Source organism: Gymnodraco acuticeps, unplaced genomic scaffold (genome assembly GCF_902827175.1).
Source record: "Gymnodraco acuticeps unplaced genomic scaffold, fGymAcu1.1, whole genome shotgun sequence".
Taxonomy (NCBI): Eukaryota; Metazoa; Chordata; class Actinopteri; order Perciformes; family Bathydraconidae; genus Gymnodraco; species Gymnodraco acuticeps.
This window is the reverse complement of record NW_022989894.1, coordinates 2,339,143-2,411,231: the sequence shown is the minus strand read 5'-3', so window position 1 is coordinate 2,411,231 and position 72,089 is coordinate 2,339,143. Positions and strand designations below refer to the sequence as shown.

General features: G+C 39.8%; 1 protein-coding gene across 14 annotated transcripts; it reads left to right on the top strand.

Moving 5' to 3' along the window:
• The first annotated feature begins 25,244 nt into the window (after positions 1-25,244).
• znf618 (zinc finger protein 618) lies at positions 25,245-58,369 on the top strand. 14 transcript variants are annotated; one of them, XM_034204266.1, is made up of 17 exons: positions 25,245-25,362; positions 25,546-25,627; positions 32,577-32,868; positions 33,770-33,847; positions 34,151-34,195; positions 34,446-34,496; positions 39,226-39,315; positions 39,773-39,853; positions 40,330-40,419; positions 40,774-40,863; positions 43,163-43,252; positions 44,706-44,783; positions 45,619-45,663; positions 46,336-46,413; positions 50,965-51,123; positions 52,004-53,106; positions 54,304-58,369. In XM_034204266.1, exons 2-17 carry the CDS (start codon positions 25,607-25,609, stop codon positions 54,832-54,834), a joined length of 2,922 nt encoding a protein of 973 aa, XP_034060157.1. In that variant the 5' UTR covers positions 25,245-25,362; positions 25,546-25,606; the 3' UTR covers positions 54,835-58,369. The 14 variants fall into 14 exon arrangements, with proteins under 14 accessions (XP_034060157.1, XP_034060140.1, XP_034060132.1 ...); XM_034204249.1 differs by having other exon boundaries at positions 32,577-32,922; positions 43,163-43,240; XM_034204241.1 differs by having other exon boundaries at positions 32,577-32,922; positions 52,007-53,106.
• Positions 58,370-72,089: the final 13,720 nt, after the last annotated feature.

The following is a 72,089-nucleotide window of genomic DNA, read 5'->3' as shown; positions in this document are numbered from 1 at the left end:
CACATTTTCTTTACATTTGCACACAAGCCATTAATAATGTCAGAAACACTTTTGCAACTCTGGCTTTTAAAATGGTTCCTGGCAGAGTTTCTGGAAGTAAAACAGAGGCTAATGCTTGTGCCAGAAAACAGATTAAGGGTTGTGTAGTAAACCTGATGTGACACTGATGTCTTGCAGCTCTGTAATCACAGGATGTGGAAACAAGACTTCATGCATGGACAAGAGAGGAACAACTGTAAAAGTATTGACACTCTTCATCCATCTCTCTTTTCTCTGTGTCTTTTGTCTGATCGCCGGATACACAGCACATCTGGAACTCTTGAAGTGATGGATAAACAGAGTCTCTCATGACTAGAGAGCAGAAATAGAAAGGAGATACAAACTGATGTGAGGAAATGTCAGTCACCTCTGAACCCATTTACTACAGAACTATTTGACCCAGCTTTGTTTGCCATTGTACAACATAGCTGGTGCCAGGACACCTTTTAACCTTGCCACATCAGGTCAAACTACTCATCTTTCTTCTGCTGCCATGTGGCCCTGGATTATCTTAAAGCCATAACGGAGAGGCTGATCAGGGGAAACTTGAAGCACAAGGATTTTGGTGGTCGAACTAGTAAGACATGGAATTACTGGACTTGATTTGAAGTCATTTTCAGCTCGAGTGTATTTAGCTGCTGCTTTACTTCATCCTCAAACATGGAGTGGAAAGTGTTGGAAACTTAAACAGTTTTTTAGTTATATGTGGCTTGCAAAAGTCAATAAAAGAGAAAGCTGCCCTTAAAAGGAGCACAGATTGTAGATTGCAGATTGAAATGAAAGCAACTCAGATCAGGTGATCATCAGCCGACCTTCTTGAAAAGACAACATTTGCTCTGGTGAGTTCAGTTTGCACACCTGCATGTATTTGCATTACAAGCTGAAAACATCACAACATTTCCGCCTGTACCAAAGTCACTTCCTTTTAATCTCATTGATTCTATTACTCACATGTATGACGCACAGTGGATGTGTACCTATATTTACAACATCTTGGTTCCTGTATTTTGAGTGCTCACAGAAGTACTCACCAAGTTAATTGACTTTAATGACACAGTGGGACACTTGAGAGCAAATCCATCATTAATGTTATTGAAGCCATCTGACGTGTTTTCTCCACCACCTCTTAAGAAATATCTATAATAACTCTCTGTAAGTAAGTCATATATGCAACCCCTTTCACATTACATAGTCATTTGGTCTAGTAGTATACACCTTTGGATTAGAGCAGCTTTAAACCATAGTCTTCTGCACAGATAACTGAGGCTTATACTTGGCTCTGTTTGCTTTTCTCACACCAGGGTATTTGTTTTTGCTCATTAGGAGAAGGCTTTTTGTTTAGAAAAGGCTTTGATCAGAGCCATTACACCAAAATGGGATAAAAAAGGAAAGCATGTCCACCTCCACTAAAAGCATGACGTTTTGTATGTGCTATTTTTAACTACTAGTCAGAGAATCAAAGGCTTTCTCCACTGTCTCCAAGCATTACCAAATGGTGTCCCCTACCAAGCTAAATAACACATACTTTCATTTTCCACAGTGATACTAAACTGGGCTTTCCTTCTTCTACATTGCTTAAACACAACATCAAAGAATCAAAAGCTTCTGAGAAAAAGAGAGATCCAAATGCAATTTCAGCCAAGAGATGGAGGACATTACTGCTTTAGGAATCTGCGTAAGAACACACACAAGCTGTCACAGAACACGGGAAACCAGGGATAGTCGGTAACCAGCTTTATTGAAGACAATATGCTGGTAGGAGACAAAACGGCAGATAGTCGGCAAAGGGCTGGTCGGGGACAGGCGAGGGTTCCAGGAGAAAGCAGGACGGGAGTCGCAGGTACAGAACGGGTCAGGGAGCAGGCGAGGCAGGCTGGTCAGGGACAGGCAGGGTCGAAACCGGGAGAGCAATCTGGAGGGTAATGCGGGAAAGACTGGCATGCTGCAAAGTACGATCTGGCACTGAGGTGAAAGTGAAGTGGGCCTAAATACTAATGGAGCTGATGGGTGTAACAGAGTGAGAGAGAGACAGGGTGTGACTACGAGGTGACTAAGGAATGTTAATGCAGAAAATAGGTCAGTGAGAAAGCAGACTGTGACACAAGCTGAAACACCAACAATCTGCACTTCCTAAAGAATATGCTGTACACCCTCCATGTCCCACACACAGCTACTAATCAATACAAGATGTACACATGGATTGGATGTACTGTGAGCTGAATGATTTATCCATTTTCTGTTTTTCTGTGACAGAAAAACCTTCCTTATAAAATAATAAATATCTTGAATCCCAACATTTGGATGAAGTTTATCTTCCGTCACTAAGAATGTGGTGACTGATGGCATTGGAGGGGGTTTTCATCGGTTTCCATCTTGGCAGCGAGTCATACATCTGCAAACTGGATCTCCCTCAGGGGTTTGAGTGTATCAGCCAAGACTGTGCAAGCTAATGCGGGAGGCAGAAAGCTGACACATAAAGGTCGTAGATGTCTTTGTTGGCAAATAAACATATCTGTTTAACTGTTTGACTGTTGCAGGTCTCCCTTGAACAAGAGATCAATGATCTCAATGGGATACATCTGGATAAATAAAGGTTTGAAATTAAATGAAATGAAACTGTTGAAAGAAGAATATTGACAGTTTTCATCATACCGATCCTGCAAAACATATTTATTGGGCACTTTGAGGCAATGAAAACAAGCACAAAACACAATGTTCTTCAAAAGAATGTCAGCCTTCTTTCAATTCTAGTAGGTACAAACTGACATCAGGGAACATTTGTTTTTTGCAACCAGATGGATTTCAGTCCAATGTTAATTATCTTTTTGTCTCTATTCTATTTTACCACTGCGCAATTCAAACATTGGGTCTACATTTTGTTTTGTTCTGCAAAAGTATCCACACATAATTTGTGGTTTTCCAAGAAGAATATTTCCTAGGAGGATCCATTGAAAAGCCATACTTAGCTCATACCATGTGTGTAATTATGGCATTAGATTGAACATTCATACATTCTTAACGTCAGTGTGCTGATGCTGCACCCACAAATTACATCGGACTCAGGATGAAAATCTTTCAAGAAAAACTGTTTAATTGTGAGGCCACAGTTTATATACCCACAGTTTCTTTTGCGCCTCAAATCAGAAATAAAGTAAATGGGGGTATGTGTAAAAATACAACAATAAAGTGCATATACTATATATAAATTAATACAGTGACAAAGGAGTGAGCAAATACCTATAAATACACTTTATTCCACAATAACTCCCAAACAAAGTCCCCACAACAAACCTTGGTATACTTTATAACCCCTTTAAGTTGTGTCTTATTCTTAACATGTTAGCAAGTGTTTTCCATGAGGTAACGACTGTTTGTAGGAGTGAATCTGACAAAGGAGGGGTCTAACATCTGGATGGTAACACCCAGTGTTAGCAGTTATGGATGTGTCGGGGCAGGTTACTGTCTGATTTATGATGGAGTTGTTTGCCCTTCTCTCTTCCTGTTTGGCTCATGGCGTCGGGGGGGTCTGTGGGCAGGTTGTTGAGGATCGGCGCTGTCACACAGGATCAGAGGATGACACGGCAACAGATGAGTCATATGCAATCACAAGAGATGGTTTTGGGCCATCTCTTGTGATTGCATATGACTAATTCTTTAATGGTGCATTTATAGGCCACCAGATAAAAATGGACAGTATTACGATGTAAAAATAGACCACGAATGAAGGGGGTTGGGTGTAAAGGAGGACGGACGACGTAAAGTATAAAGCAGAACATCAGAATCAGGGTCAATATAGAGGTGGTCAGGAAAGGGCACAATATAGCATACTGCAACAACACAATTACAAGGACAATTGCTTTTGCTTAGCAGTTTTTGTTGTATATAAATAAAGAGATACTCTACTTCGTTCTCCTATGACTTTACTTTTTCAGGTTCAGCTTCAGGATCATATTATTTATTAGGTAGCTAGGTAGATTTGGTTAGCAGTTCAAAGACATGGTATCCATTTAGACACACGTTGTAAACAACACAAGCATATCTCACATTGCTTTTATTTTATTTTTATTTTTTTGCAATTGATTGTTTTTGGCTGGTTATCATTTTAAAATAAAATGAAAACTCTTGTACAAAGGAGGCAGTAATCATTTAAAAATCTCTTATGTAAAAAGCAAATGTTTCCTGGCTGCTATTCATTCTGTTTGTCACGAAGGGCTGCATCCAAACAAAAGTCAACACAGCAAAACCTGACAGTGACAAAACATATCTAGTCATTTTAAAACATCAACACAATTGATCTTTGAAGTTGTCACTGTAGCATAATTGTAAATTGGACTCTACCAGAAAAACTCTGTAATCCACTGAATCCCATCTTTTGATCCACCTTGATTCCAGTGTGTACCATCTCTGAGTGTATAACAACATTATGTGCAGTGATCCTGGCAGCCATTATCACACATATGTGGAAGGTCCGTTGTCTATTCTGTTATACACCAATCAGGGCATTTATTCACAAAAAAGTAAAACAAATCCAGCTGATTATGCGCTACAGCTTTAGAGATTTGTATATTTCAGCCGCTTTGTGTATCCTTAGTTGATTACATCTCCTTCAGGCTGATATCTGTACCCTTTACTGGTTACATCACCAGAGTTTTTATTGTTTTTAAAGACACATCGTCCTTGTTAAAAAAGGACTTTATAGCAATGTATGTGCTTGGTGGTTGGACAATGACAGAATAACTGGCTTTGAATCTACAATAGTTGCCACAGAGGCCTCGTAAAAACCATAGTGATGACAAATGAGCTTTTTCCACTGTGTGACGGCTTTCACTTCCTTTGAATCTATTCCTGTCCTAGACGCCGTCCCACATACTAAACAGCAGGTTTGAAAAACTGCAGGTATTCAGGGATTCACAGCAGTTCCAGGTCTCCTTCAATCTTTTCTTTGAGTTTCTTAAAAACAGCAGGCAATAAAAACAAAAAAACAACCCAGCAGCGCACTATTGATTTCTTAAAATACAAGTCAACAAGTATAGATCACATAAAGGCCTTACTTTTCAAAACTCTTTTTGTCATTTCTACTTCAGCTTCAGAACAACACTCAGTTTTACAGAAAGTTTCTCTTTTCTAAGTTGTAGGGACACGTTTTCAAACTCTGTGTGACTACGTTTCCCATGTTTGCTCCCCCTGAATCTGTTGTAAATGAACACTGAAGCTATTTTGCAAATGGCACAGTGCTTTCTTGTTTGCTGAAATGCCTCATTATGGGCCTGTGTATATATACATATAAATCAAGCTGTCACTGACCCCCTGACATTGTAGAAAAGGCAGATTTTCAACACATTTTCTGTCTGAAACCTTCTTGCAATACATTTTTTAATTTATCTTGCTTATTGCATATATGTACATGTGTCTTTGAAGGGATTATTCTTTCATAATACTTATTTTATCTTTCTCTACTATTGGTTGAAAGAAGTTTATTTGAGCAAATTTGCTTTCCTGATGTATTCAGAGAAAGTTCCATGAATGGTTGTCCCACAAAAGCAGCCCTGTACACACACCCCCGCTCTCATTTTCATCGCAAATGTCAAGGAAAGACCTTATAACAGATTTGCTTAATCATGCTAAACCTAACAGGAACACAGGTTCTCCCCTCGCCCACAGACGTGTTACCTAACACCACAGCGGTTAATGTTAGCATGTTCTGCCGGGTTTCAATGAGGGAGATCATTTTGCTTTGCAAACCTGATATCTCAACAAAAGGTTCATCAGGCTTAAAGGTGGGGTAGGTAAGTTTGAGAAACCGGCTCGAGATACACTTTTTGTTATATTCCATGGAATGCTCTTAACATCCCGATAGCAATGAATATCTTAAGTGCTTTGACAAAAATCCATAAAAAAAAGTCATCTGTGGAAGCCGTGGTACTGTAAAAAGCACGACCAATCATCTGAGCCGGCCCGGCTAAAATAACTGGATGGCCTACCTGCCTGTCAGCCTTCCATCTGTGCACAAACTTATCTCGTGCCCTCATTGGTCATGTACACGTTCGTGTGTGTTGGAGGAGGGGCTCTGTAAGGAAGTGGCAGATTTTTTCCGGCTGTGTATTTTCAAATTCTAGCGCACTCGAGCTGGTTTCTCCAAAATTACCTACCCCACCTTTAAGGTGACATGTCCACCACATGAAAAAGTGAAATATATATATTTGTTCCTTTACCACAAACACAATGAATGATTAATGAATGAAACTAAAACCTTTTTATTCGATCCATAACCAGAATAAGACATATGAAGTCTTCACAGACACATCGCTGTGGACAGTCTTCTTCAGATGATTTGTTTCTGAAGCTATGAACTGTTCCAAGGTGTTTTCTGAGTAAATTCCATAGTAGATTTGTACTATTCCATGTGCTGTTGCATAAGTACCCTCTATCTCTCTGGACCTTTTTCTGACAGACTGATGGAGCGTTGTTACTCTTTATTTTTCCTTTCAGGTGGATCAATGTCTCCTTGGCTCTCAAACTTGAGTTGTACTCAAGCAATGTGTTCACAGGGTCTAACCTTTGTTCAGCTTTGATAGTGTGATATTCTTCACCTATGCAATGACACGTTTGGTTGCAAGTAACACCGACTCCCCTTTTGACAATACCAAGTCATCATTTCAGGCCTCTGGTGGCTTGAATAGTATTATTCTTTGAAGTTCTGACGTACATTTACTCTCATGGTTTGGTAGCCTGTTTTATAAGAGCAATCCGGTTTAAACTGAGCCCCCCCACTTTCAAACTGCGGCACGTACAACTAATCCAGCTAGATTTGCTTCCCTACTATCAAAAACTGATGTTCAAGACAGACGAAAATCAACATTCAAGCCATTTTTATAGAGGGATAAAACCAACAGCCACTTGGTGTTGCACTACCTTCAGGGCCTCCGTCATCATTTGCTTCCTCGTCACTAACATTGCCTACTGCTCTATCACCAACTGCTTTATTTATTTTCTTGGTTTTGCTTTCAATTAAAGCATTTATCTCTTTTATATCTTATATTCAACATCTTATGATGCTGCACAGAATGTGCAATCACACACTTTATTGCACTAGAAGGAGGTACATAAAACGAATTAAAGATCCTAAGCTTATACATATATTTATAAAGTAAAGGAGTATGTGGGGATGATGATTGGTCTCCTGTACATGTACACCCATGCGAATAAGGGCCCAATAGAAATAATGATTACACCTATTATTATTATTTCAATAGTGACGCACAGATACAGAGGTAGATGATTTTGTATCATTATCCTTTTATACAATCAGTCTCTCTGGTCAGTGACTCACGGCTGCAATTCCTTTAGCCCCTGACTTTCCATTAGTCTCTTAGCAACGAGGGCTTGATCCCTCAGGATGCATTCAGGAAACCCCTTATCACATTTTGATGTAGAATTAGAAAACAGGAACCCGGACTGGCAACAGAATCTTTCCTTCTACTCCCTATTGGATTGAGAGCTGGCCGTAACATAAATCATCAGATTGTAACATGGTTCTTTAATAAAGCTGCTAAATGGTCACAGCAATAATTTGAGTGTTAACGAGAGGCAACATGGGGACTTTATTTGTTATTGGATGAGGGAATCTATTTGCATTTTACTGCTCTCCGTTATTTCAATTTACTGAGAGTGTGAATTGATTATTTTCTGCAGACTCATTACTTTATAGGGCAAATCAAATGCTTTGCATGTATTTAATGTGGCATATTTTAACCTGTTAAACCCCAAGACTGTTTTTCAGGTCTCAGGCTCGAAAATGACATTCCCAGAACAAATGACCATATCTTCCCTTCTAAAAGGGTTAAATTAATAATCTTTTTTCTCAAAGCAAGGTAACACCTGTGAGTTGGATTTAGAAGTGTCAGAATCAATATAGATGTTTTTATTTTAAAGTAAATTCAGATTGAACACAGTAAAAAAATGTAAATTATTGTGTCCGTCCAAAAAAAAGAAATTACTTAAAGTGAAAACCACCCTTGAATGATGGGATGGTAGACTAAAAGCTTTAGGAACATACTATTTTGTATGTTGTAGAACAACTACAACATATAATAAGTACCCTGTATCAAGATTGATGCAAAACAAGTGAAATTTGACCTTTTTAGAGAGATTTAGCAACAAAAAAAAACACTTCTGGGGGCATTTGGGTGGATTTGACTTATCTCTGGCCCCCCTTGTTCGATTTTGCTGATTGACATCTCTTTCTAACCGTCAGAGCCAATGGAATCGAGGGGAACTCCCACATACTCCTTATTTGGTAATGTGTGTGTGTGAGACTGCCGCATAACCAAGACCGAAAGCTGCGATAACTCTGGTGGCTACCATTAGCAGCTAACTTTTAACCTCCGATTTTTACATAAAAATGGAATTATGGATTATAAATAAAAAAAATGATGATCCAAAAACATTATCAACCTATGGATTAACCGATTCATTCGCGTTTTTTCTCGTTTTAATGCCATTGAACAAGTCTTTTGATCAGATTGACAGCTACGGTGAGAGGATCTCCCGTAAAAGCTACGTAAAGGTACGTGTTGTGATGTCTGAGTTTGCTTCCCCTGTTGCGAGTTCGGATCACTTAGTGATGATATATATACCTAAATAATCTGTGGAACCTCAGCTTTAATCGGATATATTGTATGTGCAGCTACGATAAGTAATAAGGGTATCTTTTATCTTGAGTTCTGTGCCAAAGTGCGTTAGCATTTTTCACTCAGGGGTCATTTAGATGCTTCTTATGAGACTTGTGTTTTGTTTTGGTAAAAATGGTTTGTATCGTCAATTAGCTGACATTATTCCCGTTAATATGGTATAACACATTAATAGGTTCTTAAATATTAAGATCCCCTGAGACACAGTGTCGTGAAAAAAAAAGGACCCGCCGAGGGGGTCCTTGGGGCTTAACAGGTTGGACTTCTGGGATACGAAGACTTTCTCAGTGGCATAAGACATTTGCGAGAAACCATATGTTTAATGTTTAGAGACATACTTCAAATTAGATATATTTATCTAATATCATTTCGCTTTTGGTAAAGGCTTCCCTAAAGGTTTACTTAACAAAAACACTCATCCGGAAAAGCTCTTCAGTGAGTGCAGGCTCAGCGACTATACAGATCCTGAGAAGGGATGGTTTTGATGTTTTAAATTTCATTTCAAATAGACAACCTGTTACTGTAAGTGTGGCATTTGAGTTAAAGCTTTAAGTTATTGTTTTTCTTCCTCTTCCTGCTAATAGTATAACAAAAGTATACCGGGAAATCCTACTCTTCTCTGTCATATCCTGTCCTGCTCTTTAGGTTATGTTTTTTTCATGTCATTCATTATCTGTTTCCGGTTTGATTTGGAATTTCCCACCTCTCCTCTTGTTTGAGATACTTCCTGCTGTTGCATGTTTCCTGCCTGAGTTCCACCTGTACCACATTGCCTTCCTTCCTTTTATTCAGTGTGTTCTACTTTCTCAGTTTCCGTTTGTCTTTGTAACCGTTATCAAGCTTCCCAGCCTTTTTAAGTATAGAGTCTAGCTTACCTTTTGTATTAAATGCTGCTTTTTTCCTGGCTCTCACCTTTGTGTTCTCCTTGCTGGATATGTTTTAATGATCTTCCGACTGACTCCCGTGACCCAAACATTTGCAAGTAAAGTTTTAAACTTTTCTGATCAAGGCTCTAAACTTTCCAATTGAGTCCTCTTCAAGCTATTCTTCCAGCTGTTACACCCTCAGAATGGGAAGAATGATAAAACATGTGAGGGAAGTGTCTGAGACTAAAAATAACGAATCAAATTAGAGCTGGAGTTACACAAGGAAGGTCACGTCATTGCACTCCTTGCACAAGCCTAGCGTTTCTGTTAAATCTATCCTTCAGATTTTTTCAGATATAATAAATGTATCTCTTTTAACCCAAAAAGTGTATCATTGCTACAATATTGAATGTGTTATAATTAGTCTGTGTTAGGCCGAATTGTCTTGTAAATTAAAGAAATGTCACATTATCAATTATTGTTACAATTACTCCAAAAAAGGACAGAGGCAGAGTCACAGTTTCAAGCTTTTGGTATTTCTTTAACACCATCATCTGGCACATGTATGTCAATGTTAGGAAACAGGAAACTCTTAATAAATACAAGGTGGAAATGTTGAGCAGTCAGCCGGTGCAGGCCCGCCTTAACCTGCCATCAGGCCCTGGGGCTGATAGGTTTTGTAGGCCCCCTATTTAAACAACAAATCAAAGTCATTTATAGCCTCGGCAGGCTCTGTGATCGCACTTCTCCACTCTGCTCTACGCGCGCCTGGTCCTCTCCGCAGATGAGTGACGTATCGGACCTCCCTCGTGTATTTGTCTGGTTGCCGTTGGCTCCCCTCCACGTAGCAAGTCCTCGTTGTCCTCTCCATCTCCTCCAACATCCCTCCTGTCTGTTTTTCCTCTCCCGCTACTCCATCGCTATCAGAACCAGACGGCCTACTTGGCTCCGAGGCCCCACGGCCGGCACCGCTACTGCTCGGTACAGAACTCATCTGTCCTCCTTCCTCCTCATCCTGGCCTACAGGTTTAAAACAACTTGTAAGCTTCGGCATTTTTTGTAATAGCTGCTTGTCTCGAAACTCCTTTTCCCTCAACAATTTCCTTTTCCGAGCGCCACTCTCTTTTTCTTCTCAAACTTTTTCTCCTAAACAACCTTCATCTGTCACTCAATCACTCGCAATTTGAATAACTCACATGTGAAACATATTCTCATTCTGATTCGCTGTGAAGTGGTGCCCACTGACTGTTACGGAGTCATCATTTTTGAGAAAAATCTCTGGAATCCATCGATCTGATTGAGTAGCGGAGCAAATGATCAAAATACTAAGGAGGGAAGATATTTTCGTTTGGATTACTGGTCTGGGGGAAGCTCACGTGTGTGTGTATACGTGTGTGTTTGTGTATTTTTGCGTTTGTGTGTATTGTGTTTGTTTCCCGGGGAAAACACTCACGAGAAACACCGGCTGTTGTTATGCCTGCTGTGACGTCAAGTTACTCCGTTCTCCGCTTGTAATTATGCCGAAGCTTCAAAGTTGTATTTATCATCTGAATTTGCCGAAACAAGTTTAATATTCTGAAAACCAAAACTTTGTTTATTTGAAACCAGATGAAAACAAACTGTAACAGACCCTGCCGTGTTATCTATGATTACTATACCCCTTACATTCATAATTTCAGCCGGAGGGAGGGGGAGTGAGTGGCGAGTGAGAGCTGTCATCTTCCCTTTACAAGCTTCAAAAATGTATTTATCGTGTGATTTTGGAAATAAAAGTTTCATATTCTGAAAGCCAAGACTTTGTTTATTTAAATGTTTTTTAAAAACATCCGAAATAAAAAACTTTTTTTTTTTTATTTACATTTTTTTTAAAACTTTTTTATTGGCTCATGATAGGCCCCTGATCTCCGTAGGCCCCTGGGCTTCAGCCCAGGTCAGCCCGTGCATTAAGGCGGCCCTGGGTGCACCCGATGTTTATTCATTTTTGCTTCCTGACAACTCAGCTCATGTATGTTTTGTGGATGAGTGGATTGTATTTCTTGTTGAAGTGATCATTTTGAGTGTGCCAGTCAAAATCAACTCCCACTCCTCGACAATAAATGAGTAGATGAGGCTTAACAAATGATTCAGGAGCGCATTAAATTCCTTTTTTTACAGCACAAACTGAAACAATTATACCAAGCGTATGTCCATGACTGTCAGTTTAGTAATGTGATGCATATTTCACGTCACACTGTGACTAACAGGCTTAAGCAGCTGTTTAAAGAGGGTTTTCAGAATGAATTACAAAAATACCTCTGGGGAAGGTACAACTGAATATTACTTCTTGCCCCCAGCTGTAAATCCTTCAAGAGAGCGTGACCAAACAGCGCGGCTAGTAGAGTGACGACACTGCTGGATGACTTTGGTCTGAGGGGAGATGAGACACGGTGAAGAAAATACATATAATATGGTGTTTTTTTATAGCTATGTCCGCCCCCACAGCAGAATGCAAACAGATACAATTTTCCCGTAAAAGTCTAATTTTGGTGCTTTTTGGGGGTGCAATCTTGACTGTTTCATCACATGAGGTTATCTGAAAGGTTTGACCTGAAATATGAATACTTAAAAATGTCCTGTTCCCCACAGTAGAGGCAAAGACAGATCTATTTGAATAACCTTGATTCTGTAGTCTGCTCTCATAGCGTTCATTGTTATTATCAATTATCTTGAACTTTTAGGTCATATGTTTTCTTTACTTTTAGTCAAGGGCTGCATATGTGTCTGGTTTGAAATGATCAACAATATATAGTCATTTGGTCAAGTTTTGTATTTTTGGAAAAGGAAAAATGCACATTTTAATATGAATACTGTAAATAAATGCACTTTGTTTGTTTGTGGATGAAAGGATGATGCAAGGAGGAGCAAAATTGCAACAGTGAGGAGTATTCAAATCTGGAAATACTGCTTACTGTATTTAATTGATTTATGATTAAAACCATAACTGGAAGCCTAAAGTATCAAGGTCAACACAGAGCTCTACTCCCGCTCGAGACCTTATGAGATAGAAGCTGTCCGAAGTTTATGCAGATTAAAGATCGCGTCAGGTTTAAAAATAATCCTCAACTGCGGTAATATGAGCGAAGCTTTATGATTAGAAATGATGCTCAAACAAAAGTGCACATTCCCTTGTGTGTGAGTATGTGTGTGGTTGTGAAAGTACACACTGCTGGATTTGTAACTCCCAACGTCACAGGGGGAGGACTCATCCATTAAGGTTATTGGATGTCTATTTTTAGCGGTGTGTATGAAAGCAAAACAAAAGGCTGAATGACATTATGTTAATACTCACAAATATGCAGTTAATCGTGCAGCTCTTCATGTCGTTTTTGTGTTATTATTACAATTACCAGTGTGATGACGCTCAAGGTTCAATGGGAATTGCATGGTTAAGTTGGATTTGTTTCTACATTTTCCCCTAGCGGAAAAAATATAATTGTTGGATACATCAAAGAGTACATAGAGTAAAAAGCATCTTCACTTCTGCTCTTTCCATTATGCTCCCTGGTAACGTTTCGTTCAGGATAGGGATTTTTAATTTGAAAATAAACTACTAGCTGAACAATAAAGTAAAAGAACAGCCTATTCCCTGCCCTAGTTAGTTCTACCTGGAGATTAATAATGTAATTTCACACAGTTGGAACATAAGTGGCTTCATATCCAAGGCATGTTATGATAGAAAACAGGAAGGTAACAATTACATAACAGAGGATGAATACAAGGAGGACAAAAGCACAAATATATTGCAGTACAGAGCTGATTATATCATAGGTCTATCTCTGCAAGATGTTCTTTGAGCAGGGATACATTCAGATAGCTGCACCCACACAAAATACATACGTCTTCTTTGTTGAAGTCTGTGATGTAATAGTTCAGTCTCATTCAGCCTTATATCTTCTGTTGGAATCTGAAGTTATTTTTTACATTGTTGAAAAAGTATTTAACTGCCATAAACGTACTCATTATGTGTATTTTTTTAAAATATTGCATTGAGGTTCTGTGACATCAAAGGTCATTAATCCATTTTAGGTAGTAAACTATAGCATGTAAACAGCTACTCTACAACAAGTACAATTGACTTACAATGTCCCCAACCCACTGTTTGATGTAATCTTAAAAAGCAGCAGTAGCACTGGCTGCTTTAAAGTGTCAAGGGGTCTATTCATATTTCAAAACTGTGTATGTAAATCAGTGATTTAGACTATTACTAACAAACGAGTTGTGAATCAGTCTGTTCAGTGCAGGTGTGTAAACATGCACGCACAGGTCCTGAGAAAAGTAGGGCAGTACTATGAATAAGTGCTGCAGTGTTCTGTAACATCCCTGTGTAGCCCGCAGAGACTAATTCTCAATCTCAGTCAATGACTCTTCATTCACAAGAGAGACTTAAAGAGGGAGGGAGGGAGAGGTTAGACAATTGGAGGGGTGGGAGGGAGAGAGAGAGAATAGAAATATGATTTAAAGGTCCCCTATTATACTGTTTTGCATCAATATGTTATAAGTCTCAGTTATATATAAAACATGTCTCTGAAGTGTTTGGCTTGAAATACCAAACAGATCATTGTAGCATCCCATAAGCCCCCCTCTGTTTCAGCCCTGTTTCAAAAGTGCTGATTATCTGTCTGTTACTTTAGATGAAAATAAGGTGCCACTCCCCACGCACAAGATATTTGGTTAAAAAAAACCACAATGGTGCTCTAGGAGGAGATTCAGGTGATAAGGGGGGGGGGGGGGAGGGTTACCTTGGTTATTGGTAAAAAAAAAATCCTGAAACTTTCAGAATCTCTTAATGCATAGGGGACACATATTTATGTATAAAAAACATGAAAAAGTGGATTTTGCATGATAGCTGACCTTTAAGGGGGAAGTGAAAAAGACGTAAGAGACATTGAAGAGGACAGAGGTCAACAGAAAAGGACAGTATTTTTCAGAGGGTGCACAAAATACCATTATTGGGTCAGATAAGGATAAAACATGTCTTGAATTTAAGAATGTAATGCATATTATGTTATTATTATTATTATTATTATTATTATTAATAATGCTTTAGTTTGTGAATGTTCTTTTCATCATGTGCTAGGAATAATATAACTTAACCTAATCTAAAAATGAAACAAAAGGCAAGCATAGAAACATCTTTCACAGACCAGAGCTACACTGTAAGATGCCCTCCACCTACGTATACAAAAAGATTAATTAAGTCTCCTGTGGCTTCATTTGCTTTTTAGTTGCTTGTCACGCCCGGTCACGCCACATCGAGGACAAGTGAGACAAAACCGAGCAGCACAAGGAGGATCCTGAGAGCAGGATACACAGATGGTGATGAATATGGAAATATGAAAAGGGCTTTTCATTGGGCTTCAAAGTGCAGCTGAATATACAGCTCTCAGTCAAATGTGAATGGATCATGCAAGTCTATTGAAGGGACAACCATTACGTCAATCTACTATAAAGTTAAGGAGCTACAGAGGTGGGAGAGAAAGAACACAATGAATAAGGAGACTATAAGTACCCAACCAACAGTAAATACTATAGAAAATTAAACTTGTGATCTCTGTTGGCGACGTATACACAATGAAATGATCTACTCAATTATAAATGGCCTTGGGTTAAATTACCAATAACACTATAAAATCAGATGTCCTGGCTCCCCACTACCAAGTATTATATCAAAATAAGTAGACAAGTAACAAAAGACAAAGTCCTTTTTGACAAAAAGTGACTATCAGCTAAATGAAGCCTTTGTACAAAAATACAATATTATATATATGTTATAATTGTATAACGTTGCACAAAATGGAAATACTATAGTAAGTAAGTATAGCTAAAATGAAGGCCTATATAAAGTGTGAGAACCTACTTGTTTTAGTTTACCTGATCCTTTTTTTTGGTTTATTGTACAAAGTTGCTATGTAGCAATATGCTAGCTAACGTAAGAGTCAGTTGTGGATTCTTTTAAGTTATATTTTGGCTTGCAATTTAATCATTAGTAAATAATGGCTTTGTAAATAATCCATGTTGGCAGTGGAGACACTGGTGACCAACAAAATCTATTTTAGGAATAGTCCGAAAATCAATATTAGAAGATTTTTTTTTAGACCAGTTTGACAGCAACAAAAGCCCAACATTGTCAAGGGGTATAGCAGACAAGGACTCAGACTTTTCAAGATTTACGATTCAAGGGTTTTATTATCATGTGTACATTAGCTACAGTGTAGTTATGGCAATGAAAATATTAGGTCCCGAGACTTGAACTCGTTGTTGAAGAATTTAGTGTTGGCATCGCTGGCAGAATTTTGAAGGCCCAAGAGTCATCTTGATGCCCTGTCTATTATAACAGCCGGCTAATGAGGTTCCATTTATAGGACTGTTCATTTATATGATGTCAATGCTGAGGTCAAGCGAAACGCATGTATCTCCGTATCTGGGTCTCGAAGGAAGAACATTCCTAATGGTTAGCCTAGAATGTAATTTACGAATACCTTGAGTAGCCTTGCTTGCTTTCCTAATATGTTAGTTCCAGGAATTTATGTTAGGTGTTACGGTGAGTGAAGCAAGCAGGGACCCAAATGCAGATAACGCTGAAAAAGGCCTTTATTTCAAGGATAAATACAAATAACTTGGACAAAACAGAACTCTCACCGGTGAACTCAATCACAAACAAAAGACGAACCAACACTGGAACACAGGAGGAGACAAGACTAAATACAGGGAGGGGTAATCACAAGACGAGAAAACAGCCGGGCAGGGGAGGAGAAACACAAGGGCCACAGGTGAACACAATCAGACAACTAGGACACACCAGGGAAACTAACGACAGGAGGAAAAACACAGGGAAAAGGACCAGACAATATACCCAGAGGAAAAACAAGACAGGGAGAGACAGCAAAACACCCAAAACAAGACATTACAACATGTGACATAACACACTAATCCTGACAGACCCCCCCCCTCAAGGGACGGATTCCAGACGTCCCTAAAAAAACCCCACAAAAGTCCAAAACTCAACCAGGGGGGTGGAGGGGGTCCGAGGGGACGCCAAACTAGGGCCACCAGGGTGGGTGGAGGGGGGTCTGGAGGACGGGTCTTGGGCTGACAGCCCAGGAGCACAGTGGAGGACCTGGAAGGGATCTCGGGCGGATGGCCCGGGGGCAAGGCAGAAGCCGAGAAGGGGGACTCGGGCGAACGACTCGGGGGCAAGGCAGAGTCCATGGTGGGGGTCTCGGGCGGACGGCGGGGGCAAGGCAGAGTCCATGGTGGGGCGAAGGCTACCGCGGGCTAACTCAGGGGGCCGAGCATGAGGGCGAAGGCAGCGGCAGGAAGAGTCAGGGGGCCGGGCCCGAGGACCGCGACAGGAAGAGTCAGGGGGCCGGGCCCGAGGACGAAGACCGCGGCACTCAGGGGACCAGGACGAGGGCGAAGACCGCGGCTCTCAGGGGGCCGGGCCCGAGGGCGAAGACCGCGGCTCTCGGGGGCCGGGCTCTCAGGGGGCCGGGCTCGAGGGCGAAGACCAGACAGTTCCGGAGGCCGGGCAGGACCCGGTATCGGCCGAACAGGAACCGGAGCCGGTGGCTCAGACTTCGGCAGGATCCCCCACGGAAGAGGACCAGGAGTTGGCAGGACCCCCGGCGAGAAAGGTGATGGCGGGGTCTCCAACGGAACAGGACAAGGGGTTGGCAGGACCCCCGGCAGAAGAGTTGTCGGCGGGACCCCCAGAGGAACAGGACATAGGATTGGCAGGACCCCGGCAGGAGAGTAGTCGGTGGGAACCTCCAACGGGACTGGACATGGAGCTGGCAGGACCCCCAGCGGAACCTCCAACGGCACAGGACATAGGGTTGGCAGGACCCCCGGCAGAAGAGTAGTCGACGGGACTCCCAACGGGACAGGACATAGGGTTGGCAGGACCCCCAGCGGAACCTCCAACGGCACAGGACATAGGGTTGGCAGGACCCCCGGCAGAAGAGTAGTCGGCGGGACCTCCAACGGCACAGGACATAGGATTGGCAGGACCTTCAGCGGAACCTCCAACGGCACGGACATAGGATTGGCAGGACCCCCGGCAGGAGAGTAGTCGGCGGGACCTCCAACGGCACAGGACATAGGATTGGCAGGACCTCCAGCGGGACTTCCAACGGCACAGGACATAGAGTTGGCAGGACCCCCGGCAGAGGAGTAGTCGGCGGGGCCTCCAACGGGACAGGACATGGAGTTGGCAGGACCCCCAGCGGAACCTCCAACGGACCAGGACATTGGGTAGGGACTTGAGACGTGACTCGAGAGGGGACTTGAGAGGAGACTCGAGAGGGGAACCAAAGGGGAACTAGAGAGGGGACTCGAGAGGGGACTAGAGAGGGGACCTGAGATGAGTCTCGAGAGGAGACTCGAGAGGGGAACCAAGGGGGAACTAGAGAGGGGACTTGAGAGGGGACCCGAGGAGGGACTAGAGGAGGGAACTCGAGAGGTGACTAGAAAGGGGACTCGAGAGGGAACTTGAGATGGGACTAGAGAAGTGACTAAAGGTGGGACTAGAGATGGGACTAGAGAAGGGACTATGGAAGTGACTAGAGGAGGGACTAGAGAAGGGACTCGGGAAGGGACCAGAGGAGGGACTAGAGAAGTGACTAGAGAAGGGACTTGAGAAGTGACTAGAGGAGGGACTTGAGAAGGGACTTGAGAAGGGACTAGAGATGGAACTCGAGAGGTGACTCGAGAGGGAACTTGAGATGATCGGTTCACCAACAGAACACGGGGGGCTGGAGTCGGCCGGAATGCCGACAGGGCACGGGGAGCTGGCGTCGGCCGGTACGCCGACAGGACACGGGAGCTGGCGCGGCCGGAGACGAGGGACTGGAGTCGAAACCATGGCTGCTGGGGCCAGGACTGAGGCTGGAACCATGCCCGCTGGGGCCAGAACTGGGGCCGGAACCATGGCTGCTGGGGCCAGAACTGGGGCTGGAACCATGGCTGCTGGGGCCAGAACTGGGGCCGGAACACTGGCTGCTGGGGCCAGAACTGGAGCCGGAACCATGGCTGCTGGGGCCAGAACTGGGGCTGGAACCATGGCTGCTGGGGCCAGAACTGAGGCTGGAACCATGGCTGCTGGGACCTGTACTGGAGCCCAAAGCATGGCTTCTGTGGCTAGGGCTGCTAGCCTGGACCTGTGACTCCTCTTAGGAGCCTTTTGGAGGCTCCGTGGACCTCCAAAAGCCAGACGAGTTCCAGAGAACGGCTCTTGGACAGGAGCAGGAACTGGGGCAGAAGCAAGGGTTGACTCCAGACGGAACACACCGATGCGTGTGGTGTCATAATGGGAATTGGGAGGCAGGGAGCCAGCACGGCTGGGGCTAGCAGGCAGGGGATAACACACCGAGAGGAAATCCAAAATCCAGCCAGGTAAGAATTTCACCAAGCCTGGCTTCTCCGTAGCCATCTGGCGCGCCTCTGCCAGAGCTGCCTCTCGCTGCTGAACCCCGGACGCTCCCCTCCATCGATCAGAGCAGTTAGCCAAAAAAAAGGAAAAATCCAATAATTCCTGCTCAAAAGTATCTGCTGGGCCCATATTTGGGTTGGTTCGTACTGTTACGGTGAGTGAAGCAAGCAGGACCCAAATTCCTTTATTTCAAGGATAAATACAAATAACTTGGACAAAACAGAACTCTCACCGGTGAACTCAATCACAAACAAAAGACGAACCAACACTGAACACAGGACGAGACAAGACTAAATACAGGGAGGGGTAATCACAAGACGAGAAACAGCCGGGCAGGGGAGGAGAAACACAAGGGCCACAGGTGAACACAATCAGACAACTAGACACACCAGGGAAACTAACGACGGGAGGAAAAACACAGGGAAAAGGACCAGACAATATACCCAGAGGAAAACATGACAGGGAGAACAGCAAAACACCCAAAACAAGACATACAAAACGTGACATAACACACTAATCCTGACATTAGGGGGTCCTATTGACCCAGATATATACTGTTACAGTTGAATAATTGTCTTTTACTTGATTAGAGCTTGAGCATAAGGGTTCATGTTGTATTGATCTGACCAACCTTGACCAATCAAGTTCATAACGGCTGCCACCCTGGGATGTAATCGCATTGAGCTGGAGGTATGTCGCTCTTTTCATGGCTCAGCTTTCCCGTCCTCATCTCCATTTAATAAAATACTTGCATCTTGTCAGCCAATGCATCTAACCTGCAGTCAATGTCTTGACTGCAGGTCAATTGTGAATATGACCCTGAATTATCAAATCTCTTCCATTTAATCACCTAAAGAGTGCAAGCATTGCATTTCCCTGCTACCATGTGTGTGTGTGTATGTGTGTGTGTTTGTGTGTGTGCGTGTCGTCAGCTGTCCAACTTTTTTTGTCCGTCTGGACCGGTCTGGACAGCCTGTGTCATGTCAACCAATGGTGACCCCCGCTCCAGGTCAGGGCAAAGGTCAGCTTTAGCCGAAGGGCAGACCACATGGTGCCAGACTTACAAACGGTCTGCTATCTCTACCCAAGGTCTCATGTTTCCCATGGTCTATCAAAAGTCTTTGGAACAGGAGCCCCTCAACGTGAAGACATTTTCGCGAGCTGTATTTGGAAGATCTTTACTGCACTTTTGGATTCCACTGAAACATTTTGTATCTGAACACTCTTAAAACGACATATGTCTAACTTGGTTCACAGCAGTACACACGAAACAAAATGCAACTTGAATAACTTTCAGTCAAAAAGAGGGTCATTTGTTGTGCTGTTGTTTGTCCTGAACTTAATGAGAGGAGCCATCTGTGCTTTGTTGTGAAATTGTTCTCACCATCTGTAATTTCTGGCAAGAGTATTCCTCGCTCTGCAGATGGAAAAATCTTTTTGTTTTCCTTCATACTTGGGGTGCCTTCTAATCAGATGTCGTGTTAACTTGGATAGCTTCCTAGTATTATCTCTAGTATGTTTTCAAAACACCAAACTCAGTTTATCTGTCACTTAATTTAGCTGGTAATGAACTCAATCCTTGAGAGTATGAAATTGGGAGTCAGCTGTTTTTGTTGGGTAGCCTAAATGTTCACTGCATATAGTGGTTAAGAAAAGTTAAAGTTAAATGAAAAAAAACAAAGATACATTGCACACAACCTTTTACAGTATATGTTCAATTCCTGGACGGTGATTTTATGTTTTGTCCTTGACTCTTCAGTGACCAAAAACAACATCCAAGTGCAGAGAGTGGATGACTATAATAACTGGGATAGAGCACTGCTGTAATCAGATACATTTTGTCGTTGTGGGCAGCAGAGGTTTACTGCACAATCATTGTGATATTCTTAGCTTTTTCTTTGACCTCTCATGCATATAAAAGCCTTAGGAGGTTCAGACGCTTATAACTTTGTCATAACTATAATTACATTACTCACTTTCCCTAATCAGGTGCTCCCGATGTTAGTGTAGAGATGGCAGTAAAACAATTATGGGCTTTTTTGCTCTGCATGGTTGGCAATCATGTAAGTAACAAAACAGACCGGAGCCTCTGATTACCTGTAGGTTGAAAACCTTGAAAAGGACATTTGTCTCAAAATAGCCAAAGTGCTACCGTGTTATCTGTGTTTGTCACATCAATAGGCAAAGTATTACTCATTTGTTGTATAATCTATTTTTGTTGTGCACAACTTGTTAAATGTACAGTCACATGTTTAAACACAGTTTTACTTAACTTTGTCTGTTACATTAGTGAGAAGTGTATTGTTCGATTGAGCGAAATCAAGTAAAAAGTAAAAGATGCAAGACGAAAGTACACAATAGGTAAGTGTAATATGTTTAGTTTGACAGGGTATAACTTTTAACCATTTTATGCTAAGCTAAGCTGAACTTCTGGAAAGGTTAGTGAATGGACCTTTAGTTAGGATTGTAGGCTGCTTGTTGATTTAGTGAAGCTGGTCACATCTATAACTGCCGAATGTCTACATACTAGACACAGTTAAGTGACATTTTCATCTTCTAGTCCGACCCTTTGTGAGATAGACAAAACAAACATTTACAAACTGTTGTTTCATAATATATTTAGCCTAAGGTCTATTGTATCAGTCACCTTAGAAAACACAAATATTGTGTGTTTGGTTTCGGGTCAGAATTAGAAGCTCTCATGATTCTAAATAACACACTTTAAATGCTGCAGGAAGCCTTTGACGAAAACCTGCAATTACCACGGGCAACGTAACAGACAACAGCCAGGATTCATACCTGCTTTGTACTTGTCTGTGGTCAGTCAACAACTACTGTTTTCTTGAACCATGAAGGTAAAGGATGAACTTTGGTGATGAAATCACAGGTAACAATGAGATACATGCATTTTAAATGTCTACAGAGATTGGTCAGTAATTGTATTGTTCTGTTTACTGTCAATGGATGTAATTGCATGTCTGTACTGATTGTTTTTATCTACAGTATGTACATTATATTTGTTCAACACTGCCCTTACTGTAGGCCTACTCCTCTGTGGTTTGTGTGTTTTCATGTTTTTGTGCATGAATAAGAGCATGCACATTCACAGTAAGTGGAATACAGGTTGTATTTCTATTGTAGAAATATATATATATATATGCCTAAATCTTGAGTTTGCAGGAAGGATGTTACAGCTCTCAAGCCTAAGTAGGTTGTTGAGAAAAAAATAGCATTGTTGTCAGCCCCACTCACCTGTTGGTTCTCTGGAAGGAATATTAAGCAAGAAGTAGGCCGAGAGGAGGTCAGGCCAACCTTGAGCTGAGACAAATGATATAAGACAGATATGGTGTGTTTTGTATTATATCGAGGACACTTTGGTTGCTAGTTTTCACCAGAAATGTTTGAGGCTGAAAAATGTTACAGGATCATCATGTGACTAAAACACACAGTATGACCGCCGGACATAAATGAGCTTTCTTCATCCACTTCCTGTGCTGTCCAACATCTGCACCATTGCCAAAATGGCCTGCAATCATCTCAGGTATATGTGAGAAATTAAGTTTATGGTTCTATGTATTATCACAGACAGGCATGTGAACACATGTCTATTCTTTTGAGTGTAGACAACTAGTTTTATCGATTTGATTCAACTGTTTCAACTCCTCTATCTACATTTGCATATCCAATTGAAAGAATGAAATGTAATGCTTTTACTACAACCACCTGTCTTCTGATTTGAGGTTTGCACATATAATATTTTCTTTTTAGAAGGACATCATGACATTTTGTGTTTGCTGTATGTGTACATATCATACTTACAACTATTGTAAAACTCTGTGAATTCCTTTAATTACTTTTGATGAGCATTTGTTTCACAATAAACTGGACATTTGAAAGAATACATTATTCTAATACCCACAGATTTGAATTCCTTTCGCTAAGTGGCATTGAACACCTCTCAACGAGGTAAGTGTTACCCTACCTCAAGTACCTACAACTTGTTTGTTACCTGTGTTGCCAAATGATCAATACAGTGATGTAGTCAACAATGGATTATGCTTTCCTGAATAATCTGGACTCTCCTATAGCTGCAACATTAGGATACTATTGCCATCGGCACTTAGGTTATGCAGATGTTTACTTTACAGTCCCAGCTAAATCTCCACAATACTAAATTTAAGAAGCAGAGGGGGTAAGAGCAGAGAACGAGCAGGTCCTGCTGTACAGAGTTACTTGCCAAAGGAAGTGAAGTGAATATGTATTGGTATGTTGGCGCGCTCTGCTGGACAGAAACGATGAACACACCCAGAGACCCAGTACAAAAGTCTAAATAAGACATTTGTATTTCTTCATTGTATGTGACAGCAAGAAAAATCTCACCATCACTAGCAGTTTACATTTTTTTGTTTGTTCGATTTTGGCAGAAGCACCCATCTGCCATCAGCTTTGTACATGTGGACAAACTGCAAATGTCCCCATTCTTCTGCAACTGCTCAAGCTTTGAAAGTGTTCAAATGTTTGATTCTTACTCAGACACTCCAAGACACACACATTGTTTTACAAGTTATTCCTGTGCAGATGTTGCTTTATGTTTAGAGTTGTGTTCTTGCTTGAAGAAAATGTCCTCTCCTGTAATCCAGACTGCAGCAGGCTTATTTTCAGGATTTCACTTTATTTTTGCTGCATTAATTTGACCCCCCACCATCACAAGCCCTCCAGGGCCTGTTGCAGAAGAACATGATGCAGTCCTCATCCAAGATTAAGAGTTGTTGTGTTAAGTATGAATATGATGACCCAAAAAAACACATTTTGATCTTTTTAGAAAATGTTACTATTCATTGGTTTCAGAGTCAAATTAACCTTCCCGTTTTGATATCTGTAATGACTCATACAGTAGAAAGTGAAAACAATTCCTCACAAAGCACACTAATGAGCTTAGTGAGGAATTGTTTTCACTTTCTACTGTATGTCATGAATGTAAAATAAATTACAATCATTGTGATTTAATATATAGTTGTAAAATAGAAAGACACTTATGAATAAAGTGTATCATGGATTAAAATAAATAAGATTACACACTTGTATTTTTGGATACGGTTAATAGATGTAATTGTCATTTAATTGCTAAAAGTAGCCTACTTGTATAATTTACAATACAAAATAAATACATTATAATTCTTAATTCCCTAACTAATTACTAGTGACATTGTGTAATTGATTAATTCATAGACTTGATACATTATTGATTAGCAACATAATTAATGTAGCAATGAATTCGTTTAATAAAAGAGAATTAATATTGAGATGTTAGCAGAGGTTTTTCAATGGGTGTTCCAAAGGCAAATACATTCACTATACAGTTCACATTATCCTCACATCTTAATACATGCTGTTTCTGCTTATGGAATGTGCTGTTATTATTATATAATAATAATAATAATAATATATATTATTATTATTATTATTATTATTGGTGTGCATGGTTATATTATTGCAGTCTAATCATTTAACCTACAGTAAGAGACTATACCTGCGTGATTTATGTATATGAAATACCAAATACAATTTATTCATTAGCAAAATATGTTTTGAAAAAAACATTAGAGAGATTCTCGCTTTCGAAACAAGAATTAAACTATTTCAAAAGAAAAAAAAAGGATTGCTGATTCTCAGAGTGGAGTTTCGAAATGAAAATGTGTTGGCCAACCAAAACCTTTCCCTTGAATGGTAACATTAGAACATACTGTATGCAGACTACTGCAGTTACATGTACTAACATGAGTACACTTGTTTTAACTGTTTTCATTCGTTTTGACTGGAAGGAGTTTTATTTTGATTGATCTGAACAGATACATTACATCTCGAACAAACTGTTCATGGAGGGTTGCTATTTTCCTTTACATTTATAATTATCAACAAGGTGACCAAGAAGCTATGCTATTTTAACACAGACACTGTACATCAGCATCATACGACTTGATCAGAATCTATTATCAGATGAAATAGTCCCACGTCTCGATCGTTATAGTTTGTGATAGTAAGAGTCCGCAAACAAAATGTTCTCAATTCACATGAGAATATTTCCCCCTGCGTAATTTGCAGTCTCTTTATTCCCTGTGTAACTTTATAGTTGGCCCACATTTTATTTCTGTCTTCTTCTCAGACTTTTTTCCTTTTTCTTTTTTTTTCTTTCATGTAGGCTAATATACTGGCCGGCGCTGCAATTTCGGAATCTGCCCTTGTATATGGCGGACGAAATTTCCACAGGAGGAACCGCAACATAAAGCCACTGCACGAGGTAGAAACGGAGAGCCTTGCAAATACAGAAGGTAGAACTCGACAAATTCATGATTCATCTCGCCATTACTCTAAAATGCTAACGTAGCGTTCGAGGAAGGAAAAAACGCTGTGGTGAAAATGTGCTACATTTGGAATTTCTCATAACTAATTCACAATTTTTTTTTTTGAGGAAGGAGAACAGTTGTACAGGCTGTCACCTCTGCTCGGGGAGGGACGATTTCTGCAGCGGGGAGCCTGTTCGCATGAGCTGCATCGTTTTTGAGGTATGTCAGACCGCTTGTGTTATCTTTTTTTCTCATTTAGAAATCCTACAATTTAGAATTTCAGTTGCGGATGTTAAGTTTCAGCCCCTTCTACTTAGCAAACGCTACCTGACAGTGTTTTGTACTGTAGCCAGCCACTGAGCCAGGTGCAGGCTTTGAGCAATCCGAAATAGTCCTAATCTGTTGATTGTATTTTGACAGAATATTCGTATGAAGTTTGCTTGTAACTGCTGACTGTCTCTGCAGCTAGTTTGTCCACATTTACACCACATAGGTAAAAACAGTGTATATTCCGATACTGCAAAGGGACGATAGTGGCAATATGAAGGACGACGAGGGGAGGAACAATCTGAAACACAAAAAACCCTCCTGCAGCCATGTTTTGTGAATTTTCCTGCAAATTTTGAGCAGAGGCTTCGGAGTTTCTCCTCTGAAACCTCACACAACACTAGTGTTACTTTTGGCTGTATTTCAGGGTTTGTTTTTGAATTTTAGTCAGACAATAAATATACACTTCAACTGTCGTCCATGTCAAAATATATTTCGAATTTTATTTTTAGGAAGATAGAGGATTTTAATTCTGGGGGTAATTGGCGCCACCTGTAGGCAGTCATTTGAGAAATTACAAATTATAATGAGACTAGTTTTGAGAATTTGTAATTCATTTGAATGTTATTTTCTGATACGCATGTCATAATGCTGCTTACAATTAATTGATATAATATGTAGATTATTGAAATAAGTTTAAATGAAATCACCTTGTGCTTTTCATACTAATTGATACAAATTAACCCTTTTTAAATTCTGTATTTAAAGCAGTCTACAAGTTAATGGTATTCCTGCTTTGTTTTATTCATGATGATTATCCTGGACTTATTTTGCCAAATGTGTTAGACACTCCACGTCATTCTGTGACAAATATGAACTAAAACACATTTTAAATCCACCATGAATCTTTTAAATCTAACACATTAACTACCATTTTCCAGTTCCTCCTTTCTTCTCTCTCTTCTTTTGTGTTAAGTTGGGTAAAGTGATATCATTTACTACTTTGTAAACATGGAACAATTTAGACTTTATATCTGGATGGAAAATGTGTTAGAGGAAAATATATTATCCAAAGTGAACTGAATAGCACTGGAAGAAGAAGGAGCATGTCAGCATAATTTGAGGGCAGGAAAAACAATCACAAGCAGTGGCTCTACTGTTTATATTAATCCTGCAGACGCCAAACAGTTTCCCATCTTGCATGGCTTGCTTTTATTTTAATGTAAGGGAAACTGCGGAGGCCATTTTGCTGTGGGTAATTTTAATGCTGACCTTCATATCTGTATAAATTGAAAAGAGCTAGTGGAAATTGTATGGTTGGTATGCAAAATCTGGGTGTACAATCTGACCTTTGCTTGGAGTCTAATAAAAATGCAGGAGTTTCAGTTAAAGTACAGAAGTGAAAGGAGGAAACCAGTGTCAGGGGTTCAATATGGTTGGATCAGTGATGGGAATGTTTATATGCAGAATACCTGAATGACTGAGTAATAAGTTATAGAGCTCTCACAAATAATGCTGCAATGAAAAACACCCTAAACCCTCATATAGTTAATAGAACATGCATTCTGGGAGTGTTCTCATTTTAAGCAAGGTAAGAGGAACGCACACTCGCCTGTCTGTACTTAAAAGAACAAAAGCTTTGATTCATGGAGGATACTCAGAGCGATAGTTTGGATGGAGAGGTGAAAACATGTCTCTCCAGGCACTGATAAACATGACATGGTGAGGGATCGTATCACAGCCTGCTGTGGGTCCACTGTGTCAAACATAGTTGCTCTTTTAATTGTCATTTAACTTAGTACAGAGGCTTTAATTCTCCGTTTTTAAAGGGCAAGCGGTTTTACACAAACAATTTCTGTCTTTGATGTCATGCCAGTCCTTTCTTTCTTAATGTACTATTACAGATTCACGATTTGTGCTTGGATGTGTCTGAACAAATATGCATCCTTCTTAAACATAGTGAACATATTGCGTCGGCTCTTTTCTTAGTGGCATGTTGAAAATGTTCTGAAAATGGCTTCACTTAAATTAGTCTCTAGGGAATGGCTTTTCAGGGTGGGGCTGCAGCATTAAAAAAGAATCTGTGCATTCTGCACATATTATTTCCTGCCTCTTCCTTTGTAAAATGAACCTTATTGGTTTCATGAATAATGCATAAGGAGTCAATTGCTGCAGCGATTGAAAATTAGGCTTGTTTACGTGCAGTGGTTATGTAGAGAGGCTTCTTTTTTCTTTGACCCATTTCTGAAGGTTAGAGCAGAGTCTGAGTAGCTTTTCTGAAAATACAAATTTTCAGCGACGCAAATCTCATTTCTTGAGTGAAAAGGGGAGGGGTGAAAACTCCCGCGGGTTTAATGAATCCATAAATCACAATAGTGCCAGGTTTGCTGCGCCTGCGTCAGTGTGCAGTGCAATTTTGATTTTCATCAAAAATGTAATCTGCCAGCCTACAAGGGTTTAGCAGCAGACCGGATGCCGCCCTGAATTTCTAATTTTAGGGGCTTGATCTTTCAGGATTTATTTTTGTATAATTCAAGTCTGCTTTTCAATATCTCTTGTTATTAAATTTTAATTCGTGGCATTAACATATAGATTGAAAAGGTTTTTATGGGGCTTTTGAGTATATGCTGATGGAATTTTACTAGACGACACTGTTTCTTTTTCCAGAGCATCACGGGTGTGTGTGTCTGGGCGGGCGGGCGGGCGGGGGGGGGGGGCGGGCATTTCCTGCATTATTGCTTTTTGAATCATTGGTCATACACCATCTTGGAAGACATTTATTACAGAGGACAGAGAAATGTGCATTTGATTAAAGAAACAGGGAAAGCCAAAGCATTTATTGTGAACCAGCTTTCGGTCCACCCCTGCTCCTAGTCACTGACTTTGCTCTGGATAATACAAACATGCAGTGAAAGTAGTGATTGAAGTGACCCCCACCATCCCCCATTTTAGCTGATTCCTATTTTTAATCCCTCCCAGAGTGGAAACATTTTCATGAGCCTTAAACAAATGTGTGTTATATATTTGGAATCTCTATTACAGACGGTATACTTAACATGCAGAGCACATGGATTTTTTTTGGCATTGCAAGGTACAATTCAAAGTCAGAAAGTCTCTCCAAGTTAGAGCGCAACTTTCTTTTTGCTTTAAACAAGCGCAGTGATTGATTTACTTCATTATTGTGCAGAGGCAAACACAGCACTGCCCAAATATAGGCCAATTATTTTAAGTACCTCGCAAAGCGCTCAATTCTGAACAGAGGTATGTCCTAGAGATGTTTTCCTTGTATGCCTAACCTCCTTATTCTTGATACATTAAGTACACTGCTGTAATATATTGTTGTTAATATGCATGCATTGTCATTTTGTTATACACAGCTGTTCCAAACCACAAAGGAAAACTCATTTAATAGATTGACATAAATCACAATGCCACCTACCTCTTCTTACTTTAGTGCCTATTACAATGTTAGTATCAGTGATATGCAAAAAGCTGATTTTTATTTAGTATATTTCCTTGCCTTTTATTTTAGTTGGTTTATGTTGTTTCTTATTCGTTGGGAACATCAAGCAAATGTGCATCTGGTTTAGATTTTCATGGTGCATAGTGCAGGTTACAGCATATCATAAGCCCCAGACTATGAAAGAACAGAAGGCCAGATGGCTAATTTTGCATTTTGACTTTAATTAGAGGAAAACGGGTCCTTTCATATATCCAGGGCAGGCATTCAAAAAGTTGCCCAGGGAATATCAAAGTGGATGACTAAGCAATTGGTCTAATTCAGATATGCATGTTTCTTTGTCTTTAATATTATTTGGTTAAAGACGACAAAAGTCAGTTAAATGAGCCATTATTTCATTTTAATGGCCACCCAGTGACTCCTATCAGCTAATGCTTATTGAGCACTTTGAGATCTTTTGTTAGTATGTTATGATACAATTGTGCAAACAATGATTTTTTTGTATACGTTTTCTAAACAAATGAAATGTTAAAAAATTGTTACTGTATGTAATTAACATTGTTGGAAGAAATACTCTTAGTACTTCAAACTGTTATTTAAATGAAACTATGTGAAAAGTTTAGAGGCATAATGTCCTTTTTAAACATGGCAATGAACCCAAACCCTTTTTTCGTAATAAGTACATTGTAAGGGTCGGAATCACTGGTTTCATCTTTAAGACTTTGTTGTATTTCAGCAGCTTGTTTTTTATGTAAAATAGTTTTAAGTAAACTCAATATTTTTAACATCTTGTCTGAAAGGTACTGGAGTAAAAGCATAATTGACATTAGATGCACAACACAATTAAATTATAAAAAGCAACCTTAAAGGACAGATTTTGAGTAAATCTACTTGCTTACTTTCCTCTTAGTGAGACAAAATCAACCAACATCAAAGTTGAGAGTAACTATATTTGTGCTGTCTTTATTTGTTTTGGCTGTGTGTCAAGATGACAAGTGGCATTGACCCATTGCTCTTTGTATGCGTTGTGGAGGGGGGGGGGGGGGTGTTGCTGAAAAACCCAAAACGGCTGAGACTGTATTTATATGTCTTACTATAAAATTACCTTATCACCTGAATCTCCTCCTAGAACACAATGGTGCTCTAGGAGGAGATTCAGGTGATAAGGTAGGGAGGGGGCTTACCTTGGTTGGTGATTGGCTAATGGTCACACAAGCCAAAAAAATCGTTATGACATCATAAAGTGGCCAAAATCTGATCAGCTCATTTTCAGACAGGATTTTATATAAATGGATCAGGAGGTGAGTGAATCTTTTTTCCTGAAACTTTCAGAATCTCTTTACACAGAGGGGACACATGTTTATGCATTAAAGATATGAAAAAGTGGATTTTGCATAATAGGTGACCTTTTAACAAAATGTGTTTTTTCGGGGTTAGACTGTAAGTCCAGTTAAAATGGAAAACAAATGACTCAATATTTACATTTTCCAGTATACCCTCAGTAAACATGACTGCTGCTCAGGGCTGAACCTTAACTACTGCCGTACTGGAGTATATTATATAAGTATATTTTGGCAAACATATTCACACCCATAATCTTACATCATTTCTTTCTCCATGATTCAGGACATGTTAAAATGTGATCTCTTTCACTCACAGGTGGTATTTATTCTATGGGATGTCATTTTTGTTTTCACATTCATAAATGGGTACGTCATGCCTGCATGTTTGTTTTGCAGACCGTCTACCTCTGATACTGCGCACTGCAACAAGCATTTTAAGGGGCATTTTCTAGAGATACTTCTAGAGAGGAGAACTTTTGTCCTGTGTGTTCTGTAATAAAATGCTTTGATATTCATATTACTTTGCACTTCTGTTCACCAGAAGCAACTCTTTAATAAAAATGTATCTTCCCATAACATTTAAAAATACATAAAAAACGGTTGTTCCCTTCGCAGCATATTCATTTCAACCATTACAAGAGTTCACTTCTACCATAACACTTCAGTCCAAAAGCTGGAAAATAGAAAGCTGACCATTCAGTTAATGATGTCGCTGGGATGTAAAAGTTGGCACTGCTGAGAGACGATTAAATGGGCCACTAACTTTGCTGACCCAAAATCTTTCTGTGCGAGTGTCTGCATTAAAAATGTACTTGTCATTAAAGGTGATGACACAAGTGCCACCATTTCAAAGATTTTCTCTCCTATCTTTCTATTAGATACAAGTAATGATACATCCATAAATACTGTCAAAACTGTTCTGGTAGACAGAATGAACTCTTCAAAATGGTGGTGTAGATCTGCTGCTCCAATATGGAGACCCAGAGTTTTAAACATTACAATAAATAACCAAGACCTTATGAATAAATAATGATTTGAGATTGGCTGTTGCTCTGTCAGCAACAACCAACATTGTAAACTTCTTGAAAGTAAGATAAAAGTATAACATGGAAAAGTTTCCTTTTCAATTGTACTTTTACATACAAAAAGAGTCACACAGGTTTTTAGTTATTCCTAGAAGCTGTATGGCTTTTATATTAGAAATGCCATTTCAGCTTTCAAATGGGAAATACACCAAAAGATAAATACATAAAAATACAAAATACATACAAAAGTATTCGTCTCTTATAATATTGAATCGGAAAAACGCCAAAAGGTCTAATGGAAATTTTGAAAAACCTTGAATTACAATTTTACCCAACATGTCATGATATTTATTTATGGCTCATGTTGACTTTCAATCTAAAATGTAATGTTTGAGCTTGTCCCATGTAAAGCTTTTAGAACGTATTAGGAAATCAATCAAACACAAGCTTGCACAACCTTCAGGCCGATTATTGCATATAATGTAACGACTGAGCTCCATTGCTGATGTTTTTTGATCCTGTGTCCTATCAAAAGAAAGTTGTATTGGGCTATGACAGACTAGTTTTTGGCTGTATTGTTGCGCTATTATTAGAATATCAATCCCCCCTCTTTCCATAATATCCGTCATCCCGGCATAACTTTGCTTTGCATGGTTGCATTTTGAGAACATTCTCTCGACAAAGCCTTTTACAGCCTTGTGCTGAAACGGCTAGTTGTATAATTTGGATAGTTTTTGAAATTAGAGCAATGGGGCGTCACTGAGTATCAGGGTTTTAAACCTGTGCATCTGTTGTCTGTATTTAGAAAAAGAGAGGTGGTTGTCTCACTTTTTATTACACTTTCAATAGTTTTCAAAAGTCAGATGCAGGTAACAAGACAACCTTTTTTTCTTGATAATGGATTTGTTGCCATTTTGGATGCAAAACAACACATATTTTCCAATGAGGAGTGCTGGTATTGTGCACAGATGCCATTTGTTACACTAGAAGTAATGCTGGAATCTTGAAATGGATGTTTTTGTTGGACAGTAAAGTCAAGTATTTGTCCCTCTCTGTTTTTTCCCCTGGTACAGAAGCACGGGCTCAGAGGAGGCGGAGTCATGAGTGCACCAGAAGCACCCACTCCTGTGATGGAGCAGGCTGACGGTGGCAGTGCAGCCCCAGATGTTCCCTCACCAGCCTTAGTCCCTAAGCCCAAGAGTCCAACTCCACCACCTGTCACCGTCACAGTGAAGAAAGAGCCCGGGACCTCAGAGACCAGTAACGGGAAAGTGGGTGAAGTCAACCCTGCGGAGATCTGTGTTGTCATTGGAGGAAATGATGGGGGAGCAATCGGAGTTGGATTCCGTAGAGCTCAGACCGAGGGTATGTTTGCCCTAGGTACTCCTCCTCCAACGAAGAGCACAGACTCATGCATAGGTGTGTGAATATACATGGATACACGCATTTCCTGACTGTATTCTTGTCTGGTGTCTCTTGACCCTGACTTTTTTAGTTGAAAAAGTCTGTAAAATATCAGAAGCTTAGCCATGGTTACTCAGGATAATCCACACATTTAGCTGTTAGCTGGAACTACTTTCTACAGAATAAACTGCCTCTATGAAAACTATTGAAAGCAAATTGTTGTCTTTTGAAATGCGTTAAAGGAAGTTTTTAAAAGCCTGTGTGTACATTTGAACTTCCATTGACCTCCATTTTGAATGTGCGTTAAGTGTTGGATCAGCATCTGAAATCTTAAAGGGTCACTCACTTCTGTATTTTTTTACCTAGACCCTATTTTCCAATGTTTTTGTGTCACAGACGGGATCCATTGTGTGCTTGGCTAAATAACAATGCTAACCTTTAACATTATCTGAGGTCTGAGGAGAAAACTAAATATTAATAAATATAACATAATAATAAAATAACAAACGGTCCTGTTTGACCCTGATACCAGTCTTGATGCCACTGCCATTAATCAGATTCGTTAGTAATTCTGCCCTTTAGTCAAAAGCTGATTAAATGTCTTATAACTTTCAGTAAACAATTGTATTTAATGTAAAATGTTTGTAGAAAGTGGTGTTTACTTTGAGCTTAGAAGATTAACTTATTGGTAATATTTTGGGTATTTTCAGAAGTAATTGGGAGATGTATTATTCAGTCTGTATGTAGGGGGATTACTGAGAAAATAAATGAAATCTGAAATGTTTTGAGCTATGCTAAATGTTTGTACTCCTGATAATACTCTTACTTTGTATTTATGACACTGTTTTGATTTGTCACGCAGGTTCCTATGTATGTGGGGTATGTGGGAAGAAGTACAAGTATTATAACTGCTTTCAGACACACGTCAGAGCACACAGAGGTAAGACACTTAAAACATATCTATTGTCTCAAAATAATAACTGACTGCTCGCTGTGTTTTTCCTCTTTTCACTGTATCGGCCTAAAATGATTCACTTCCTCTAAATGAGTCATACTTGTTCTGTTTTGGCTAGGAATTGTATTTGATTTATTTATTTTAGATTTTTTGGCCTCTGCATTGATTTAATGTGAGATAACAATTTTAGCACTGGTGCAAAGCTGCGAGCAGATGTGAGCTCACATTCTTTATTCACAGATTTCTTTAAGACTGACTGCCCCCCCCCCCCCTTCTTTTCCACTCTAGAATCAGATACCATGGTTGCAGATGGTCTACCCCAGACACCCAACAGTGAGTACACATTTGCACACCCAACCAGTGAACACAGAAGTTTAAAAGCACGTCAGCACAAGCTGTTTATTTCCTACCTGGCTCATTTAACACACATTATGTTTCACTAGATATCTGTTATATTTTCATGAAACTGGATATAAACAATCCACTACATCTTATAGCTGAAAATACCTCTGTCTCTATATGACTTAGCAGACTTGACGCCATATCATTTACCCTCATTGTCCCTCTTCCTCTCTCCCATCAGTCTTGTCTCCTCACTGTAGCCGCCTTCCCATAGGTGACATCCTAAAACCAGGTACCTATAAGGCAGCATCCAACTTTACCTCAACATTTCTGGCACAATGTTTTAAATATCACAATGTTCTCTGTCTGATAGCATCAGTTCCTCTTTAAGGGAGGATAACCTAAAACTGCTTATAAAGTAAATGTCGGCCTGCAGGTTGGGGGATGTTGCTCTTTTTATTCCATTGTATATCAGCTGCCAGAGCCTGTGTTTATCAGGCATCTTAAAATCACTCTCAGGATTCACGGTGAAAGTTTGATTAGGACTAAAAATACTCCTACCTCAGAGTAGTACTTGACTTATTTATAAAGCATCCTACAGACACTCCCAGCAATCATTACATGAACGTGCACATCGCTTAAAGGAAGCAGTATCTACATGGCAGAGAGAAAAAGAGCAGTCATCCTGATGCAGATAGAACTACAGTCCTTTTTTAACTGTATGAGGAAAACAAACAGTGTAACCAAAAGGGCATGTGACTGTAATCGGCAGGTTAAAGAGGCTTCTTGGCAACAACAAACAACCCCTGATTAAATTCTTAGGAGGATAGAAAATGAATTGCATTTTTGGTTGACACTAAATATTTAAACTTTATATTTGAGAGTATTCACATGCCAATTCATAAGATTGTTTGAATACAACACAAACAAATGTCAGCAAGTAAAGACAAAACAAGCAGAGGCAAAGTATACTTTTCTTTATTAGCAATTAATTTAACAAACGGACTGATTTCTCTAGGAAGAATACAATTGGCGCTACATTTTGTTGTTCAAAACAATGTTAAAAGCTCAGGTTTAGGGCCTCACAGCAAAGATATGGGATTATTGTAACCTTGACTTTAAGCCTGCTTAACACCACACCATTTTTTAATGATTGGTTACTATAGCAACATTCTCTGGATCATTGCAAGTCTGCATTTTAAAACCAAATGAGGAAAATTAATCCAGGCATACACATAATAAACTGAGATTTCCCAGTTAGTATGGCTACTAAAATATCCCTCTGTTGACGTGTGGGCATAAGAGCATTTTAGACAACACAGGCTGGAGTGTTGTGTAGGTTGAGGAGAGTATTTTAGGAGCACAGCTCAAACAAACTTTGGGTAGATCTGACTAAGTGGGTGATAGGACCAAAAACAGCCCTGCGTTTATAAAAAGAATCCAGGGGTTGGCGGGGTTGTGTGGCTTCAGGTACTTGTTAGAAATTAAATTGTGATGCAGGAAGTTGAGTTTGAGTTATGGATCATGTATCTATTTAAATCCTCAGACACCAGAACACTGAATGCTATATTACTTATACTATTGGACAGGGTTTCAGTTTTCTCATATCTGGTTGTCCAATGCATTGATTTGCCAGATGTCATTGCATTTTGTATTTCAAATGAAAACCCTGTCATATTGATTGTGAAACCAAATGTAAAATGGATTCTGCATTTTCAGTTTTGTTGATTATGCAGGCAGTGTGCAACTTAAACTTGAACATGAAAGTGCAAACTGTCCTTTTGCATTTGAATGTAAAATATGTGATGGTTTTAGCGTATCAAATGATAGTGAATTTTAAATGTCAGTTTGCATTTTCATTTGAATAATTGCAGGACTCTCCTAGGCTTGTTTTCTTAAAAGCAGTGGGCAATTTAAAACATCCAATTGCTTGCATTTGAATGAAATACCCATATCAAAGGACGTTCAAGGTTGACATATCTTCTGCTTTGAGCTTGTTTTTTTTCAAGGGCCTCTTAAAAAGCCACAGAGGAAAAAAAGTATGTTGGGATCAGAGTAGGCTTGTTTTTGTCACATAACTATCTGTTGTAATAACCACTGCACAGCAACATCAATTTTAAGACACAAGCCCAACCTGCCAACATCATGCATCCATAACCAATTATCTATGTTGTATGACAGTGGCGAACCGTCAGGGCCTTCAAGGTATTCAGAAAATACCCTGGAACACTCAGATAAAACAAACAAAAAATCGATTTAATTATATAAATAAAATGTATATTAAATGAGAATCGTATCAATCAATGTTTATTTATATAGCCCAATATCACAAATGTTACATTTGTCTCAGTGGTCTTCACAGTTTGTACAGAATATCAGTATGACAATACGACACCCTCTGTCCTTAGACCCTCACATCGTACAAAGAAAAACTTCCGGAGAAAACCCACAATTTAAAGGGGAACATGGGAGAAACCTCAGGGAGAGCAACAGAGGAGGGATCCCTCTCCCAGGACGGACAGATGTGCAATAGATGCCGTGTGTAAATTGAAAAGATAATACATTTGCAACATAGGTAGTCCAAATGTTTGGAAATGCATGTGTGTATGTTGATTTGTAATATTACAGTGTTACGTTGATTTGTTTGTCCTTCTCGGACCATGCACTACACATTTCAGTGGTTTTGTGTTAGAAAAGGAAGCAACCAATTCAATCTTGTTCTGGGTCTCTGGGTAGAATATCCTTCAACCAAGGTATTCTACATCCTTTATCGAATGCCCTGGCCGTTGCACTGAATGAGAGCGTACGTTTGGACTGACAGTTTGATCAACCAATCATATATTGATTTGTAGCCAATGGGCGTATTCTTTCAGAGTTCCCCTCGGTTCCAAACGGAGGGGTAGGGTGTAGGGGGCGGTTTGGGAATGGGCCTTAGTGTATTTAATTTTGCTCCACTCAACGTTCCGTCACAGCGGCGCGTGTTCTCCGTCAGCAGCAGCTCTCTCTCGCATCCGGTTAAACTTCGCTCGCGTTTATGTCCAAATCTAGATAGTTCTAGTTAATTATATGACTGCCTGCTTATCAAAGGACACCTAAACAATAAGCGTTGCTTGGCAATGGCGTGTGGTCGCAAAGTATAGCGCAGCATTATGCATATGTTTATATGAGGAGTCAAAATCCCATGCTCATAAAATGCTCATATATTTTTTTCTCTTCATTCCCCATGCCCCAAATTAAATAAATAAATATACCAATTTTAGGAAAAGTAAGGAAGTTTGAGCAGTGTGGGTTTTACACACCGGCGACGGGGGGTGTGTGTGAGTGTGTCTACAGAAGGTCCAGTTGTGATAGACACGGTTCGCCACTGTTGTATGATTTACTCAGAATGTGTCCTCCTCACATATGCTTGGAGCAATCAGGTTATGTTAGCTTTAATTACACTGACAAATGCCAGGAACCCACTAATTTGTTGAAAATAGTTTCAATCACGTCAGTTGGTGGCAAAATGAAAGAATATGTGTTGGAGCCTTGAGGTGTTATACATGCAATTACAGTTTGGCACCCTAATAATCGCTTTTGTAGCTGTGTTAACAATTAAGCATAAACTGCTCGGACGCTTTTTCTGTGAAGTTAGGAAACGGGTTATTTTTATATCATCTGTTTTTTGTTTTTATGCCCCTTGTATCACATGCCTAGGGCAGCCACTTACTAGGTTTCCAAACATATTTTTACAGCACCAATTTGGATTGTGACCTTTTTTTAATCTTTGAAATATAAATACAGAGCAGAATATTTTATTTTCTGCTGTAATGTATTTTGAAGAGTTTAAAGGCATCTTTGTAACACCCCTAGGAATTCACCAAAGGATCCTGCTGATTGAATTAACAGTGTCAGAATGAAGTGGAGAGAAATTCAGAAGTTATCACTCAGCTGCTAAATGATAAACGATTTGTCACATGGGTGTGTAAGGTGAGGGGCACCTGACATAAGTCAGACGTATTAAGGAGCAAAGACAAAATTAGAAACAACCAGAGAATGGAGGATTTGTCTTACAGTTTCTGTATGCCGTGCTGTTTACACAACAGTTTGGCCTCAGACAGGACTTCGCTGTGGTGTGCCAAGATGCACTTAAAGTGTTCTTAATTCTCAACAGCCACTTGGCTGCACAATGCTTCCCACTGCAACACAATTAGCAATAGCAGAACAATTAACCTGCTTCCCTTTTGTCCTTTCACTCTCGTAGACGTCTACAGACACGTCATGGAATGGCTGCACAAGTTGTAAACAAGAAGCAACATAAAAAATACATCTGGGTCAAAACACCATTTTTAATTTTAGTGTTCTTGATCAAAAATCATCATCTAAAACAAATCTAAATAAAAAGAGAGACAATTACCCATTGAATTCTTAAGCACTCTACTTTATATTCTACTGAACACTATTTGAATTTAATTCTAATTTTAAAATGCCGCATTAAACTAATTTGCATTGTTTTGCATACACGGATAAATATTTGTTTGTTTTGTTTGTGTGAAGGTGTCACTCTTATAAATAATCAAATCATTATTACCTTTTCTATCACTTTCCCCCCAGGGATTCATCTGCCTATTTGTCCTGTTATTCTAATCTCCTCTAGCCTCCCTCTGTGTGTCAGCCCCAATGTAATCAAGGATATCCAATCAATGTATTTCAATCACATTTGTTAAGTCATTTATCATTTCTAATACACCATGACTAAAAACAGGACTCATTTTCTAAGGCAGAATGCAATAAGATGTTCAACCGGATCTCTATACATTCAGATGAATGTGTTCTTAGTTCAAATGTAGTCACTGAAATGGCTCCTTCAATCTTGTCATTTTTTACCTTTGCACTGTCCTCTGTACTGTAAACTTTACACCAAAGCAAAGTATCTCTACTATAATAAGGTTATTATTTACCCAGTTTCCAAACATACTGGTTGTCAGTAATATCCATCCTTATAAACAATGTTGTTTTTCTCACTATATGTTTATCTGCAGATAGCTTCCGTTACTCCTGTGACATCTGTGGCAAGAAGTATAAATACTACAGCTGCTTCCAGGAGCACCGTGACCTGCATGCAGTCGATGGTAACTAGGAGTTTTTGGATACTTAGCATGGCAATTTATTTTTTCTTTGACAACCCCAAGACTTGATCTGGAAAACCATTTAGAAGAGAACTTCCCATTTCACACGGTCACCAGAGTCTCTACTTCCTGCAGCAGCAACAAAAGCTGAGTAGCATAGTAAGGAGGAGGAGTAGTATACAAAAACAGGGGGATTTTTTGCTAATAAAAAATGAATAGACTATGAAATTAGCACAAAAATCAGACTCTAATAATAGTCTGTTTTATGTAAAGCTTATTTCAAACTGACTAGTTGAGGTAAATACAGTCCTATATTTCAGAATTTACTGTAAAAACAAAAGAAACTCAATAATTTAAACTTCTTACTCGCACTTGAGTTCAGAGTAGGATACCCCTTGCTACTCTCTTAGAAAAATCTAATCTCCCATTCTTCCTCCTCTCCCTCGCCCTCCTCTCTCAGATCCTTATGAACAGGTAGTGTTACCTGTGGACAGCCTTAAAGAGGAGGAGCCAGTTGAACCCTACCAGAAAATCGGACCAAGTAAGACTGTTTGATGCACTTACAGTAGTTAATTCCACATATATACCAGCGCAGGTGAAGGTTGCAAAGTGGTCTATACATACAGTAGCTTATACACCACATTGCTGATTGCACATTTTAAGTTGTTATACCCTCCAGAAGGAATAGATTAAATTGGGATCATTTGTAACTGTAACCAATTTGTCAACGTTATATTTAAATGATTATTTTAGAGAGGTAAATCTGACATATTTGCTCAGGGGGCATTACAACTCTAACTTGATTTGTAGGTTCTTCCGTCATTCCTTAAATTATTTTTAACATGGCGTACATTTGACAGCTTGATTAGTCCACCTGTGTCCAGTTCAGCACATTGGGCACAGTTTGTACTAAACATTACATTACATTAATGTAAACGACCTTAGCCAATAACACATATGAGCTAACTCCACACTGGAAAGGTTTCAGAACATGAGTCCAAAAGTCCTCCTTCGCAGGGGAAAAAGCACTCGCCCACCTCCGCAGAGACTGCGGGTCGGACCGAAGGCAGCGGGTGTCCCTTCAAACTCAATTGGCAGTGTACGCAGGTGGGAAGCCTGCACTTGTCACTGCACTAATGACTTCTACTGATTGGGGGATAGGGAAAGGCTCAGCACACTTTGCAGGAGACCCCTGTGTCTTTATTTACTTTAATATGGAAAAATTGCTAAAAGTAAGATTTGAACTGGAAAAGATACCATTTTTAGAATCACCAGCCTCGTCTTCTCCACTCTATTAGGACCTCTTGTTTTCTGCTTCTTCCTAGTGAAAAAGCACCTGATTAACAAAGTGATTCTGTTTCTTTTAGTTGTATTTAATTTAACACAATTAATCTCCCACACTTCACCTCAATTGATATACAGGTTTTACCCCGGTTTGATTCTGTGTTCTCTTTTTTGCAGAAACTGGGAGCTATGTCTGCGAGTTCTGCGGGAAGCAGTACAAGTACTTCAACCCATACCAGGAGCACGTCGCTCTGCACACACCGATGAGTAAGCCTGTTTAATTATTGCTTGAAGCCACAACATAAAGGAAAATCTCTCCTTTTTTGTATTTCTGTTGGTGTCTACAAATATATCATCAAAAATAAATAAATCGTGGAGGTACTGCCAACATCTTAATGGTATGTTTTTATGTTTACAATGTTAAGGTATTGTGAAGAAAACAACAGTATTGTCAGATTGGATGTCAAAGGTCTACGTTGGAGCATTGCACTGTAATTTAGTGGGAATGCTGATACAGCATTCCAACTATCTGTTCTTCTACGCACAAATTCTTTATTATTATTATTATTCCGCCGGGATTTTTCACCTCTTCTCCTCCCGCATTGAACATCGCAGAAACTCCGTTCAAACATCAAAACGTTCAGCTCGGTCGGGAATCGATGGCTATTACTTTTATCATTCATAACTTTCATAATTACAGAGATACATCCCATAATTCATCACATTTTTAACATGGAAGTCAATGAAGAAATTCTTCAGACTTCAACAAATCTTCATGCCACTTCAACTGCTAACTGTTCCTTCATACTTTCACTCAGAAACCTCATTCCAACTTTAAAATGTTACACATCTTTTGACATTATTCGTGTAACACAACTTTTAAATCTGATTCTTACTTTTAGAGATATTAAACATTGTTCAGACCTTGGTAAAGAGGCCTTCTTCAGAGTGTGTGATGTCACAGCTAGAGTGTAGGAAATTTGCCTTCATATTTCTTTTTAAAAACTGCCATAATTCCCAAACCCTACATTCCTGAGACATAATTTTTCATGACAAATGTAGGAAAAAATCGCGTAGCTTGAAAAATTACAAATAATTAAGCAAAAATAATTAAACAAAATGCCTCTTGAGGGCATGAAGTGACAACAACTTTCAACATGTCTCCATTAAAGCCCATTGTAATTTCAGGCTGATATTTCCTCACAGCAGCAGCCTTTAAGTTAACCTAACCTTTAGTTAATCTGCCAAAAAGGCCACATTATTGACCCTAAAGTACACAAAAAGCACACTTCAGATACTCAAGGTCCTTGAGATGCTTCACGCTTTGAAATTTTACCGATATCTGTTACGGTTCTTCAACAAAACGTTCACATGTAAGAGGTTTATCTCTCATTCAGAACAATGGAAACCTTTGATCTCTGGACACCTCGTTAGCTCAAATATAAACACCTGTGTCATGGAACACGATGATGTCATAACTCCAACTGACATGCTCAGAGCAGCAGGCTTCAGATAATGGTTAATGGTCCTGACCTGCCCTCAACAGCTCTACGTCAATTATGGGGTGTCATCATATGCCGTTTCCATGGAAACACATCCCTCGCCATAAAACACGATGTCGCTATACATTAACTCCTATGAAAATGTTCAAAAAGTGCTCAAATTTCACATGTGTGCTAACAGTCCAGCCATGAAGACATCTATGGGACAGTTTTGAGATTTCTTCAAATGCCGTTGCCATGGCAACACAATGCTCGCCACGAAACACGGTTTTCTCATAACTTCAGTGAAAATGCTCCAAACGGCCCAAAGCTTCACAGGTTTGGTAACGATGCAGCCATCAACGCATCTAAGCGTATTATGGCGTGTCATCAAATGTCGTTGCCATGGCGACAGACCACTCGCCATGAAACACGATGTCGCTGTAAGTCCAATCGACACAGTCCAATCGTCCCCCAATCTTCACTTGTATATCACCGGTCCATGCCTCAACAGCTCTACACCAAATCTGAGATCTCACCATATGCCGTTTCCATGGAAACGCATCCCTCGCCATAAAAGACAATGTCGCTTTACATTAACTCCTATGAAAATTTCAAAAAGAGCTCAAACTTCACATGTGTGCTAACAGTCCAGGTGTGACAACATCTACGTGAGAGTTTTGAGATTTCTACAAATGCCGTTGCCATAGTAACACAAGGCTTGCCATGAAACACGGTTTTCTCATAACTTCAGTGAAAATGCTCCAAAAGGCCAAAACTTCACAGGTTTGGTAACGATGCAGCCATCAACGCATCTAAGCGTATTATGGGATGTCATCAAATGCCAATGGCGCCATCAAGTTAGTTCAAAAGTCTGCAGTTCAAATATTCTGCTGCTTTTCCAAGCCTTTTTACTTTATTTTCTTCTCTTATCACACATTCAAGCCCCCAGTGTTCATGTATCATTTCAATCTAAATTCTTCACTTTTTTCTTACACATTACATTTCAGCATAGCAGTTTAGCGTTTCAGCATAAAGCATTCCCAATTGCATTCTCTAGTTGATTCTGAAATCTTATCTTCTAGGCGCCTTTGATCTGAAGACATCTCGGGTACAGGAATGTGGTAGCATGGATATGAATAAATTTGCCCCCAGCCAAACTGGTAAGATAAAGCGTAAGTATTCTACTTTTATAATCCTACATTTTCCAGTGGATTTGTTGATTGATGGTATAATGTAAAGCAAAACGTTCAGGCCTCATTAGCTCATAATCCAAATGCTTATTCGTTTCATGCACGCAAACACACACTTAAAAGCACACAGTCGTTTCGTGCTCTGGATGGTGACTAAATGAAATTGTTAGTAATGTGTATAGCAGTATGCTTCTAACTTTTACCCCATCATTATGCGTACACTTCATATACATAACATTTATTTGTGCTTATGTAGAACTTAAATGCTTTTAATTGGCTGACATTGTCAACTTGACAAATTGTTACATTGTTGGAAATGAGTCTGGGTCAAAAATGAGATTTGATGCTGATAAAATGGGAAAACAACCTAGGGAAGTTGATCAGAAACTAAACCCCTATTGCCTGCACTGTTGAACAATGTATTTTTAAAATGACAGTGTGACTCCCTCCCACACGACCACAGAATGGCAGTCAGTGGGTTCACTCAGATATTGGCGGCTGGCTTTGAGGGCAGGGACAGTCGCAACAATATCGCAGTCCTGCTGAGGGTTTGATCGAAATTCATATAAGGCTCACTACGGCTGAATTATGTTAAACCTGAAGCAGTGGAGAACTGATGAAGATAGGATCTGCTGTAAAGTTCTGGGTCACCTTGCCAGTGTATTTGTGGTAACTCTGCTGCAAAGTGTTGGCCTCTAGGGAATGGTTAATTACACTTTTAGAAGATTGGACATTAACATTTTTTATAACTCCTTTTTTAATTACCACAAGCACCTTAACACATTAAAAATGATGTTCAAAAACAATTCATCAATGAATCTGCACAGGTCTGCACAGATTTTCAATTACAGCAAGCGTTTGTCTTTAAGCTGTTTTTTTTCAGAAAGATTACAAACCAAATAAACCCTCAATTAAATACTTTTTGTTTACTTTTAGCAACACCTCAGACTAAGATCTGCATTGTTATATATAAAAAATACCACATATAGTCTTTCTTCAACATTGTAGGCAATTTTAGCTCCATATCTCCACCAACATTAGTTTTCTACTGTCATATTGTATAGATTTTCTTCCAAGTGGTGCTACATTTTGTGTTACATGACCCCCCCCCCCTTCCATCTTTCTGCGCTCTGCCATAAAGAACTATTTAAAGCATGGCACACACATCTAAGAAGTGGGTCAAAAAGATGGAATGAAGAGGAGGAATTAAAACCATATTTAAATGTAATGCGGACATTTGGATCCTTTTGTCAAGGCTGTTAGTGTGATTGATTTGAATGCCCCAAACTAAAACTGAGATTAATAAATTGCATGTCATTCACTTTTGCTCCGTATTAACTTTTGTGCTAGTTTAATAGTTGATTAAGAATATTATCCACATTTTTACAGCATGGGCATTTCACTCTGTGTTTCTCCTTTTTGTTTTTACTTACAGACATTCCATTCAGGCGGAAACTGGAAAGTGCAATTCAGTCTAGTCTGGTCGACACTAACAGTTCGCAGAATTCAAGCGGTGAGCACTGACGCACTTATTTTATCTGGAGGTGTGTGTATTTGGGTGGAAATGTATAATTTCTGCTCAAACAGTAAAAGGTATTTTCAGTCCTGCTAAAAGCAGGTATATAAGTATGTGTGTCAGTATAGATAGAAACAGTGCTTCTGCAGACATTGTTTTGTTTGCTGATAATGCCCGGGCTGAAAATGGAGATGGAGGGTGAGTAGACGGTGTAAAGAGGTTTATGTGACCTACCTTGCCTCAATTGTGACGATATAAAACTGAAGTCCATGAACTCTATCATTATTATTTGTATTATTCCGCTCCACACAATTACAATTGAGACCTTGTTGAATACCATGCTTCTCTCACACTAACATTCAAGTGCAGTCATTTTAATAAAGGGACTCAGAAGCCCTAAAAAGCACGTTTTCTATCAGCTTCTTTCTTTGAGCAATGCTTTCCTACAAAAACACAACATCTTCTACAAAAGTCGCAAAAGTCTTGTATGTTTCTCATTAGAGTTTTCTGTCTGTTCTGTTTTGTCTTTGCTAAAAAGAAATTCAGTTTGAATGGCGCTGGAATCAATCCATACATCCTTGGGATCGATGCAGTATTAAAATTGCTTGTATAAGGTTTACATAACCATCAGTCACTGATAAAAAATTCTGTAAGGTGTTGTCATGTTTGGAACAAATCAATGGAAATATATTTTTTAAATGTTTCCTTTTTTTTTTTTTTAAGACACTGACTGAATAAACAAAGGGAAGCGTGATTTAATTAATAAATAAAATAGAAGATGGAGAACCTCCTGTCTGTAGTCTTATCTCCCTCCCTCTTCTCTTGTCCACAGGAACTCCGAGCCCTCTGGTGGCCAGCGTCTTCTCTACAAGCCAGAGTGAGTCCAATCCCACCTACCTGCTCACAGCAGAACATTCATTCTACTTTCTCATTTCACCTTTTCTTTTCTTTTTCCTGCATGCTTTGATTTTTTGAGGTGCTAATTGTTTCTCTATAATCCATTGTGATTGAACAGTTTTTCTGCATTTAGTTTCATGATTGTTAGGCAGAACTTTAGAGCCATATTGTAAATCTGAATTGAATTCTGACCTACCTTTGTCTTAAATTGACAACTACAACTAAGCATTGGCTGAATTAAACTGGTACATGGTTTGTTTTGGTGGACAAAGATGGCTAGAAAAGCTGTTTCAACTCATTTGCTGTACATCTTGTATTTTAACATGTTAACTATGTGTTTATTATATTTGTTGTTGTTTATGGAAAAGGCTTTTCAAACCAAGGACTTTGAGATTAGATGACCAGCACTTAAGTCCCCACATTGGCGCCCGACATACACATTATAAACGTTGCTTTTTATTTTTATTATTTGCAAAGTAACATACAAATTGGATCAAATTTGTTTTAAATGCTGCTGCATATTGAGTCACTTTAGGCTATACAAATCACAAAAGCATGGATAAGTGAGGCTAGAATGTGGACGGATGCACAGTGTATTCATTTGTCCCTCCACCAAAGCGTCAATGCACTTGTGGCCCTTGTGATTTTTTAGAACCCTACACTTGTGGTGCCTGTGGCATCCAGTTCCAGTTCTACAACAACCTGCTGGAGCACATGCAGTCCCACGCTGGTGAGTCCACCACTACAGATGCATGTTAAGCTCAACAGTGAAACAAAAACAGAATGTGAACACACCCCCAGTGGCTGCAGTGCATGTGAAGGTCTGTATGATCACACATAATACTTAATTGCGAATTGAGTCATAGGCGTTTAAACCTTGAGAATGTAGCATTTGTTTTTAATGTTCCAAGAAATATATTGTTATAATCACGGTTGTTGCAGATCTGGTTCTGGGCTGGCTGAATATGACGCTCTTATGTTTTGTTACAAAAGCTCTAGTGCATCATACATGTCCCCATTGATATACACAGCATTATCTTTTATTAAGTATCCTTTAGTACATACAATGTCAAAAATAAAGACTAATTCCAAACTTAGGCAAACACACCCCAAAGTCATGACAAAATGACTTTAGAGGCTTCTCAATTTTTAAATTTCCCCTCCTCGACTCCTATCCTCGTGAGTTAGTCCCGCCCACAGGAGATGCGAGTGGAGGACTGACGGCCTGTCCACACAGCGGCTTTGGAAAAAGCTTGCCGGCGGGCGTGTCTGAAGCTCGACCAACAACTAATCACATGAATCTCCCGCCCCTGACACACAAGCAGCGGTTTGATTGGCTAGAGCTTGTACTGGCATATGATTTGATTGGCTGACGCTTCCACCGAAAGCTTCAAAAGTTGAACATTGCTCAACTTTTGCAGCCTGAAACGCCAGGAAAGCTCCGCTCTGCTTCCCACAATGCAGTTCGGCGAAAAGGGACGTCACCCCATTCAAAGTGAATGGGCAGAAGCGTTGGAAGAAGCTTCCAACACCGCTGTGTGGACGGGCCGTAAGGAGGGGAACCGAGGAGAGAGGAGGGGAAGCAGCAGGCGGTTAGAGAAATGAGAACTCCTCTCCTCTGAGCGGTCATTTTAAAGAGACGTCCATTAATGATGACAGGAGGCACAGCAGCACTCTGTCTGATAGACAGATGTGTTCATGACGACTTATATATTTACTTTTGAGGTGACGTGCAACAACATTAACATTAACCTTTCTGTTGGTCGCTTGTTAGCAGACCCTTCACGCGATGGCAGAGCGAACAGGTACAGGCAGGGCCCATAATGATAGCCCTATAGTTTAAATCTACTACCCACACATGAACATGGGTTACTATTTAAAAAAATTAATGTATTTGTAAATGTATTTAGGAACCTATCCATGTGATTTTTAGTGGGGGTCGACCTCAAATCCTCTAGGGGGGTCCAGGGGCATGCCCCCCCCGGTAAGATTTCATTTTTTATTTTGGAGTTAAATGCATCAATCTGGTGCATTTTGAGGGGGAAATAAAGAGACTAGATCTATGGAAACACCTATATTAAACAGAACTGTATACATTTCAATAATCATAAAATCATGGCCATAACCAACAACATCCCATTTCCAATATGAAAAAAACACTGAAACTTGTTTATTAATTTATTTTTGGTTCATTTATAGTTGTGAGTGTGTCTGTGCTCCTGAATCAGCCTCTCCTGTCTCCCTCCTCTCCCCCCTCTCCCCCCTCTCCCTCCTCTCCCCCCTGCTCCTCTTTGAGGCAGCAGCAAAGACTAGTTTTCTCTCAACAAGTTTTAAAAGTGTATCTTACCTTTTTTCACCTAGTTAACTTTTTATTTATTTATTCATGCATATTTTACTAATCACATTACATTTCATTTAGCTGACGCTTTTATCCAAAGCGACTTATAATGACCGATTACAGGGACATTCTCCCTGGAGTAACTAAGGGCTAAGTGCCTTACTCAAGGGCACACTAGTGGTGGTGTTCCTGGCGGGATTTGAACTCACAGCCTTCCGATCTTCAGCCCACCTCACTATCCATTAGACCAAGTACCCTCTCAAATGGAAATATGTGTTTACATAAATGGTGACCACACCGTTTGAGACCCACTGAGAACTTAGACTAAGCTAACTATCTAAACACTCAGAGAGTGCTTTACCTCACCTGAGCTGAGGTTATCCCGAGCTTGAATGACACACAGAGACCAATCAAGGGCTTTGATTTATGATCTGTATGACAGTGGCCATGTCGGCAGGCCACACCATGTGGACAGCCAGTCACCCTGTGTGAGGCAGGCCACTTAACAGGCCAGAAGGAGGCGAGATCAGAGCAAGGGAGCGAGGGATCATTGTCCACAAGTTAATCGATCGCAGATGGCGTAGTGGTCACGGACGAATAAAAAAAAAAAAAAACCTAAATGGGTCGCGAAATATACTTGGGCGGCCGTTAATATACCTGGGCGGCCCGCCCAAGTATAGTCTGTGTGGGAAACCCTGAAGTTCTTAATAAAATTGGTACTGTGGAACTCAGTACTTGTTAGACTACTACCACAAATACAATGAGGTACTTTTACTGTGTACCTTTTGAGTAGTACTCTGTCAAACTCCCGTCCTGAGCACAATAATTTCGGTATTGTATATGAACTATGAATTATTGTACTCAGGACAGCAGTTTAACCAAGTATTACTCCAAAAGTACAGAGTAAAAATACTTGATTGTACTTGTGGTAGTAGTCCAAGTAGTACTTAGTCAAACAGTATCATTTTCATGTAGAACCTATGGTAACAAATCTTTTTATCCCTCAACAAATATAGCAGAATACATGAACTTGATTTGACCAAGCGCGAGAGACGGCTGAGTTGACTGCAGTGTTCCACTGCACTCCGACAGCACTGATCACTACATCGAGATTAAGATTAAACACATTTATTTCATTTTGGAACACACACATATACCTATGGAGTTGGCCAGATGTGTGTAAATTACTGTTCATAGTAATTTGAAAACAAATGCAGGTGTCGGACATACACAAACACACCGAACACACACACAGAGCGGAACTGAGCACAAACACACACGTAATGCGCCTTGTGGACCGGACATCTCCTTCATAAAATCAGTAATAGGGGGAATAAGTGTGTGTGTGTGTGTGTGTGTGTGTGTGTGTGTGTGTGTGTGTGTGTGTGTGTGTGTGTGTGTGTGTGTGTGTGTGTGTGTGTGTGTGTGTGTGTGTGTGTGTGTGTGTGTGTGTGTGTGTGTGTGTGTGTGTGTGTGTGTGTGTGTGTGTGTGTGTGTGTGTGTGTGTGTGTGTGTGTGTGTGTGTGTGTGTGTGTGTGTGTGTGTGTGTGGTGTGTGTGTGTGTGTGTGTGTGTGTGTGTGTGTGTGTGTGTGTGTGTGTGTGTGTGTGTGTGTGTGTGTGTGTGTGTGTGTGTGTGTGTGTGTGTGTGTGTGTGTGTGTGTGTGTGTGTGTGTGTGTGTGTGTGTGTGTGTGTGTGTGTGTGTGTGTGTGTGTGTGTGTGTGTGTGTGTGTGTGTGTGTGTGTGTGTGTGTGTGTGTGTGTGTGTGTGTGTGTGTGTGTGTGTGTGTGTAACAAAGCAGTCGTTCTTTAGCTGTCTAATGAAGGTAAACACAGCGAAGGATGTGTGTAAAAGACACAGCTCCACTTCCTACTTGGCGAACCTGTAACTTTCTCGTGTGCATGAGAACGTATCTCTTGCGCAAGAGAAAGTATATCGTGATGAGCAAAACCATGTCACTTGACCCAGGTGGTTTCCACAGAACGGACAAAACATGTTTAACGACCATAAAGGTCCATACGTACCGGCGGTCTATCCGCCAAAACAAACTTAAGTTTGTGTCAGTCACTTCTGGTATGATGGGCATTCCCTTTCCGGTTTGATTCTCTAGTTTGTTAAAGTTTTTCGGCAAATGTTAGTGTTTTGGGAAATGGTAAAGTCTTTCGACACTTGTAAATGTGTCTATAGCTTTGTAAAAGTGTGTTGCGTCTTGTTAATTTGTTTTTGTTAATGTTAAATCTTTTTTTCTTTGGTAAAAGTGTTTAGCTGTAATGTAAATGTGTTTTATAAAATGTAAATTTGTCTCAAGCTTTGTTAAAGTGTTTCACACTTTGTAATTGTCGATTGCACCTCAGCCACCGTAGGTAACAGACTAATACAACTGAATACATCTGACAGTGGTGTGAAATAGGATAGCAAGCAAACGCCCATATTCAGTTTTTATTTGATACATTACTGAAGTGCAGTTTGTTTACCCTCTTAAGCATGAATCATGTTGCCTCTCCCCGTGTGCAGTAAGAAATATGATTATAGACTAGAATACTGTTCTCCAGGCTTCTTGGAAACAGAATACATGTACACTGATGATGATATCTTACTGTTGGCTTTGCCCTTGGATCCTTGCTTTTGGAATGATTGCTGTGAGACTGACCTCATTTAAAAATTGCAAGATTTGTAGCTGAACCTATATGAGCATTGAGGAAACAAATCAGTTTAATTTCTTCTTTTAAACATGCTCTGCTAGTTTTGACGCACATGTTGTAAATAATAGAGTCCAAGAAGCCATGTCATATAGTTTTGCTGTCAACTATTTTATTTGTTTAATTATGGGCCATCATTTTCTTTTCAATTCTTTGCATTTTTCTACACTGAAAACACTTAACATACACTTAAAACTATATAGTATTGTCACCTCTTCCTGATGTTAATGTCTTCTTCTCCTCAGCTGACAATGAGAACCACACCAAAGGGGAGTCTCCCAAAATCTCCTCAGCCTCCGTTCCTCCAGAGCAGCTGTGGAGAGGCTCTCAAGGTCCGGCCCATTCCTTAGTAAAACTACAAATCCAGCCTCAAAGTATCCCCCAGAGAAACCACACTGTCAGCCGTAAGTACTTCAATCATCTTCATACATCTCACGCTGTGATAGTTAATGCGTACCAGGTTGCCCCCCTGAAAGAGTGGATTCATCCGTGGTTGACTCCTCAGTCGAGTTGAAACACAGGGGTTTTAGTCCGTCTGCAATAGGTTTTTATTATAGCAGTGCAAGCTTGGAGCCGAACAGCCAAATCCTATTTGATTGAAAATATCAGAATCTCTTTATTCGTCCAAAAAAGGAGAAATTAAAAGTGTTCCAGCAAAGTGTAAATGGAGACGTAAAATAATAGAACACTATTATATGACATGTACATAATATTTAAAATAAACATTAATACATCAAAATGAATGCAAAAAATAATAATATTAATAAAATAAATGTAAAGTAAAACAAATAGGTTATAGTGATTTGGGTACAACCCTGTTTATATACAGGCTTAAAGAATGTTTTATAACCCCTTGACTAATCATACAGTGTTATTGTTAAAACAATCTGAAATTGTATTATTAGGGAGCCTATGTTGGCCTTGGGTTTAAGAAGCATAACGTATCACTGCAACATCCCTGGTTCGCTTTCTGCTATAGCTAGTAATGCGGCATTCCCCCCCTGTCAGACAGATACAAAACATGGATTAGAGCAATAGCAAGATAAATGAATCTTAATATATTCTCTACATTTTCCCTAAGTTTGAAGTCAATCTGGTTTGTAAAACAAAGCCATGTTTTTTACCATGTCATTTATGTCTTTATTCTCTATGATTCTGTAGCTCATTCCCCCTATAAAGAAACTCTGTATTCTCTGCCAATATATAAAAAACATCACTACTAATTATCTTTCTTGTCAATGTTTTACTCTGTTTTCCTGTCAACCCATCTGCTGTGCGGGCTAGCAGACAATAATGGACTACCTGAGAAGGAACGACAGCAGGTGGCTGAGCGCCTCTTACGGGTAATGTGTTCAGATCTGAGCATGCTAAATGTGCTCAACAGCAAAGACTTCCTGAAGTTGGCACAGACCCTGGTGGATACTGGAGCCCGTCATGGTGCCTACTCCACCCGTGACGCTTTTGGCAACATGAGTGCCTTGGCGCTGCGCCAGCTGCCCCGCATGTACAACCAAGTGAAAGTCAAAGTCACGTGTGCTCTCGGCTCCAATGCTTCGCTGGGCATCGCCGTCACCTGTCACTCCCAGACATCAGGCCCAGATGCTTGCTATGTTCTCACAGCCTACCAGGTGGAGGGCTCCAGGTTGAAGCGCTATGTGCTCGGTGTGAGGGAGGCTGAGCTGAGGGAGGGGCCCGAGCAGGTCCAATACTGGGTGCAGAACGTGCTGTCTGAGTTTGTGATGTCAGACATACGCACCGTGTATGTTTCTGAGCCTAAAGCGTGGGCAGCAGGATTGGCGGGATCACCCCTGGGTGCTGGTGGTCGGAGCAAGGTATGCCTACGATGCGCTGGGTGTTCCCTCGGGGCTGTCGTCCAGGCAGTTCTTGGGAAGCGCAGCCTCCAGGCTCGAGGTCTTCATGAGTTGGCTGAGCTTCTCTCAGCGTGCCGAGATATCGCCTCCTCCACCACGCTGTCCCTTCGCGACGAACAGTACTTCAAAACATCCACAAGCACAACTGAGGACGGAGCACAGGGCGGCCCTGCACAATGCCCGAACCCTCCTTGCTGGGATCGTACGGCTGAAGCTCTTCTTCAGGTCCATGCTCACTTTGAACAGATTTGCGAGGCTTATGGTCGCAACAAGGCCACAGCTCCTCTCCTCCAAGGTCTCAACAAGCATCTGCTCGGTACAATGGCATGTCTGCTGGCTCCTCTGCGTCTTGCAGCTCTGGAGCTGAGCACCCAGAGGAGACCCACCTTACAGCAGGTGTTACCCGTCTACCTGCGCCTGGAGAAGTTCTTCACATCCAAAGCTGGAGAGGCAGGAACTGGCCCGGCTAGCAAACTCTGCCACTACTTTCTCGAAGCACTTAAGGAAAACTTCAAGGTACTAAAGTTTGATACATTTTATTATTTTAAGAATTTGCTGTCAAAATAAGAAGATTCATCTTATATGTGACCCGCTCTATCGAAATCAGTCGGAAGTCGCAACGGCTCAATTCAAAATAAATGTGGATTTACGTAAAAAACTATTTTTTCGGGGTTTGGGTGTTTTGTTTGATTTTAAACAAACAAAGTATTGGCTTTCAGAATATGAAACTTTTATTTCCAAAATCACACGATAAATACATTTTTTAAGCTTGTAAAGGGACGAAGACAGGCACCTCTCACTCGCAATCTGCTCTTCCAGCAGCGCCGTCCCCCCTCCCTCCGGCTGAAATTATGAATGTAAGAGTATAGTAATCATAGATAACACGGCAGGGTCCGTTACAGTTTGTTTTCATCTGATTTCAATTAAACAAAGTCTTGGCTTTCAGAATATTAAACTTGTTTCGGCAAATTCAGATGATAAATACAACTTTGAAGCTTCAGCATAATTACAAGCGGAGAACGGAGTAACTTAACATCACAGCAGGCATAACAACAGCCGGTGTTTCTCGTGAGTGTTTTCCCCGGGAAACACACAATACACACAAACGCAAAATTACACAAACACACACACACACACACACTCGCGAGCTTCCCCTCCAAACAAAAATATCTTCCCTCCGTAGTATTTTGATCATTTGCTCCACTAATAATCAATCAGATCGATGGATTCCAGAGAAGAGAAAACTTTGAAGGCCTTTTTCTCAAAATGATGTCTCGGTGACAGTCATTATATAATGTGACATATTTCGCTTAATATTTGGAGTACAACAACAATCCTGATATCATTAGAAAGCTAGGAATATCCTCTTTCCAACAGTGTATACAACTCAAAATGTGTCTTCGGGTCAATGCAACTGATTTCGATGGAGCAGGTCACATATACTGTAACACATACAGATGGGTTTATTTTTTAATCTACTAATGCCAATAGATTTTGTTCAACTTCGCTTGAATCAAATTGATGATCTTTAAATTGAAACCAATAACAATTAAGTAAACACAATATTAGATTTCACCCAACATTTGATGCCACTGTAGCAAGTATGCATTGTAGCTTAGTACCCAGCCATACTAAAGAGAGTCTTGTTGTATGACAAATACATATGAGTAATTGGTTTGACTTGCAGTCATTGAAATGTTTTTCTGTCACTAGGTTGAACGAGCCCACCAGGTAGCCATGGTGCTGGACCCGCAGGTCAAGCTGTGTTCGGTGCCCGCCTACCAACATGAAGACATAATCTCCCGCGCATGTGAAATGGCTGCTGAAAACAGAGATGGAGGTATGAGTGGTGGAGGAGGTGGTGATGAGCGGGACACTGATGGCCCACCAACCCCTAAAATAAGCCGCATAGAGGGAGCGGGAAACAATGGCGGCATCATAAGGGGGACTTCCTCCTCTGGTAACGATGATAGTCATAACCAAGTTAGACAAGAGATGTTTCAGTACCTGGCCGAGCCTCTTCTCCAAGGCACACCTGACCTCTTCCAGTACTGGAGCTCTCTGGTGAACGAGAAGTTCCCCAGGCTCTCCCGCTTGGCCATGTGGCTCCTCGCTGTGCCTGCTGTGGGCATACGCAGCGAGTGTGTGACTGTGTGTGAGCAGAGCCTGGCTATGAAGAGGAGGCAGCAGGTCACCTCTGAGGAGATGAACAAACTCATTTTTCTTCGCTCCAACATGGGCTAGGAGAGAAAAATCAACAAACCCTAATCAACCAAACCCTCGCCTCCAACCAATGACTGAAGACTATTATTTACATACTGTAGGTTTAGACCAACTGTAAACTTCAATGTGTTAAATTACTTCTCAAGACAGATATTTACAGGAATCTCACATTGTATAGGTTGCAAACACCCATAACACAATACAGCTTATTACATATTCTATAGGGAGAAAAGACTGTTGTATATTACTGTGGACAACATTTAGGGGTGGAACGGTAACCCTCAAAAGATTGTCTTGTTCGGTATGCATCACTTGGTTTGGGATGCAAATGTAAGCAGGATCAGTCTCATCATGGCCAGTGAATTACTCCAGCCTAACGGCTAAACTGCTAATAGGCTACAATGCTGTTATTCTCACTGGATGGCAACATTTTCAGGTAAACTCAGATTTCACTGCTTGAAACTATTGTCATGCACCTCTGAAAACATACAGCAGTAAGCATACACATTATTTAGACAATTATCATTTTCATTGGTGTATGACAAAACAATTCAAGAAGTGAATTTAACTGCCACTGCACCTCTGACAACTAAGTGTAGTAGGTTTATTATTTACTATCACATATCACTGAAACACTTAATTTCAACATATTCTGCCACAGGAAACACTGAGCAAAATATTTGCTGCTAATTTGAAGGTTGCTTCAGTGGCCTACAAATGTAGCTTTGGATCATTTGAATGCATTTTTCATTCAAAAGGGTAAAAAGCTGATAAAACATTCATAAGGATGTTATGCTTTCCCTTTTTGTTTATGTTACAAATTGAAAGAAAAATCACCAATGGTTGGTTTTTGCTGCTGGATATGCAAGGAAAATGGCTAGATTTGCACAGAAGGGACCATTTAATTCAATTCAATTAATATAATCCAAGCTTTTGTTTGAGTTCTCTTAATATACATAAAGAGGACAGCATCATGTTAAGCATGTTTGTGCTTTTATACAACAATTTCATTCAGCCTTACCATGGCTGCGTGCCGTGGCACCAAAGGGTAATTCAATAACGTATTTGATAAATATATCTCACATCATCATGTAATAGTTGATGTTATATCCCAGCTTGTAGGTCAATGCACAATAATGACTTCTCGAGGTCGTTTTGTGTGGCTTTATGATGCAGCGCTGGTGCTTCAGATAGTCATTCAGCTCTGTGAAAAGAGACCTCAATATCCTTCTCTATACCGGAGACATTTTGTCTGTGCATTGTCCTCAGATAAACAGCAGTAATGTTATTAGTTTGGTAAGCTTGTACACAAGGATTTAATTTATAATTGAAAACCCTTGTCTATTTTTTTTCAAAGCTTAATTAGAAAGATAAGAATATAATCATTATTTTATTTATTTTTTCCTCATCTACCATTCTTATAAGCATTGTCTTCCTTATGTGAGCTACATTTTTCCATTTTTAAAGCACTAAGCTTTATCAAACCTACCTACTCAACACGACTGTTTTCACAACGCTCCTACGGTTCATTATTAATGGTAAATTATTTTCTGTTTATAAAATCAACAGGATTTTCTCAGGAATGCACCCTAGCAGGCACCGCCACTTTTTCCTCACTGTACCGAAAACACACAAAACTATGACCTCAATGCGGAGGTATGAACTGAACCGTGACTTTGGGAAACGTTCCACCCCAAATACAGTTAGTGCCATTTGCAACAAACAAAGAAATATATATCATCTTTTTCAGGATGAAGCAAATTCTGCCAGGACATTAACTTAAGTCAACACAAGGTCAAGTGGTTTAATGTTTTATGAATTCCAGGACACACTTACGTGAGCTAATACCTCCTAAGATGACTTGGATGAATGGAAGTTATACTGTAAAATAGTTTGTTGCTTCTGGTACTGATACGTAAAGTACTGGTTTGTCATCTTGTTTTTGGGGCCTTATGTTTCTTTTCATGCGACCACCTACAGTGGGAGCTAATGTCATGCCTTTTTATTGCTGTTCAATGGCATTCTTTTCACCATGTTTTCTCAAGCTTTTATTTTGTTTTATTCAAAGGAACCTCTGCCTGATGAAACAGTGTCCTCTAGTGGTCAAATGTGGACTTTAAAAAAAGTGCTTTATTCCAAAGTTCAAGTCATCTCTGGGTTTCTAAAACAGGTCAGGTATTATTTCAACAATAACACACCCAAGCACAAGTATCCTCTGTATAAGCCTATATGCAGCAGGTCAGGTTTGAACTGGGGTCATACCAGAGCAGGAAGGTTTATCAATACTGATGTAACACTCAATTGTATTTTAGGTATCTATCTTAATAGTTGTGGTGCAGCTTAAATATTGTCTTTTGATCCTAAAAAGTGCAGTTCAATAAATAAAGGCAAGGCAAGTTTATTTACATAGCACCTTTCAACACAAGGCAATTCAAAGTGCTTCACAAAAATGAAAGACAGATAAAGCTACATCATATTATGTGAATTATAAACACTCAGTCACATTTCAGAAAATCAATTGTAAAAAAGTATTGCAGTATCATCTTTTCAGTTTTCTGCCCCAGTACAACTCAAGGTACACTCACATTTCACTTTTAGTAAACTACATTTTGTTCAGTCTCCCATTCATTTAAATTAAATGTAACAAATTGAAGCTTCTGTTTTGGAAATGGATAAGAGACTATTATGCCCCGTCGCACTACTTTATTTATTTGATCATCACACTCACCATCTTCAAACTGCTGCACCACCCTCATGATCACATCAGGATTTATTTATGACCCAGGTCTGAATCGTCTTTATTCGAGGGCAAATTGGTTCAACATTACTGTATCATTTAAGTTTGTTAGGACACAGGAAGTAGGAAGTACAGGAAGTCAGTACACTGCACATGGACATTTAAAGGGCATTACAGTAAATGTTTCAAAGTGTAAAGCCAAGAAAAGACGGGTCTCTCTAAGAAGCAAAGGTTTTTGGTCCAGCTGAATTCAGCAGTTTTCAGTTATATGAGAAAATGTGTTCACATTTATTATACATGCATTAATATGACTGTCACTCAAAAGTGAATGGCTCTGCTTTGCAAACGGCATCATATTGTTTTGAATAGACTGTTGCCCTCCTATACCTCTAATAACAACTGATTTACTGTTCCATAAATACACTTCTTTTCTTTAAGAGTATGTTGCCACCCTGCACATTTTTGCTGTCCTCTCTGGTTGAATGCTTTCACCATCAGTAATGGGTGGATGGATGTGTTCTGAAATGTCTTTTTGTTATACCTCTTAATAACTATACGTGATGTTGACAACCTGAACATCACTGCAGCAAGGTGAGAGGTTAAACCACTAGAGGTCAGCAAAGACAGCATTTTAAAGGGGTGTTGGATTACTGTTGGTAACTTTCCTTTTTTTCTTGCATTAAGATTCTTGGAAGGAGTTATTTCATTGATATATTCCAATATGTATCTGTTTTCCCTCTCTAAGGCTGGGGAATTACTTGATTCAGTGTAACCAATATACTATATCATCGTGATAAAATGTATACTGCTGTTTTCAAACTGATTTATTTCGCACATTTATATTTTGGTAAAAGAAAATCGTAACAATACAATGTTTTACCTCAGTACTCAGACACTAATGTTATAATTTGATTAGAAATCACATGGTCATACAGCATTTTGCTTTGGTTTAAGATAAAGTTAAAATACTATACATTTGGTTTTCAGTTTCAAAAGTGATCCTCGATTGAACAAATTCAAAGGATGTTTCTTACAGTCTTTAGATAAGTATTTTAAATAGGATATGCTCTGGGACAAAAGGCCATTGTTGACGTCATTATGTCAACTTAATTTGACTTACAAATAGCATTCTTTTTGTTGTTAAATGAGAACTATATCTAAGATATGCATGCTTTTAATAAGAGAATTGATATATAAAGTTAGAGGCAACATGATTCACCTCCATCTGATTAAACAAGGACGCTAATTAGCAACACGGAATTCATCTTGACCTTGTTGGGTGATGCTGATCGTGGGTTGGTGTTAATGGGTTGACATCATCCATCTTCAGAGGATGTTTTGTGTAAATACAAGAGAACTGCTGTTTTTATGCCACAAGGGGGAGCCTTCATTTTAGAAATACAGTAGGGAACACCAGTAACATTATACCTCTATTTTCTACAGTAGCATTTCAACAGGTTTTTGATATAATAAAAACTCAAGTTAGATACCGTTATTAATCAGCTGTAAGTTTTAGTTTGTTTGAACTTATTCAGATAATAATTGTACAAAATGGTGTAAGAATGCAAACATTGAGATCTGTTCTGTTTAAACTATGGATTATAGTCTATTATCAATTCAGGTTAAGAAACTAGTGTTGCTTGCATCCTATTTTAAAGGCATTTCTTTTTATAATCTACTAAAATGCAAAAAAAAAAGGGTTTGATTCTATTAATTTTCTCTTTTTTATTGCACGTTGGCAGCAGATTCCTGTGTAGCTTCAGATCTGAGTTGTCTTATTAGTAAGCCTAATTTATACTTTTGTAGCAACACTATTTTTATATAATGGCAAAGAAAGGGTTCAGAGTCTTTTCTTTTTTTCCTGTGTCATATGTGGCAGCACTGTTCAATGTTTCTTGAATACATTACCCACTGTAGTGTGACGTGTGAATAAACTCCAACTCTGTATCAACAACACTGTTGTGTAACTTCAGTTAAATACTTGTATGTGTAGAAAGAGGTACGATAAAGGATCTGCATGTTATGAAGTATTAATCCTACAAAGGTCCGTTTTATACAGGTAGGTGTGTATTTAAGGTCTAGAAAAAGACTGCAACTAGCTTTAAACTCTCTTTGCCCGCATTTCAGATGAAAGGAGTTTCCTTTCCAGTCAAGGGATGAAGTAAAATGTTTAGAAAGCCTGCTCCTGTATTTATGAATCAAGGGAACTTGAGAGGATATTTGACGATCTTCCTGTAAAAATGAGGGCGGTTGCTTATTTTCAGAACGAATGAGGACTCCCACCCAGAGAGAAATGAAGCAGAGCTTTCCACAGTGGCTGAGAGGGAGAGACCGAGGGCCTCAAACACATGTAGAGGGGAAAGAGGCCTTATATAAGGGCAGAGCGATTGAAGACTTACACATGGGGGAGTGAATATACAGAGGCTGCTTAGAGGTGCGTGCAAGGGTTCCCCAGGGGCCACGGATAGGGCGAGAGAGGGAGACAGGAAGAGGGAAAGAGCGAGTGTTCGTCACAGCCTGCTGTCTTTCGCCCTCCTTTTTTTTACACCCGGGTCAGTCGGCCCCCAAGGTGCAGCCGTCTGCTGCCATGCAGAAACACCCGCACGCTTGTCTCCTGCGCTGCTCCCAACACAGGGCCTGCCTACCAGAGCCTAATTTGCAGCACATGCGTCCAAGTTTACCTCCCCCACTCTTTCTCCACCCACTGCCCCAACAACCCCCTCCACACACACACACACGCACACACACACACACACACACACAATACGGCCTCCTCCCTTCCTCCACACCCCACTGCTGAAGGTGACGTTTTTCCAGAAGCTATTACTACAGTGAAATGCTAAGTTTGTTTTTGCTTACGTCCCTCATTTTCAGTCACTTAGGAAAGCAAAATGTGGGGGAAAACAACCCGCCCATTTGGACAATTGCTACACTTTCTTCGGGGTTATGTAAAAGATGTAGATCAGCTCTTATTAAGGGAATGTAAGGAGGAGTGTGTGGGACTTCACACAAGCAATATAAGCAGAACATGTGAGGTCTTTTTGTTGGACGCCATTGTTCATGTTGTAAAATTATGTGTTTTTTTCTGACTCCATGCATTGGCAGTGTGATAAATGCTGCAGCAGCTAAATATAAAGGGGGTTCCCTCTGTGTAATATGTGAACACTAGATGGCACTATCTGGCTTTTTATTAGCGATGGAATGGACACAATGAAAACATCACTGGTCATGCAATTCAATATAGCCACATAACAGACCATGGCCTCAAGTGGATTTGAGAACACAAAGGATACATAAGGTCATTTTGGAGGTTGTTTTCCAGGTGTAGTTCTTGACAACTGGAAACACTGATGGAGGCTAGAGCTCCATGTAACCCAGGTTAGAATGTTCCTTCAGAACATGGAAGGCCAAGATGTTTTCAGACTCTGAAAGCTAGAAGACCATCCATGATGTTGCTTTGATTCTGGAGGACATGTTTTTTGACAGTTTGAAGATCTGAGAAAATCCCGGGCCTGACAGTCAAGTTGATCAAAGAGCTACAAAGCAGCACTGTATCTACACAGTTTACAGTTGCGGTACTTACATTTGTCATCTCTTTCACATTTAAGGACATCTTGCGCCACAAATTGGTTTATTCTGCTCTACCCAGTAAGACACATGTAGCCATCCCGCTCCCTTTGCCCTTGGCTGTTACACAACCAAAAGAGAGCCTTCCAGGTTTCGTTTTCGCCCAAATCGGAGTGTGCAATGTAGCTTTGCTCCCACCTCTGGCATTGACAAAGTTGGTACTTTTGCCAACCAATGGCCATCACAGCTGTCCTGACTTGTCTGCTCAATGAGCATTGGAGGGACAGGGAAGGACAGGCGGAAGGAAGTGTTCTCATCCTCCTCTCCTTCTCCTGTATGGAGGACCCGGTGGCACCGGCACTGTAGTTTTTCCTGCTCAGCAGGTGCTGACTTTTATCAGTAGTGACATGAATGTACAGAACTGCCAGGGCGCATCCACCCAATTGCTGTCAGGTGTCGTTCCTGCTAACACTCCACCTAGCCCCTGACCTCACAGGCACCCGGTGCGCCTGTCTGTTCGCCTGCTCTGCTCCCCCCGCACACCTGTGCAGACACACATATGCACGCACATCATAACCCGACTGAGATTGAAGTATTTTCCCACACAGGCCCAAAAGATTACGTTTCTGGCATGCTCCTCTCCAGAGTGTCTGGGCAAAATGAGAAATCATGATACAATATGATGGAAACACTCATGATAAGTGTCCATGTGTTATTGCATTCCTCACATAGAGCAGCTCACAGGTGCTGGCCACTTCCTCCCTGAAACAAAGAGCACACAGTCTGTGAAGCCCACGATGAGGAATTTCACTGCCTATTACAGTAGGCAGAGCAGCATTTGAATATTTCATGTCTAAGTCTGAGTTATGAGATGACGCTGAAGTGTGAAAGTATGATGTTTGACTCTTGGCTTAAGGAGGGCGAGTGTGGTCACTGTGAAAAAGGAGGTCAAGGTTAGATTTGCTTTGCGGATATAAATAGCCCTTCAGTGATGTCCCCCTGATCTCACCGTTATTATTTATTAATCATTGTCATGATCTGGGGAGCACATCCAGCCTCACCATCCAATTTCAGACAGCTGAAGACAATGACAAGAGGAGGACAAGGTCTAACCTGAATTGTAGACCCTTAAAATTAAGCCTGTATATACTTGGTTGTATTGAATCAGGCCTATTTGTTTTTGTGGAAAGGCTTTATTGCAGTTTTGATAAAATGCCATATTGAGGATTGCTGACGCTGGACTTTACAAGCATTGTTCTTGCCAGGGCACATCAGTGGTTGTGTTCCCGACATTACTCTGCCTTTTGTTAAGTACTTTTTTTCATCTACATAATTTCTCTATTCTACAATTAATTTGCACAGAGGGAACCAAATGCTTGACAAGTAACATTACACATACCAATACACTTGTGTTATTTGGCTGGGAAATTATAACAAAATGTCAGAAGTTTAAAAGTAATCAACTCTGTGTTGGCTCATTATACAATCTGTTGCCGTTTGTTTTTTCCTCTGCAGTGTCTGCACAGTATTCAGCTGCTCACTTAGGTCACTCTCTGCTGCACTTTTCAAACTTCTTTCCCTCTAAATGAGTTGTTAGACACAGTCCCTAAGGCTGTGTTGACAGCTCACTAAGCTAAAACATATACCATGTACTTGTAACATAGGGAATTTAAATCCAGTTCATGATCTGTTTATTCTTCCATTTCCTCTCGCTCCTAACTGTTTTAACAATATGTCTCCCACTGCATGTAATTGTTATATGATGAAGCAGAAGAGCATTTGAAGTTCAAAATGTATTTTTTAAATAATGTATCAACATCCCTTTGGGTCTTTTCTTTAACTCTGTGCTCTGATTCTGCAATGTTTTTTTTATTACTTTTCTTTTGTAAATCACTCCCCACATTGGGTCCATGCATTATACAATAGAAGAAGTAGCATTTTAGAAATTAGATATATTTAATATAGTAACCAGCCCCAGAGATATAGCACAATTGTATTTTATCCTTATTGTATATGCCTTAAACTTGCAATATTCATTACATCTGATCATTTGTTTGTTGGAAATATGTTGATCTTTCAACCACATTCGGGGGCGGTGGTGGCAAAGTCGATAGGGACTTGGCTTGGCAACTGGAAGGTCACCAGTTCAAGTCCCGGCAAGACCAAGTGCTACCGAGGTGTCCCTGAGCAAGGCACCGTTCCCTACACTGCTCCCCGGGCGCCGTTCAAAATGGCAGCACACTGCTCCTAACACAGGATGGGTCAAATGCAGAGAAACAATTTCCCCACGAGGGATTAATAAAGTATATCAAATCAAATCACATATTTTTAACCAGTTCAAGAGGAAATACAGAGAAATTATTTTCTCGAGGTACAGTCGGGAAGGTGTTTGACTGTGTACTGTATGTGAATATATGTGAGTATGTAGGTGTGTATATGTATGTGTGCATATATGTATATCAGTGTATGTATGTATGTATATATGTCGATCAACAGGTAAAACAGATTAATAATACTAATAATATCAATAATGATGCATAAAAATGATAATTATTGCAGATTATAGATTATAAATAAATCATTTAGGGACAAGGGGGTGAGATTAAATAAATTATACTTCTTCTCACTCCTTTTCGAACACTCAATGTGGCACTGTTTATGTTGCTAATGCTGTTGTTGTTGTTGTAAATGTAACTTTTTGTTTTGATTTCTCTTAAATGACTATGCACTGCAACATTTGTTTTGTAATTATTGATTTTACTTGTTCGAAATAAATGAATGAATGAATCAAAATCTTTACATTTTTTCAAATCCTTAAAAAAATACACATTGTGTTTTTAAAACAGGAATGGAAATAGAACAGATTGAAAGTATTATCTAGAAAAACTCAGATTTATGTTTATACCTGGGAAGGACAGGGTTGGCTTATCAGTTTTGATAGTGAGCTATATTGCTGTATGTGATCTCATCGTTATACAGAAGTGAGTCGTTTTGTGAGTGACTCCCTCTATGTGGCAGTCCGAGAGTCATCCCTAAAGAATGAGTGTAGAGCAGTCAAATAGTATTACAAACCTTTTAAATCAGTTTTATAGTTGCATCTCATGACTGTGTTGTTAGGATATTGCCTTTAGTTTTGAAAGACTTATCTTTTACCACAGAACAGCTCAGGCCAGCTCACTCTTTACGCTTGGCTCTCCGCCTACCGATGTCATGTGAGGTGTCGCTCTGGAACAGAGGTAAAGAAAGTACATTTTGAATGATTAAGCATCTAGTGCCTTTCTATTCTATATTCCATCATCTCATTTCCATGATTTGTAACTACGTGATGGCTAGAATCATTCCTTAGGGAGAATAATTCCTCGGCACAGAAGCAGACGGTCAATTGAAAATACACACTGGGCAATTTTTACTTGAGAGGATACTGAAAAATGACCCATTTATTAAGCCCGTTTGATAATCAAAGCTAATGGAGCCTTCCAATTTTCTTAACTCTGCAACTGCTAAAAGGAAATGAGGAGAGGCTGACTGTGTCTTGTAATTTGGAAATATGCAATGAGGTGATTTATAATTAAAAGAAAGTACTCTTTTGTGATCGTAAAGCTTAATTATTTGAGTTATTTTTTCAAGAGCAGGGTTTTTGTTTTAATTGGAATGACCCGAGGGGAATGTGAACTTCTATAAATATTAATCTTTTCCTAAATGATTGCCCGCACTAAAGAAGATCCAGACAGTCGGTGCATATGTGTGTGTGTTAATGCCATAAGGAACTGATCACTATGCAGCCACATATCTAAATCTCCTACAAGGTGTCTCAGATCTGGAGCAAACACAGAGGGGCCCAAGGGCATTACAGGTGCATCACGATGACGCACGACGCTCATCAATGTCCTAGTCCTTGACAATGTCCTTCTAAACTGAGGAGAAAAAATAAGCTTCTGGGATCTGTTCAGCGAGGCAGGCTTGTTTACATTCTCCCTTTTCTAACTCCTCCTAATTCTTTCTGGCATTCTTTTCCCTCTCACTCCTTTGTTTTGATGGAAGCTGATATCTTATTGGTGGAAAACGAAAAGACAAGTTGATTGATCAGGCCGGGGGGTATTGATCAAGCTGATCCTCTGCCGTGACCCTTGACCTTCCGATTGACAGCAGCCCTTCTAATGAGGCCCTAGAACAGAGACCATAGGATAGGGGGTTTTTGGGAAGGGCATCTGTGAGGAAAAAAAGAAACCCAAGGGGATGGGTAGTGTACACACACACATCCCGGCTCAATCAACTTGGTGCCATTGTTACATTGCATTGCCCTCGATAACCCCAATTTGCATAATCGGCTTTTGCATTGTTTGCCCCAGACACATTAAGGTGCGGCATTGCATTGTTGACTGCAAATCAGCACGTGCCCATTGTTTGCTCATCTAAATGTAGCATAATGCATTGTTTACTTATGCTGCAGCATGCGTTTTTCCGCTTACTGACTTTACCATCACACTAAACGCATTATGTTTCCTTTTCCCGGACCGGGTAAAATATACATTACATCTTACGCAACACCGGTGGCTACAAAAACCACAACGTTGTTTACGCACTCTACAAAGCACTTGGATTATTTACGAGCATTAGGTATATATGCTCTTTGCAAAGTCCACTGCATTTTTGTTCACATTGTTTACCAGCCACATTATAAACATTCCTGCCATTTCTCCTTTAGTTATAGCTCTGAGGTCTACACATTTCTGAATGCTGTGAGACACACAGAGAATTTCCTTCTTTCAGTCTGATTAGGGCATTCCCGCTAACAACCATAAAGTACATTTCCGTGCACACTCACTATGCAGGCTACAACCATGTGCAATCCATGTACAGATTCATACAGATAAACACACACTCATACACATTGACAATACAGAGCCTTAACACTGGCGTCGCTCTATGAATCTGATGCTTTATGAGCATTTGGAACATCGTTTTTTTCTTTTATTGTTCAGATGAGTGTAAACATGCCGTGCCAATGAAACACACAACCTGAAAGATGTTGGTCAATAAGGCTTGGTTGAACAGTTTTATGCAAAGCTTTGAGACATGCTCATAAAGGATACTTGAGAAAATGTTGACATTGTTGACAGGTACTTGCGTAGGGCTAGTTTTGCTTTTGATAGCTCGTTATTTAGTATTCTGGCATCTACAGCCTTCTACATATTCATATTTAGCTTTAAATTACAGACTGATATCGTCCATGGGTGCAGCTAGAGCAAAACACAGAGACATCCGGTGGTCTCTGTCATGATTAATTCGAGTTTTTTACTATATTTAAAATATGTGCTATGTGGAGACCTCCTGACCTTCTTTCTGCTCAGGTTTTGTTAGGATAAAACACATTGTGCTGAGGCAAACTCCGCAGCAGCGTTACCTCTACTTTTGAACCAGTTACACTGCTGAACCGATGTTATCTATAAGTAATGTTTGTGGTTTTCTCTCCTTAGTGCTTAACAATGTTACTGCTGCTCAGTGGTCACTGCTGTCAAATGTAATTCATCCCTTAACAGCCTCTCAGCCTCATGCAGTCTGTGCGCTAGTGTACGTTGGAATACGTTCTCTGATTTATGTAAGCATTCTGATATTTGGTAATTCTTTAAGCCATTGGTTTTTGTGTTTGAAGAGCAACATTTTTAAGAATATGTATTTCAAAAGCATGCTGCTTCTTTGATTTAAGGGGTGTGACATTTGGTTAAAACTACATTACTTGATATCTTTTGACTATGTTGGGACAGTGCAATAATCTGTAAAATCAACGTTTACATATTATCACCTAAAGTTGATATGCAAGCTTGTTATCTCATCCATCAGCCACAGGACAGCATTACGAGTTTGATCGTGTTCACTTTAAGATTGTCAGTTCAATATTTATTTTCCTTTTTAAGTCTTTACACACTCCTGAGGGCAATATCTGCCCCCTTTCTTGCTAAATGCTCTACTAGGTTTAAAAGTTGGTTGCTTTCATTGTCTGTCTGCCCTTTGGTGTTGGGAGGTTAGCATCCAAAGGGTTTATCAAAGCTTTTTCAAAGGTAAAGCCAAAACAATTAGTTTAAATGGGGACCGTGAACCTGATCCATCACCCAGCAGTTTTAAAGTTGAAATGACTTACTTTGTTTTGATTTAAACCCATTGGTTCAATTTGGGATAAGTTTTTGTCATGCTTTGCTCAATGTAAGAAAAACGAGGTTTATTCCTAAAGTTGCTGCAGTTTTTCATGTATATTTGATGGAAAAAAATGACTTTCCCTCCTGCGCCATAAGTACAATTTTCCCATGGTATCAGGTTCCCCAATTTAGCTAAATCAAGCCTGTGTGGACATCTACTGTCGAGAAGGTGTTGAAAGGACACAAGAAGCTTTAATCTACAACTCGCTTAATATAAAAAGGGCTTAGATATGCCGTGAGTAATCATTTTTATGGTTGTAGTTTACAACATGAAAGCCTACGTAATATACAATTTATTTTATGTGAGCAACATCTTGCCAGTAAATGAAGGAGGGTTGAATGTGAATGTAATGCTGAAAATTCATTCAGTACAGCAATGGCTGTGGCATGTGTTTGGTTTTTGCACTTTCTTCCACAAATATTTTCTTGCCCGACAGCAATCCTTTGGTCACCTTAAATGTTTTTAATAGGACCTAGCCATTTTTCATCCTATGTGCTACATCCCATTCACCTTACCAGAGATGTTTCCACTCTTCCTCACCCAGAGGGATGAAACTACCTCAAGCAAAAAGCTCCAGAAATCCTCCAAGAAATTATTTATTTCCTTGGAAAGCATGTCGTTTCAGCCATCATTTGGTGAATTGGAGGCCTGTGCCAAATTGTTGTCAGTCCTGGGGGCTTGATACCTCAACCTGGTAATACCGCTGCAGAAACCACTCCACTTTGTGTTTTTATGGACAAGCGTCACTGCAACTGTATTTCAAGTAGGCCGGCTAATGAGCTTTTTAACCATCTCCATATGGACGTGCTCTAACGTCTAGACGGAGGGGCAGTAGTGGTGGCAAGCGGTGGTGAGCTGACTGTGCCGTACTCTGCACCCCTGCACATATAATTCTTTCCCACAAGCAGCAAAGTTAAAACAAGGGCAAGCCTTGGTTGCCGTTTGGGACCCATAATGGGTTATTGTTTACCACAGCTCACAACAGTGGCTAAAATCCAGGAAGTGAAGATGATGAGGAACACACTCCCCATTTACATTTACATATGTAGACAATGATGTGATGTTCAGTATGGTTGCGTATTTCGTGAAGTATTAACTCTGGAAGTATTCATTTTAAACAATGACATATATTATTTTAACGTTTTCTCTCTCTCTCTCTCTCTCTCTCTCTCTCTCTCTCTCTCTCTCTCTCTCTCTCTCTTTTTCTCTTTCTTTATTTCGCTTGCTCTTTGTTTCAATTAAATGTTGGGTTTGACAAGAGTATCACTTTTCTTTTTGCCTCTCCAAATCAGATATGTTTAAAATACCAGTCCTGCATCGCAGTGTAAAATGGGAACATTAGGTTTTAGGTCTAACATATCAACTTTCACAGCATTTATTTACTTCATTCTAGCTCCAGAGAATCTCTGAGGCAACACAATTGAGCTCCACCAGTTGAGGCATTAACATCCAATTTTGTCATATAAATCTATCCATTCCACCACACAGCCTACCAGACTGTGTGGTAAAGAACCATTTCATTGTCTGTCACCCAACATTGAACTGAAACACAATAAAGAAAACATAAATACAGTTTTTGGGTCTTTACAGAACGTACAACAAACATTTAGACAATGAACCAAAAAAGCAGGCCTAGACAGAACATTTTGAGAACATTTTAATTGTATTCATGTTCCTTTAAAAGTGTAGCCTTTAAGCTACAAGATGCAACATTTGGCTTAGACCACATGTAATATTGTAGATGGCGATATGTACATAGTGTGTATGACAGCAGGAAAATGATGTCCATGTCTGTTGAAATACGTTTTCGTATCTTCAAAAATGTTGTTCTTTCGAAATTGTCTCAGCCAGCCATAACATAAACCAGTTTTTAATCTCAGAAAGAGTTTCTGTTTGACCGTTTGAAATCAGCGCAAACTATAACTAATACATTATTTAGCACTTGAATAAAAGAGGAAAAACAAGCAGACTGTTAAATTATGAGTGGGAAAGGGAGGAAAACAAGTTATATATCATAACAAAGTGACACAAATGCATTCGAGAGATAATTAAATTAAAGATATAAAAGTAGGACACAACCATGTTCTAGAGTTAACTTCTCCTTTTCCACTGCGATCTACTATAACTTAAGATGATTACATTTATTGTGATGAATTAATATAAATGAAACACTTCAATTAACTAATTCACTAGCAATAAAATAGAATAATTGGCAATGTATCTAACAAGTGTGACATTGTATTGATTGCATGCATCACAACAGACAGTAATGGGCCTGCTTTCTTCTAGAATCATATTTCACATATCATCCAGTACTCTTATATCAAACCGTTACACAATAGCAGTCTCTATTTTCCTATCTATATTATGCCACTGTCCAGCTGAACTGGCTGCCCTTAGATGCTAAGCGCATATTAATGACAGCTGTCATAAGCATTAGAAAAGATTAAAAGCGATTTACACAAATGTATATTTTCTTTAATCTTTGTGATATTCTGTTTTAAAAGTAACAAACAACACCTCCATCTCACTTAACGCACCCTTCATTGGGAATGGGTTTTCTTTTGTAACTGGAAACTGCCTGCGTGACATTTTTCCTGGAATCCCTGAAAATTCGACCTGGTATGAGTTTGTAGGTAGCGCAGGATTATACTCTTAAGGGCTTTAATGGGTGTTCTGTAACAGCATTATATTTAGAAAAAGCCACTGCCTTACAAGGTCCTAGCTACTATTATGGAATCCTATTGTCACTACAGTTTGGATTTGTATTTTCCTTTCCCATTTCTCATTCAGAATACCCCCATATTTACTACTGTATAAACCTCATCTGTATTATTCTTTAACGTGTTAACATTGTTGACACTATCATTTTACTCCCCAGATCCTCCACATAAAAAATAACGAGGCAAAAGCATTTAGGTTTGCACTTTAGAACTGTCACAGATTAAGCTGGGTACATTAATGGATTATCGGACAATGTTTTTTCCTTTTTGACTCGCACTGCTCCAGAGTAGCTCTGGTGATGTAGAGGGATTATTGTACAATACTGCAACCACTTTTCTCTGAACAGAAGTGAAAGCAATATTTGCATTACCACAGAGCTGGAGATACAGTTTAGAGGATGCTTATGATCTACGTGCATTAAGACAAAGTTAATATTGTTTATTTTCCGAACATATCATCATTTATGAATCCAAAATAATCAAATGCATGCACTTTTTGCTTAATTCTACAGTTGAATTTCCACTTCCTGAGCTCTGTGTTCCTGGAACGTGCTCACCAAGCTGTTACTTTTAGAAAGCACAGATGTAATCTCCCTGGGTCGAGAGTGAAAAAAAAAAGATGCCAAAAACTATTTTCATGCATTCAGATTCTAAATGTATAATGTATGGATAATCCTGACAGTGTCACTGACTGTTCAAATCTGTACAGAATGTGATTGTCACTACTGTATGTGTCTGTTTTGTGTCTAATTTGTCAAAGTTAAAGGTTTGTGTTTGTCCAGTTGTGTTTTGTTCACTGTTGACCTCTCACTGATTATAACATCATGACCTTTCCTAAGCGATGCAGTGTATTCTGCTTTATGGACAGATTTGCAGTGGGATTTGCAGAATGGGATTTAGCAACTAAAGTTAGAGCCAGGGATGCACACAGTTTGAACTTTGTCCATGTTTTTTTGGTCCATGCCCTGAGGAGTTGGGCGGTGGGTATCAGGCTGTACTAAAACAATTTAACTCAATCTCCTTGCATAAAGGAGGGAATGTGAATGACCTTTGTTTGAGTATGTTTCAGGGTCCCCTCCGCCCTTGAGTCTGAATATAGTGTACCAACCTGAAAGGATGCTGACTTAACACATTAGGTCATCTTTTGTATCTTCAGCACTCCTGTACAGAGAGAGCGAGTGACAGTCTGATCTTAGGTGAAACATTGAAGAATGTAATCATAGGACTTGAGAAATCTACTGTCTTCTATGAGACTTTTGCACCAAACTGGGTTTGCATTTCCTTTCAGTGTTAAATTATTTTATCAAGTGAGTTTTAAGAAAATCCAAGTCTGTGACCAAGCAATATTTTGCTGATCGAATGAACATCAAATCAAATCAAGTTTTATTTATATAGCACATTTATAAACGATTTTTGGTCGAGCCAAAGTGCTGCACATTAAATAAAAATAGCCTACAGTAGAGACACTTTACAGCAAATACAACAGCACAGATTGTTCAGAATATCAGTATGAGAAAAACAACATAGCCCAATCTTTGAGAGAAGGACCAAAAAAACAACTTTTAAAGAGATGGAATTGCTGCCACACAACCACATCAAACAGGAGAATGCGTGTTGACAAGCTGTCATGGGAAGGTTGTGATACCAAGTAATTCATTGTCTTCTTTGACAAGATTTACATTGGTGGTCTATGTGAAACTCTGCTTACAGCAACTTTCAAGGTCAAACACCTCTCAATATGTGATTCCCCCCTGCTCAAGACACAAAAGGAAATATGGGGTCCAAAGTCGCAACACCATATGAAAAAGAAAGCAAATATTTAATGTTTGTTCTCTCTTCCCTTTATGGTAGGGGGCAGGTTTTGTCTGTCTAAACACACATTTACAACAAACAACTGTGGGAGAACCCAGAGGAAACACCGACATTCCAGCTGACTGTCTCCAAGAAAGCCATTAAAAGGTAAAGTCACTCTCCGTGTCAAAATATCCTCAGAGTAACAGTAACATTGACCAAAGGATTGTTTTCATTTCACTCAGCAGCTGAGACTTACGAAG

Bases quoted from the DNA above. Each gene is read 5' to 3' on its own strand.
- znf618 (XM_034204229.1), top strand. From the start codon at position 25,607: ATGAGCTGCATCGTTTTTGAG. The intron at 25,628-32,576 runs GTATGTCAGACC...CCCCTGGTACAG, and splicing joins TGAGCTGCATCGTTTTTGAG to AAGCACGGGCTCAGAGGAGG. The intron at 34,196-34,445 runs GTGAGTACACAT...CTCTCCCATCAG, and splicing joins TCTACCCCAGACACCCAACA to TCTTGTCTCCTCACTGTAGC.